Below are 71,048 nucleotides of genomic sequence, written 5' to 3'. Positions count from 1 at the left end.
GGAGATGGCATAGAGAGCCATGGAAGACTTTTCAGCAGGGTAGAGCCATGGGAGGATGTGAATCATCCTCACTGCAGAGTAGAGAATGGGTTGACAATGGGCAGAGCAGAAGCAGAGGGACCAGGGAGAGGCTGCTGCAGCCCATTGGTTAAAAGATGACAATGATCTGCACAGGGTCGTGCTTGTGTGGGATGACTTCAGGAAATACGTAGCAGATAAAATTAACAAGACTTGATCGATCGTATAGGGTCAGAATGGGGGAATGGGCAGAATGGAAGATGATATGGAATAAAGAAAAAGAGAAAAAGGAGCCATCTGGGGTGTCAGTAAGGGTTCTGGCTTTAATCTCTGGGAGGATGAGTTCAGTCATAAACAAATTTGCAGCCACAGAGAAGGGAACATTTAGTTCAGGACAAACTACTTTGTCCAGAAATACGAAATCTTAGCATCTCAGCTGGGAGTTCAAACTCCAGGGGTGAGTGAGTTTGTTAAGGAGTATAAGGCAAGAAAAACAGTGGACACAGAGTTTATATACTCCACATTGAGGCTATAGAAGTAGAATGATTTTGAATTTTCCTCGAAACTGTAGCCTACAAAGAGTAGAAGCAAAATGTTCCAGCTTCCAAAGCCCCACATTCTCTCTCTGGTCCAGAGAGCCAGCAAGTGGCTTATACCCCCTGTGGGAAACCATCGAAGATGTTCTCCTCCTCCGGACTGAAAAAAAAAAAAAAGGATTAATAATAATAGCTTACACTGACTGAGTGCTGACTTGGAGCGATGTACAAAGTACTTTACATATCTCACCTTGTTTAATTCATGCTACTGCTCTTATCCTTATTTTACAAAAAGAAAAAACCAGTGGGGAAATAAAATGACTTTCCCAAGGACTTACAGTTAGTCAAGGTCATAAGCAGTAGGCGAACCCAGTTCTGATTCCAGTCCTGATAACCACTATGCGATATAGCTTTCTAACAATAAGCATTTTTTACAATGAGTTCCAATTATTTATGTCCTTGTCTTATATCCCTTATTAAGCTGCAGCCCTCTGGGAATAGGAGGTTATCTTAGACCTTTTCTTAATAACTGCCGAATAAAAGAATTAATGCAGGCCTCCAAATTATGGCCCTAGGTTTAGGGGCAGACATGCTTCCTGAATGTCATGGATTCTTTCATAGCCCAACGACCCTCATACACCCTCCAAAACTGAACTTGGTCCCTTTTAGTGTATCAATATTTGTAGAAAATCCGTTTGTGACAATCTTGCTTTCAGAGATGAAAAAAGGCAAATGTCCGTTTGCTGATGGAACTGCAAGTATCATTATGAGAAACCAGTGTACCAGGTGGTCACTGCTGATTGGAGCATAAGAACTTCAGTTCTTAATGACAATAAATCTATTTTTCTTAAACAAGAGAGAGCAGGACGAGTGGGCTCCTGCTCCTTAAGAGAGCACTGGGGACATTAAAAAGCCCCTGAGTCATAAGCCTTTGAGCCACTTGGGCAAGATGGAAGTGGGGAGCAAACCTTACTTCTGATGACTGAAGCAGGTGACGAGGGAGAGGTCTTACAAGAAGATTGCAACGTGGACTTTGAGACTGCCCTGGAGCACATACATTGTGACCTGCCTCAAACTGCTGGCTTTCCCCAGGCCTCCAGGAGGACCCCATCAGATGTCTGGTGCATGAAGAGTTGTAAACATTGCATCCGACACCAACCACATCAGCGCTTAAGGGGTATGTCTGAAGGCCAAGAGTTGGAAGTTAAAGAGCGTCGAGGGGCCGGAGTCACTACTTCCTTTGTTTTAACTGCCCATCCCAAAGAGATTCCTTTCTTCCTTTTATAGATCTTAGTTCTCCATCCCATCTGCCCACATGGTTAGCCTGAGAAGGACTGAAATAAGTTCTTTCTTTCCTGCCTTGAATTCCTCTAGCTAACTCTGAGACCGACCTCCAGACTCATATAAATTAACTCTGGTTTGCTCTTCAGAATACCCTTGTTACATTAATTTAAAGAACATAACAAATCTAGATTGAAATATGTTTGCTGCAAATGCTAATTTGCTAGATGAGAATGTCAATTAGATCTTGGAGGAATTACGGTTGTTAAAGATCTCAAAGGTCATTCTTAGCTTGTACTGAAGTTAAGAGGATGAGTGGCTATCTTCTGGAGTGGCCTGGGTTAGGGTAGTAAAGGTACAAATATTAAATACCAATAAAGTGTAAGGTACTGTGCTTGGGACTGAAAATTCAGGAGTTTCACCAATCCCAAAAACTCATCCATAGACCCTGATAATAATAATAATAATAATAATAATAATAATAATAATAATGGTGGTAGTAGTAGTAGTAGTAGTAGTAGTAGTAGCAGCAATGATAGCTTCTATTTATTGAGTAATTATCATTTATTAGATACAAGTATTAATGCATTTATTCTTTGTAACAGCTCTATGACCTGGGTAGTATTATTCTCATTTTATAGGTGAGGAAACTGAGTCATAGAGAATTTAAATAACTTTCCTGGCTTCCACTTCTGGCCAACCTGGAGAAATAGGGATCAGATACACTCCCCTTGTTGAAACAAGCGAAAAACACAAACAGTAGTTCTCGAGATATTGGATAGAAATGAAGGACAGAGATCCCTGAGAGATGAGGAACAAAGCAGGTGAGACTCACCCATGTTTCAGCTTACTTCCTGCAGAAAGTTTCCAGTCCACAGGGCAGATGGGGGAAGTCCAGGCAGAACCCAGCATACTCTTTGAGCTGAGGATACAGACATGGGAGTCCAAGAAGTCAAGGGAGCCAGAGTTTATAGGGCAGAGTACCAGACAGGGAAGAACTTACCAGAGAGAGAAAACTCTAAAGCCCTGCAGAGGGTCACTCACAAATATTCAGATTACTGATCAGGGCATGTGTGTGAGGAAAATGCCAAGACCAGGGGGAAAAAAACACCCAAACAAATTAGAGGAACTTGGCTGAGAGATCACACAGGACTGGGAATAGTGCCTGTTCCCAACAGCCAGAGTGGAAAGCTCTCATTTTTTTGTGGTACATCAGAGGACTAAAAACGTCTTGCCTCATTAGTGGAGAACATTAACACTACACTAAATATTGCTCTGGTCATGCATAATAGAACTTCAAAGAAAGCCCTAGAAGGATCAAACTGCCTCTTAGTACCTGAACGGCGTCCCTGAATAACAGCTCAAAAATATATTCTAAAAATATTTAACTATGACCTGGCCAGATACAATGTTTAAGTGGATGGGCTAAATATGTAAAAAGTTAAAAAGCTATGCGTATTATCATTTTTGATTATAAGTGTACTAAATTCGAATAGTCTCTATTTAAATTATTTGTTTGTTTGTTTAATACAATTATATCCAGCACACGACAAGGTAAAATTTACAATGTCTGGCATCCAATAAAAAATGACTAGGTATGCAAAAGCAGCAAAAATAAAGAGAAAAATCAATCATGCCTGATTCAGAAATGGCATGATAAGGACATACAAAGTCTTTATAACTTTATTCCTTATGTTCTAGAAGCTAGAGATAAAATTAGACACATTGTGTAGATACAAGGAAGACATTTTAAAAAACAAAATACCCAAATTGAGGTTCTGGAGATGAAAATACAACATCAGAGACAAAAACACATCCAATGAGATTCATATTAGACATCAGAAATTGGTGAACTTGATGATGTAGAGATAGAAGCTCTCTAAAACCAAACAAACAAAAAGCAAACTATTCTGACAAAAAGCAGATCAGTGGATTTCTGGGCATGAGGGTAACTGGGAGGAGTGGGAGGGGTAGAAGCAGACTTTTGGACGTGATGGATGTGTTCATTATCCTGCTTCTGTTGATGATGTCACACGTGTTTACATGTCAAAACTTATAATATCGTACACTTGGAACAGGTGTAGTTTACATTATGTCAATCATACTTCCATAAATCTGTTACTAAGTAAGTTTCTAAAAGTCATACAGCTAATAAATCCCAGTCTGGTTCTGGATGCTACATTCTTCAGCACTACTTTATACTGCAAGGCAGTTATTATTATCCCCATTTTATAGATGACAGAGAGTCAAGAAGATGATGTGACTTCTCCAAGGTCACGTAGCTGGTAAGTGACAGAGCTGGAACTTATACCCATGTCTGTTTTACTCTAAATCAGGTGCTCTTTATGTCCCATTCTCTGAGTAGTTGCTGTTTATTTGTAGTCTGTAGATACCATACACACGGCTTCTGCTCTCCCACAGAACTCTGAGTCACCTCCTCATTCCATTCCTTTTCCTCCAGATACAAAGCCCACCCTGGACTCCCAGTCCTCACCCCTGGATCATTATTCAGCTGCTTATCTTCTATACCTGGAAATGTGGAAACAATTCAATCTGTAAATGCCTAGGAGAGCTTAGGGCTCTGAGTAATTGCCAATTCATCTTTGTGAAAGCTAGAGCTTGCTGAGCACATGGAAGGCAGCCCTTGACTGTTTTAAAGAAATAGGCACTCTGAATCAGACAAACAGACCAACATGCATGCAGCATTTAGCATATAGAGAACCATTTTTTCTCATTGGTGTCTTTATAGCAACTCAGTAAGCTCAGTCTTCTCATCGCCCCTCCTTTTTTTTTTTTAGATGAGACAACTGATACCGAAGTTGGTTATGAGGCATGGAAAAACATAATAGCCAAGCCTGCATTCAAACTCATCTTAGGAGGAGGGGGGTGGGGGCGGTCGCTTTGAATTCTAGATCTCATTTAGGTCACAGCAGAGTGAACACCTGACCACTTTTTTCAATATAAGCATGAACTTTACACAGTCAGAGCTATTAAAACAAAACAAAAGAAAAGAATAAAAACCCAGGTCAGCCATCTGGGTTCTTGGAGTGGGAGGGGGCTTTCTATTATAAGGGAGGTTCCAGCAGAGGCCAGATGGCTGCTATCAATAATTACGCAAAGGAAGACTCCTGCATGGAGTGGGGGCCAGCCCGACAGCTTCAGAGGTCCCTTCCTGACCTGGTGTTCTCTGCAAACAGGAGTGCTAAGCTCACGTTTACAACACCGGTGCTGTCATGTGTCAGGTTAGGGGTGAAGAGGCGTCTTTGCTGTGTCGCCTGCCCTGTCCTCTATCTTGACAAATTTAACATTTTTCAACTACTGGACTGTCTCTACCCGTAGTGCAGAGCTTTAATTACTATGTGAAAACATTTTCTTTGTTATGGCTGAGAAAAGACACCGCTGTGTTTTGTCTGTCAGCCACACCTCTTCCTGCACACATTTCATGTACCTTTGAATTTTGCGAACTACAAATGTTGTGATATAAAACATTAATTAATGTCATTCTGTGTATAAAATTTAGAATAATGTAGATTACCCTAAATTGGAGTGGGGGTGGGGGTAGAACCAGAATGATTTCCAAATTGGAAATGGGCTGGAATGAATTACATTCTGGGTTTACACTATTGTTTCATGGTTATACCTTTAAGCAAGATTAACTGAAATATCCATTTTCTTTGGTCAGGATTTGTTTTGAATCTTCCAGAACCATGGCCCTTGTATTGCCCTGTTATGAGGTAAGAATCAAAGGTCAACATCAAGCCAGCTGTAATGAGGTATTGTTTATTTTCTGGAGTATGGGAGAACTTGGTCTCCAGAGTAGCTTGGTCCAATAGAAATATAATATAAACTACATACATCGTTTAAAATTTTGTAGCCATATTAAAATATGTGGAGAGAAACATGTGAAATTAATTTTAATATTATATTTTATTTAACCCAATATACCCATAATGTCATTACAACATGTAGTCCATAGAAAAAAATGATTTTTGAGATATTTTACATTCTTTATTTTATACTAAAATTTCAATATCCTGTGTATTTTATAATTACAACACATCTCAATTCAGAATAGCTGTATTCCAGGTGCTTAACGGACACATATGACTAGTGGCTACTGTACTGAACAGGTCAGGGCTAGAATATCTAAGGGTCTTGGTCAGATCATATAGAAATTTACTTGGTGAGGGGCATAGCTGTAAGGGGTGGTTCATTCCAGGACATAATGTGATAACCGCTTTCTTTAATTATGCTCTAAGATAATTCTCCCATTCTAGCGGCCACAGTACAGTAATTACTGCTCCCTTTGTCTTAATATTTTTTAAATTTTATTTTATTATTAGTTTCGAGTATACAGTACATCGGTTAGACATTTATTTAGTTTATAAAACGATCCCCCGATTGCTCTTTCTCTTCTCTGGCTCTCCGCCTAGCCATTAATTACAGCTGACTGCATTCCCTGTGCCATGCTTCCCATCCCCGTAACCATCTATCAACTACTGATTTGTATTTCTTTAACCCTTCATAGCTTATCATATTAACTCTTTTAATTCCTCCAAGTGACCTGCCTCAAACTCTAGGACTCCAAGGCATCTTCTCGCACAAGACTGAGAATAAATGTTGAACAAGCCACCAACTCAGTTAACTGATTTTTAAGATAAATCCCCCCATCTGTAGAATGGTGATACTCAGGAATACCAAGAGGCTAAAATGAGATAGCTGATGTGAGTGGTATAATTTTTATTACGAACAGTTAAAATTATAGTCCGTGGCTATATTGTTGTATGTATGTCTGTGTATAATTTTACATTTCATCCTCCCATCAAAGCAGGTATTTGAACTTAAAGCAGGCAAAAGCAAATCTAAACAAGCAAACAAAAAACTAACTGAATGTACTTGTTGAACCTCCCACAAAGCACATCTAAATATTTTTTTGAAATTTAACTGAAAGCTGAACTAATCCCTTCAAAACAACAACAGCAACCACAAAACAAATAAAAGACCCCGTGAGTCATTTCTTACCAGTCTGATATTTTTTGGGTCCCTCCTCTTTGCTGCCTGATCCCAGTCACAGATCCCAGCCCATCTTCTCTACACCTATCACAGGACTCCTTTAAGGCATGAAAAACCTATGCACTTGGCTCTGGGAGAGACGTGACGGCATCAGCCAAATAATCATTATTTTTTAATGATGTGGATACGAATGTAATGGAACTTGTATTTATTCTACAAAATGTGCAAAAACAATTTTTTTGAAAAATCATTTCAGAGACACTTCCAAGCTGCCGGGACAGGGCAGTCTGTTCCCAATGAATCACCACAAATGTGCAAGTACCCTGATTGAGAACTTGCTTAAAGGAAATTGCACTGAGTAACAATCCATTCAGTCACCTGTTTCACTCTGCCCTGCTCAAAATCAGATTATTTTTCTCCCATTTGAATGATAGGTTATTATTATGTACTTGAGAAAAGATTCGAGGCCAATGAATGTGGGTGTTGTATATTTCACTCAATACAATTTAATGAAGAGCAACCAGAATAGCTATGCTCCATCTCCTTTGCTTAAACAACCAACAGCACATGCAAGCGCTAAACTGGCCTCGTCTACCATGCTCCAGTGAAAAATTTCACGGGCTTTGGAGTGATGTATACCTGGTTCACATTCGACTTTTCCTCCTTACGCTCTTAGTTTTTCCGTCAGTAAAATAGAGATAATCATGGCTGCCCAACAAGAGGTAAAATGAGGTCATGTAAGTAACTTCTTGGCACATAGAAAGCGCTCGGTAAATATTTTCCTTTTCCAGTTGCCAAGCCAGAATTCCCTTTCCAAGCTCATCTTTCAAATAATTACTAGGCATTTTCCAACTGGCACAGCGGGTGATAAACTTATTGACCTTATATAAATCATAACCAACTTTATTACAGCAGCCCTAGAAAGGCTTCCCACAGGCTGGTAGCCAACAATCAAACTACCACCAAACTAGAAGATTTTCTGCTCTTGCCCTTAAATTAGTGGTTAGATACTATCAGCTCCTATGACTGTAATGTCAGCAATATGTAATCTACCACATCGAACTCTAAAGGCTCTGCCAGTTCACATGTCCTATGATTTGAAGACTCAACAATCTAGTCTTGGATTCCCGGAGTTTCTGGCCAATTCTCTAACCTGACTCTATAAGAGATCGTCACCGTAACCCACACTTAAATCCCTCAGGTCCCTTGACTTTCATATCGTCCCTGCAGTCTATCCCTATATGGCTGCAAATTCTTTGACATTCTTCCTGTTGAGAGGTGGGGACTATATCACCACTGCTTGAATCTTGGTGGGCTCTGTGACTGCTTGCTTGACCAACAGCATATGGTGGACATTAAACTGTGCCAATTTTTGGACTCAGGCCTTATGACGCTGACCATTTCCACTTCTCAGCTGCTGGAATACTTACTCCTAGAGCACAGTTACCATATCCTACTGTGGAAACGTGTAAGCAGGCTCACAGAGAAGCCCACAAAAAGCCATATCAAGCCCTGGGCTCACTGCCCCAAACGAGCTCCCAGCTGACAGCCAGCATCAACTTTTCAACCATGTGACTAAACTGTCTTAGAAGTAGATCCTTCAACCTCGGTTGAGCTTCCCCAGCTGACACTGAAAGCCAGGAGCAGAAATAAACTGTGCTTGACAAGTCTGGCCAAATTGCAGATTCATGGGCAAAATAAATAATTAGTGTTGTTTTAAGCTGCTAAATTTTCGAGTGTACTGTCACATAGCAACAGATAAAGGGAACAATCATCTGCTAGAGGGGTGGAAAATTATGGCTAGGGGGCTAAATTTGGGCCATCGCCTATTTTTTTGTAAATTAAATGTTATTGGAACACAGTAAAGCCCATTTGTTCACATATTGTCGTTGGTTGCTTTCAGGCTGCAATAGCAGGGTTCGAATAGTTGTGACAAAGACCCTATGACCTGCAAAGGCTAAAATACTTACTATCTGGCTCTGTTCAGAAAGAGTTTACTTGAAATTTATATACCATTAGTAACCAATGTCGCCCCAATAAATTTAAATAAACGATATAGATAGATAGATAGATAGATAAAATATTGGCAAAAGAAAGAGGCTCAGGGAGAAGAAGACACTTGCTCAAAGGTTATACCCAAGTTAGAGACAGAATTGATACAGGACAAGGCAAATTTTCCCGAGTCAGGAGGAGACTAAGCCATGCACCAAGAGAAGAGGGTCCTTTGGCCAAGAGTGTAGAAAGAATTCAACACACATGCCAAAGTTAAAGTCAAAAAGCAAGTTTATTAGAAAAAGGGTAACACTCCACAAACAGAGTGTGGTCTCCTCTCAGACACAGTGTGAGAGGGACAGTGAGAGGGACGTGGAAAGGCAGTGAGGAGCGGCCCTGAGTGTTCAGGGAATTCAATTTCTATATGATCCTTTAGTTCCTGTGAGTTATAGTTTAAAAAACTTTGTTAGCCCATTCTCTTTGATATGGACATTCAGTGAAGAAGGGAAAGAGGAAGAGTATGTAGCTTGAAAAGGTAAGAATGTGCATATTAACAGAGGCTGGCACTTCCCAGCCTTTAATCCATAGATTCCCCACGTTTTTGGCCTTAGGGAATGACTCTGTTGGCTCCCCTTTCTCCTTCACAGGTGCGGGGAATGGGTTGTTAGCAATACAACGGAAATCTTCCTGTGTTCTGAAGGTGCCTTGCTGGGCTGATCAGCACATTGCAGTCTCTGATCGTGGCTTTATTAACATTCTTAATTCTCTTGCCTCCTCCCTACATTAGAATCAAGCTAAAAACTCAGGATTCTCTAATCCTAGTTATTTACATCATTCTGCTAAGATATAAGGGTGGTTAAGCATATTTATAAAGATGATAGGGGTCACAGCTGCTCCTAGAAAACACGTAACCAGTGGGGAAGACAGGCAGGTAGAAAATAACCATCCAGAAAAACCTATGGTAGCAGTGAGCACGTCGCATGAGAGCGGCCAGCACAAGCACTTTTCGTCCTGTCATGATGGCCAGGAAAAGCTCACGAGGGCCCCTCGTCTTCTAACAATAGCACCCCAACTCGCCCTTTCAGAAGCCATGGCCATCCTGTTACTTCACACGCATGGTTCGAGTGGGACCGACCTCTCCCTCGGCTCCAGGCCTGGCCACTGTGCGTTGTTCTGGGATGTCCAGATGGCGCACACTTGCCAGTGAGAGTCTGCCCTCAGACATTCGCTGGACCTTCTAGGACAGAGGAATCCCCTCCCTGGAGTCGCTAAGCTGGTAGCCCATCGGCCTGGTAGCCCATCTTTGCCACCACACTGAGGACCCGACCGAGACTAAAGCTCCATAGAGAAAAGCAGAAGCAGGAGCTAAAGAATGAATCCTCATGACATTGAGCCAGATACAACTCTTGGCTCTACTGTCACACCAGTAAATTTCCTTTTTTCTTAAATCACTTAAACTCTGTCACTGCAACTAAACAATTCCATCCGGTATCTTTTTCTGGTAGGCAACTGTTATCAGTAATCTGAGTGACAAACATAATATGATTTTGTGTGTGTGTGCGTGCGATATAAGAATTTAAAAGTTATATTTCTCCCTGTTGCTACTATTGCGGTGGTCTGTGTGTGTGTATAACCCAGATAATGTAAACCCCAAAAAATGTCTTAGCTGCCCGAAGTGTATAAGATAAACAGACACCCAACTGGCTGGTTGATAAGACACCAAAGACGTCATCACAGAATATAAAGCAAAAGAGACTCTAATGCAGACTAAGAGAGCGCGGTCCCTATCCTTCCGGGACTATGTTCCTCGGCCTCTTGGTTCCTGACTTCACTGCTTTGAAGAAGAAGCCTCCGCTGATTGGCTATCGCAGGTCGACAACATCAGAGCCAGCATCGACCGATCACTGCTTAATACGTGTCTCGTCTCTGCCAGCACCGCCGGGTGCTCTACTAGGACTGAAATCCATCAGGATCTGGGATGATTAAACTTGTGTGATGCTCTGGCAACTATTTGTGTGTGTGTCGCCCTTGCTTAGTTGTTTTCTCGCTGGGCTCGTTATGTATACGTATCTTAGACAAAGTGCTCTCCGACGCTCGTACTGGCTTGGCCTTAGAGAGAGAGTTGAGCCACCTGTGCACACGTCCACAAAAAAGTTAGCCGGTAACCACCCAGCTGCCTCTGAACCCTTTCCTTCCCCACCCCATCATAGCTGCCTGATATCTGCATCCACATTCACCATCTAGGAATGCAAATTTTAGAAGCCAGTAGTGCCAAAGGTAAGTCTGAGAGAAGCCAGCCAAGTTTGACAATGAATTTCTGCTCACCGTGTGAGCTATTCTGTAGTTATTCAAAAACTCATCCAATATTTCTCTCTGGTGATAATAAATACACTGTTCTTGGTGCTGTGTCTGTCACCAGCTAAATGATAGCGATATTTCCACTCAAAATCTAGTTAGTCTTGTAGCTTTGGAAACTATGCCTCTTAGAGGAGATTGGAAGTACAGGACAACAGATGTGTGCGAGCTGAATGTACTCCCAGCAGCAGGAAGCAGGAGACTGCTGCCCTGGAGGCAGGAACTGCTGAGGTCTGGACCCCACTGTTTTCAGTGACTGCTGGCTTCAGGAGGCTTTTCTTTTCCTTTAAAGTGGAGGCTGCCTCCTGGAATTAGCATCTGCAATGTGGGCAGTGTAGCAGCTGGGAAGGGAGTGGTTAGCAGCACACTAGGTTGGCTCAAATCTTGGTCTCCAACACCTGCTGCTTCAGAATCTCCAAGAAAAATTTCTGAAAGTCTAAGATCCAGTCCCCATGCACTGCAAGATTCTGAGTCAGTAGGTCTGGGATATGCAACTCTTTCCTTCCTTCCTTCCTTCCTTCCTTCCTTCCTTCCTTCCTTCCTTCCTTCCTTCCTTCCCTCCCTCCCTCCCTTCCTTCCTGAAATGTGTTTATAGACTTAGTATTTGCAAAACTCTTTGATTCTAAAGGGTAGTCATGTTGGAGAATCATAGATATGAGACATACAGAGGTTGGGGTCCTTTTACTTCCTCTTCTTGGGGACCTCCTTTAGTCCCCTAAGGCACCTCTCCTCCCAATCCTTAGAATCCCTCATTGGAACCCTCTGCCTCTGTGGACTGCCCAGACTTACTTTTGTGCTATCAGAGCCTGTTGGGAGCAAAAGTTAAAACCACTGATGTTGAGCAATCCTGTAGCTTTCCATGTAAGGAAACCAAACAAGAATCAGAGAGGCCAAATGAGTTTCCCAAGATCGCATAGTCAGGCCAGCGTTGAACCAGGGTGCAAACTGGGGAGCCTGAGCTGTGAGAATTCCCTTGGGCCTGGTCTTGCACCCTTTGAATTATTGGGGTGGGGTGTTATCCTCCATCTAGCTCACTCAATCTCCCAAGCCTGACTCTCTCCACTGTGATAAGTGAGAAGGGCAGGGGCTTCTCTCAGCTTCCTAAAGACAAGCTTTCAGCTAAGCAGAGGCTGCTTGGAATTTAACAGGTAGCTCACTGGGCTCTGGCATCTGTAAGCAAACTTCTTTTTCCTTTCCCAGAATGGGGTGACTCTGGATGGTGAGTACCCGCTCACCTCCACCCAGCTTCTTTCTCTGCCCCTGCCCCCAGCATTCCATATACCCACACAGTCATTCACTCAGTCCAGCATGTCAGCAAGAGTGAGTGATGGAGCTCACAGACCATTGCTCAGGGGAGGATGGTGCTGAGTCACTGTGAGAGACTCTTTCCAGGCTGCACTAGGAGACAGAATAATAACACTCTTTGGACTGGCCTCTTAAAAATAGAACACATGGAGTCTGTACCCATGGGAGGAGAAGACCTGAGAATCAGGTGCCCTGGGTGTGCTGCCCAGTTAGGTTACAATTCACAGTAGGACACTGGCTCCTTGTTTGCCCAGGGATAATTGAAGAGTGTTGTCCCAGGCCATTTGACATGGAATTTCCAAGTTTTTTAGGGATTGCAGAAGCTTTTAGGATGCAATATAAAACAAAGATACACCCTACCAAAAATTGATACACGCATTTATGAAAAGTGTTCCATGTTTCAGAGGATTGTAGAATCCCCCAACAATCGTGGGCTCCTGGCAAAAAATTCTTGATCTATGGGCTCTATTTGTTAATTAAGTCTATAAAATACATTTCTTCCAAATTCTCCCTGCCCATACCCTCCATAAAACCAAACTTTTTCTCTTTTTTTATTCTCACTTATTCATGAAACAATTATCGGGTGCTATCCAGCTACTTGTGGAAAGTATGGTACTCCAGGGAGAGGGAAGAGATGTTTACAAGAAGGGGGTGGGCAGTGGAGACTCAGATGCACTGACGAACTGACCTGCAAGGGAAACAGATAGTCAAGGTTGACTAGCTTCAGAGCCAACAGCCATTTCCTCTTCCCGCCTCCTCTGAAATGTTGATTCACCATAAGCACAAGGCAGCCCATCCTTCTTTATGAGTGTGTCTGGCCCAAGTTCTGGACAGAAAGACCTAGGGGAAAAGTCTGCTTGAGGTCTTCAATTCCTAGAAAAAAGACAGAGCTTCGGAAGGAGGAGACTTTTGCTTATGCTCCTTCTTTCTTCTTTGGGAGATTGGTATAAGGATTTGTGCCTGACTACTCTGGGTATCTTGTGACCTTGAATTAACAAGTATAAAAACAATAAGGCTAACTGCTTAGGAAGGTGGAACCAAAAGTTGGGAAGCGTGATCTCGTGATCTCTTGAGACCTCTGACTGGCCCAGGATCCTTAGGCTCCTAGTCTTTTTATCAAATGAGATAATAAGTGTCTATTTTATTTAAGCCACTGATGAATGAGTTTTTCTCTCACTTGTAGCTAAAATCATTCCAGAGTGATGCAAGGTAGGGGCAGGAACCTGGGCTCAGAGAAGGAAGTGATCTACTCCAGGTGGAAGGGAAGGAAGGGATCCAAGAAGGATCCTTTTACTAGATTTGACTGAAATTATCAGTGTCTAACACCAGGCAAGCACTCAATAAATATTTGTTGCATGAATACAGAGATATGTAGATGAATTACTGGGTAATTCATTTTTTCATGCAAGACCCCAGAGCCCAGTGAAGTACCACCTAATGTTTCTAGGTGGTCCCTGAAGAATCTTACATGTGCTTATGAACAGAGGACTGGTCAGCCTCTGAGTCAGCCCCCTCCCTCTAAACAGCAGGACCCTGTGGCAGATGTGTTACTCAAGTCACTTGGTATGATAGTGCATACATGTCCCCCTCTGAGTATGTATGTTTCCATAAGTCTTATTGAGAAAAGATGAAGTTGATCCATACTTTCCCCAAGAGATATAAGAAGGGGACTGAGAGAGATGGAGGTAATTGGCCTTGTGGATAGCGCAGTGTTCAGGCAGAAAGGCCTCCTTGTTCCCTCTTGAAGGCCAAGACAAGCACAGGGCTCCAACTGGGGTGTCTGCAGGAAAGAACGCTGACATTTTGTTTCGCAGTTGGACATCTGTTGAACCAGCTGGTTTGTTAAACTCATCTATTACCTGAGCAGGGGAAAAGGAAATTGTTAAGAGATGGCACAGTGAGGTGTGATCAGACAGAGAGAGAGTTCCAGAAATGCGTACTCGAGTTCCTGCTTCCTAGGATTTAAAGAAGATGGAGTCCACACCTGCACATAAAACACATTGTGAATGGTGCTCTAGAAGGTGGGCAGCATGGTGGCCCTGATGCATCTCGGTAGAGGTGGCGGGAGGCACGTGGCCCAGGATCGCCACCTCTGTTGTCAGGGGAGAAGAGCTCTGCTCCATTTGGCATCTGCCAGGTAGATCTGTCCCAAACCACTGGTCTGGGTGTTTAGGTCTAGAGCAGGCCATAATTAAAACTTGAAAGAACTGTCTCTGATTCTCTGACACCAACTGAGTGTCCATCATTTCAATCTTATCCAACAACCAACTACCCAGAGCTAAACACCCCAAGTTTCAAGGCTCAGGACACCAGACTGCCCTCACTTCAGAGGCTATTCACAAGTCTTGGGTTCTTAGGCTACCCCACTTATGTCTGACTTGATTATGAGTTTGGGGAATCACACAAGCCCCCCTGATTTCAGATTAAATCATTTACTAGAATGACTCAGAACTAAGAAAAATGCCATACTTGTGATTACTGTTTATTAAAAAGGCTACAAATGAACTACCAGGGGATGAGGTACATAAGTGAGAGGTCCTGATGGGCCCACAGTACAGGAGCCTGTGTCCCCAAGGAGATGGAAGCAGCCACCCTACTGCCACAGGGTTATGTTTGCCAATCTAGAAGCTCCCATAACCCCAGTTAAGGATTTTTTAATTATGCAGGCATAATTGGTTAAATCATTGACCATTGGTGATTGAATCAAACCTAGAGGTGGGGTGAGACTGAAAGTTTCAACTCTGTAATTACATGGTTGGTTCCTCTGGGGACCAGTCTCCATCCAGAGCTATCTAGAGGCTGACCAAGTCATCTTATTAGCATAAATTCAGATATGATTGAAAAGGGCTTGTTTTGAATAACAAAAGATGCTCCTATCACTCCAGAAATTCCAAGGGGTTCAGGATCTTCAAGCCAGAAACTGGGGACGAAGACCAAATATATTTATTTCTTATTATATACCACAGGCTATTTCAATGAATATTTATTAAATAGTCTCAACTTTTTGGAATACAAATAGGGTGAGCAGGATCCTTTTGTGAAAAAAGAGGGCACATTAACCAGGACTGTCCTGGGCACATTGGGACGTGTGGTCATCTCATTAGAAGAGAGCTTTATTTCTTACATCAGGTGTTTCAACTGCCACCTCCCTCCCTCTCGCCTCCCAACTTTCCCAGAGTAGTAATCCTATGGTATTATTTTGGTAAAATTCTTTAATTTTACCTTCATCATGGGTCAAGCTACTCATGGCACCTTGGACTCTAAAGGTACAAGGACATGTATATCCCCTGCACCCTCAGACCAACCTGAGTGGCACCTGGGGCAATCAGAGCTCCTGACCAATTGCTTTGGGCCACAAGGGCTCAGTAAATGTCATCTTTTTCTATAAGGTTTGAAAGCACTGCTTTAGGTTATTAGTAGAGTCCCATTTTGGTGTTTAAGATACAATCCTGTTCACCCAATTAACTCACTCCAATTCTAGGGCAATTAAAACTCTTTTCCTCCTCTTTGGTGTGGAGTTAAGAGCAGAAGCTGCCCCTAGGAAGACAGCGCCATGGGCTTGGCAAGCAGGGCAGTGCTGGATCTCATCCCTTCTTCCTATGCCTGCTGGGTCCCCCTGTGCTGGACCCCAAATCATCACAGCCCTGTGGAACACGCCTCAGAAAATGTACAAAATTTGTGTCCCTGGACTCGTGCTCCATTGCCCATTTGTCAGTACAATCAGTTCTGCTTTAACATGACATATGTGTTCCTGAAAATCACTGCGTTATATAAAACTGTGCAATTAAAAGTCACGGGGCTTATGAGAAAAATGGGTTTAGCGCACGACACTCAACAACTTTATCCGTGACACAGTAAAAAAAAAAAAAAAAAAGATAAGAACTTGGTAAATATGGTAGCACAGTCTTACACGGTTAAGAAATACATAAATACCACAACAGATACGGCACCTTACCTTGAGAAAGACCTGAAGTTTGCTTGTGGAAGTGGGGGGAAGGGCTGCAGCTTATGAGTTACGGTGAAGTGGTGGGGGGAGGGTTATCTGAGATCAGAGAGGTAGTTCTAACACCAGATAGGCCTAGGTGTGGCTCCTAACACACATGGATAACCGAGGGGCTGGTGATGTCTGAAGCGTATGCATGTGTGCATTTCTCATATTCCTACAGACAATGCCGAATATGACTGGAGTCCTATGATCCTGGAAAACAGTGATGGCTAAAGAAATCTGCTCACCTTTTTGTTTTTCAGAAATGGCTTACTTCCCAACTGACTTAGATAAGGCTCATGATGACCCTGTTGTTAACCTATGACAAGGCCAGACACAGACCCTCCAAATTCCTATTCTTCGCCTTTTAAGTGAGTAGTTGAATTGTTTTGTACCATTGATAAATTGGAACAAAATTCTTGTCAATGAAACTTTGGTTTAAGATTCTTTCCTTCCTCCAGGCCTTTGAACTTTGGCCCAGCCTCTACCCTAGCCAGCAAACAGCCCTCCTTAGAGTCCTCCTGAGGGCGGGCTGACATCCTCTGAGCTGCTCTGTCTGACCATACTAATCTTTCATCCTTATTTTCACATCCAGTTCTTTCTGGCCTTGATTACTTCTCTCCATAAAAGTAAAACCTATTTGCTGACCTTGAAAGGCCTACAAATTGCATGGTGTGAGTATTCTCCCTATCGAAATTGTTCTCCCCTCCATTCCCCCACCTAGCAGTAAATCTTTCAAATCAAGTCTCTCTTTGCCTTGGTCCAGATTTGTTTTTTATTTAACATTATGTAGTCAGTTCGGGTGGATACATTTTACTGCTTTCGCCTATTGTTTTTTGTGGATGAAATAAAAATTTGTGTTATGTTCAAATTGTTCTCCAATATATCCATGGCATTGGAACAAATTGCATTTTCAAAACAAGCATTAAAGCATAACTGAGTGTAGATGTCTGGCTCAGACATTCTGAATCTCAGAGGTGGACACAGCTTATTCATATGTCAGGGTCTCAGTTACATGATAGTTCTTTTAAACTTACAGAAAGAGAGATGGCTGGTTAGCATTTTGGTGATACTTTGGATTCTTTGCAAAGATCCATAACATTTTGATTATCTCCCATCCTTATCTGTATCTTTAAGTAAAGCCTCTCTTCACAGGGCTCCCTCCTAGAATTGACCTTACATTCATAACAATAAGAGAATTTCAAGGTGAGAAGGGATTTAAAAATCAGTCCAATGACTTCATTTTACAAAGAAGGAAAATGATGGTACTGAGCTCCTAAGGGCAAATCCCAAATCCTGTGCCAGAATCAATTCTGAGACCCTCACGCTTAGCTCAGAACCTGGTATGATCAGGTACTCAGGAGGAATCTACGTGGATTACAGACCCGAAGAGAAGGTGGAGTGAAAGGCAGTGAGGCAGGCAGCTTGCTTGGTGGTTTCTTGAGTTGCACCGACACGCTAAAAGCTAGCTACTCTTCTGGCCAAAGACAACCAACGATTGTTCTTATTCCCATCCTGTAGATGTTCCCTAACCTGTCAAAAATGTAGAGGCATCTTTGGGCTTATGGAGGACCCAACTTCACCTTTTTAACTTTTTCTATTTGATTGTTTTTGCCCACATCATAGTAGATAATGTGGATTATAAATGGTCAGACTACGTACTCTAAAATGTGACTCCTCTGGGAATTTTTAATCTATTCAAGACACAGACAAGCACAGCAGGGAAAAGTGAAAATATCTCAGCCTCATTAGAGAAAATGTATGAGCTTGCCTAGGGTTGCCATGGTGAGCAAAAGACGGGAACTGTTTGTGGATGCCAGTACCCGTAGAATATCTCAGGTAAGGGACAGAACTACGTTTATTGACAACGACCTATGTGCCAGGTTGCTTGGCATGAACTTCTTTAATCCTCACAAAAATACCTGTGAGATGGCTGTAATTATCCCATTTAGAACTGAGGAAACAGAGGCTCAGAAGTGTTAGGCTATTTGCTAAAGACCACACAGAACTGATCTGAACTCCATTCTGTCTGACCCTGAAGCCCCTATGAGTTGGATTTTTTATATAAAGATTATGAGGACCACCTTTTTAGGTTGACTCAGCTAGTGGAAGTTGTTATAAAACTGCACAGGGACATGCACATGCCCAGGGAAGCACTTCGGTGGCAGTGACAGAAGTCACCATCAGCCTCCCTCAGGATGCCACAGGCTGCCATTCCCAGGATCCAGCTTATCTGTTGCTGTTTTCTTTTTCTTACTTTAGTTTCTTCCTACTCTGCTCCCTGAGAAAAAGAATCATGTTGCTTTGCTTAATCATAATCATGTACAGACTAGAGTTTTTATCAACCATGGGTGGCTGTCTTGGATCAAGGCCCAAACTTGTCTAATCAGTTGGGCCTGGTAGTTAGTGTGGTTTCTCTGGGAAGCAAAGACTTGAGTGCAAGTTTTTATTTGGAAGATGCAGGACAGACTGGTAGAGGAGTACAGAAGTAACCCAAAGAAGGGCAGGTGCATTATTAAGTCAGTAACACATTACGAGAGTAAAATCCCTGGGAAAACCCAATACAAAGCGTATGCTTCAGAATTATCCCATCCAAAGGTTGAGAAAAGAGAGGTATTTACACACAAGCTCTCTAGTGTCTGTGAAGAGGTTGAAATAGGAAGTAAATGCTATTGTAGGAGAAGAAAAATATCTTTCCTTTTTCCAACTTAGGGTCTTGTCTGTGTCTCTGTAACAAAAGATACTTTAACAAGAGAAAAGCATCCAAGTTTATTTAAGTTTAGTGTGACATGGACGCCTTCATAGGAAACAAAGACCCAAAAAAGTAGTTGAACCTGGGTGTTTTTTATGCTAGGTTTGATGAAGAGTGGAAAGTAATGGAAAAATGAGTGAGGACAAGAAGGAGCTGAGCTAAGTGGAGTAAACGTGGGCAACTTAGCGAGGCACATTTGTTCAAGTTCATTTTGGAGTCCCTTGGTCTTGGAGATGAATGTTCCGTTAGTCTTCGTATAGAGAGGGCATGTCTCGCATGATAGTCTTATGACTTGCTTCAGGGGAAGTCAAAGAATTCTTCCAGGACTTGCTTTCTCAAATTCTTTCAGCTTAAAATATTCGCTATGCCAAGGTGCCATATTTTAGATTGGTATATCCTGAACCCTGTCACTATCATAGCAACACACAGCTAACTGGGTTCTTTGGGAGATAAACATCTAACACTGGTAAAGTTTGAGCATATAATCTTGGTCTCTTTGTAATTATTTTCAGTATAAATCAAGGGAAAGGAAGGGTTAATTATTAATCATCAGTATTCTAATATGGAAAATGTACAAGCAAAGGCCAGGAAGCTGTCTCTTAGGAGGCCCCAGGGGATGGGGTTAGGGTGAGTATGAGGCATTTAGTTCCTCCATGAGTTTCCCGTGAGACAGGTCAGGCCCTCATCCTGGATTTTGTAATAGGACTACTACTTAGCTCCAAGGATCCTTTACATTAATTAGAAAAAGGTGTTTCCTCTGGGAAGAGTGGAGCATGGGTTGGATTTTAGCACAGTGTCTCTTCCTTGTGCAGTGAACATCTGTTCAACCATATGCAGGGGCTCTATATAGTCTCCTGAGGGCACTCACTTTGAGGTGAACTTCCATTCACCAAGTACGCTAGGTTGATGTATAAAAGCAAAAGGCCCACTGGTTATTTTTTGTTGAGAAGGCACTATCACAGGGATCCAGATATTTATGTTACTGTTAGTAGTACAGTCTAAGCTAGTTACAGGCAGCCATCCGTATATGTGGGTTCTGCAGCCATGGAGTCAACCAACTATGGATTCAAAGCATTTGGGGGAAAAAAGGTTACATTGCTGATGTGTACATATCTGTACTGAACATGTACAGACTTTTCCCCTTGTCATTATTCCCTGAACAATATACTGATTATTTACATAGCATTTACATTGTATTAGGTATTATAAGCAACTGAGAGATGATTGAAAGTGTATGGGAGAATGTGAGTGGGCTATAAGCAAATACTATATCATTTTATATAAGAGACTTGAACATCCTCAGGTTTTGGTATCCCTGGGGGTCCTGGAACAAATCCCCTTCAGATACCATGGGAGGACTATTTAAATATTAACTAATTTAATCCTAGCAATAACGCTATTATACTATTAACTCCATTTTTAACATATGAGAAACCTGAGCCTCACAGAGATTAAGTAATTTGCCTGACGTTACCTAGCAAGTAAATAACAGGGCTGTCTAGTTACCTCAGCCAATGTCATAAGAAACCCCACTTTCTTTAGTCTCTACTGACCTGGGGCCTGTAAAGATATCTATTGCTTCTTTTTCTTGAATTCTGGCTTATATCTGAACAGCCACACCTCAGAATGGGCACATTCTTTTCTTAGCGTTGCTAATTCATTCCCTTATTAGGGGAACAAAGCCTGGAATCTATTCTGTGCTCTTCAGATGACTTTGCAAATCTTTGCTCTGGCTGGCTGGCTCAAGACTTCAAGCTTCCCCTTGGAGGGCCATTGCTTTGCCCTCGTTTCCTAGTTATTGCGGGACATCTCCCCAGTGTACCCAAGTTCTGACAACAAGCACCCACTCAGATAACCAGGAAGTCCAACTGTGTCTGAATATTTCTGAGAACAAATTGTCTGTTTCTGTCTTTACACAATAAACTTTTGAAATGCTGTGAGAAAAAAAAAATGTCTGGAATTTGTAGATATTTAGATGCTTCAAGGAAGCCGGTTGTTAGAGGAGCCCTGATGTGAAGGCTTTTGTTAAGTGGAGGACCAGATTTGTAAATCAAAAATTACCCCTTAGCCAATTAAAAAAAACCAAAATCCAAAAAACGGCTTCCATTTTCTGGCACTTACTGTGCAAGGGCTTCACATCCATTCTCTCCCACTCTTTTCATCACAACTTTACTGTGACATAATTCAAATACTGTACTATTCACACTTGTAAAGCATACTATTTGGTGTTTTTAAGTATATTCATAAGGGTCTACAACTATCGCCAATATCTAATTCCAGAACATTTTCATGATCCCTAAGAGAAACCCCATACCACTTAGTAATCACTCCTCATTCTCTCTCCCTCCAGCCACTGGTTAGCCACTAATCTACTTTCTATCTCTATAGATTTGCCATTATGGACATTTCATATAAATGCAACTGTGCAATATGTGGTCTTTTCTGCTTGGCTCCTTCATTTTGCACAATGTTACTGAGGTCCATCTGAATTCCTTTTTATAAGCAAATCATATGCCACATTTTATTTATCCACTTATCAGTTGACAGGCATTTGGGGTGTTTCTACTTCTTAACTACCATTATCTCTCATAATCCTCATCCCACCCTTAGAAGTATGTATAATTATCCATTGATTGATTTGGTAAATTAGGTTATTTTAGAACATCAAATATAACAAATCGTCCCACGAAATCATTGACTGGACTTAAAAGCCCTGAGACCAGTCAAGTGTTGGTCCTTTTTCAAGAAAGGAGTTCTGGATTTTTGCCTCCTTTCCTACCCCATCTCCAAACTCAATCAAATGAAGATGCCCCGAGCCATGAATCCAGCTCCTCCTTGAGTGCAGAGATATTTCTTTGAAGAAAAGTTCTGACATTATTTTATGTTGTCAACAGTTGGTGGACTCTCAGGGATCTTTTCCATAGTCCACAAGATTCTAGCAGAAGAGTATGGTGGGTTAGATGTTCTGCTCTGCAGCCCTGGCTGACTTAGTGTATTCTGACAGTTAACAAGAGTGTGACTTTGGGCAAGTCACTTAAACTCTCTGAGCTTCAGTTTGGTCACCACAGACTGGGGGTAGTAACACGACCTGGAGGTTGCTGTCAGGAGTAAGGCAAATGTTTAAGACAATGCCTGTCATACTATAAATTAACCATTGGCTTCCTATCTCCCTACTCCCGGGGGAGAATGGCTCTGTGCCAAGTTGCCCCACCCTAATCCAGGCTTGCTGATCTCTTTTTCTGTAATCATCCCAGCCACCCTGCCGTTACCCACTATTCTTTCCTGGCTAATTAATTTCTCATTCTTCTGATTTAATTTTAAATGCCACTTCCTAGGGAGGACCTTCACAGACACCTCCACAAACCTCTCTCCTTATTCCTTCTTCAAGTATCCTGAGTTTTTCCTTTATTATATTAGTTTGTAATTTTCTAGTTAATGTTTTTTGTCCATAAAATGTGCACACCACCTTGTTTGTCTTGCTCTCTGCTGTATTTACCACCAGTAAATACACCAGTGGTTTAGGATCATAGCAGTAATTCACCGAATATTTATAGAAACACTCCGAAAGAGAAATATGTCTCTTTGGGTTCCGAAAGAGAAATATGTCTTCCCCAAAATCACACAGCCTAGTGCCAGATTTAAGCTTAGATCACCCCATTCCCAATCCACACTCCAACCTCGGAACCTGGCCAAAATTTTTCTAATTTGGCCCCAATGTATTTTGAGTGCCAAGGAAAGTTCCAGAAAGGGGGAAAGTAATACCGTGCAAAATAGAGGAAAGTGATCTGGTTTGGCTCCTCCTCTTTGGACCTTCATGCGGGCATACTGTAAAGCGAGAAAAAAAGGCAATAGTGATGTGCCAGGGCGCCCACAGGAATCGAACTGGGAATGAAAAGACAGCTCTGAACAACCAGCTGTGAAAATGATAGACAATGAAAACAAATCCCACGCAGGCGCAGTCGAGGCGCTGCGTTCTCCGCTCCTCCGCCTCGCCCCTTCCCGCCTAGTCACAGGACACCAAGCGCAGTCAGCTGACCCCGCGCAGCGCAGGTCACGTGGCAGCGGTTGGGACGCAGGCGCAGATCTCGGGCAGCTGGGTCAGCTGACCTGGGGGGCAAGCGAGCGGATTTAGGCCGCTCACGTCGGTTTCGGAGTCGCCGCCACCGCCGCCGCCATGGCTAGTCAGTCGCAGGGTATCCAACAGTTGCTGCAGGCCGAGAAGCGGGCCGCCGAGAAGGTGTCCGAGGCCCGCAAACGTGAGTTTCGGGGTGGGGCGGCCAGGCCGCGAGCTGTGGTGGGGGGATGCGGCCCGAAACCCTGCGGGGTGGGGGTGTGGGCGGACACGGTCGCGGAAGTTTGTATGTTTCGAAGCTTTATGAGTCTGAGCCTCTGGAAGGTTGTAGGTAGACTGAAGCTGCGTTGTGGGCTAGTAGATCCGGCGTGGAGACAACAGTGGCTGGGCGTCTTTGTTGGTGTTTCGGAGGCGTGTAAATGGCTATCCAAACGGAACTCGTTGGTTTCCCCCCTCCCGCTTGCTCCTTTGGGGTGCTCGGTCTCAGTGAAGGGAGCCACTGTCTACACAGTTGCCCAGTCTCGAGACAGAGTTCTCTTTGCCACATCTCCCTCCCTCGTTCGCCACGTTTTGTCGTCAAGGTTTATATATCTGTTCACCTTTACCTCGTCCTTACCCCAACCCAGTCTGTTAATCTAGGACACTCGCTTCTCTGAGGCTCCCGCAGTAGGCTCATTTCGTCGATTCCGCAAATGTGTTTTAAATGCGGCAATGCGGCAGATGTGCCAAACTCGGTGCCCGCTGTATTTATGGTCTCCATCGTCATGGTATTCAGAATCCTAGTGAAGGAGGCAGATATTGGATAGGTTAGTTGCAGGTGAGGTGAGGGCTGGAGTTGAGAAATGCAAGATTGCTAAAGAATTTAATAGGTGGATCTAAACTGGACTGGTGGGTGGAAGAAGTTTCCTCTCCTCCCGTCCGCCCATTCTCCTCGCTGCAGTTTAATCATACCTCTAAATGCAAAATGACTTTTTCTACTGCCTTTACAGCCAGCAAACATTTAGTGCCTGCAGAATAAAGTCCAAATTACTTATTAGGTTGTAGGAGGCACTTGGATGTCTCTTGCTTTCTTCCCTATTGTCACTTCCTCCAGACTGTTGAACCACTGTGATTCCTCAGAGGCACCTGAGTTGATTTCCCTGAAAGCCTTTGCATAGCTGTTTTCTCTGACCGGTGAAGCCTTTTCTCAGTTTCCTCTCTTTGTTCTCTAACCACTAGCTTTCCTTCACATCTCAGAATTGAAGCAGCAGTTCTTCCAAGAAGCCTTCCCTGACTTGACCTTCTTCCATCAGGCTAGGTAGGCGTCCTTCCCAGATGCTTAATTCTGTCATCACGGTGCCTTATAGCTCAGTCTCTTGACTAAGCTTCTGGAGAACAGGGACCATCTAATATGTATTCAGTTTCCCATCTGGTGAGATAGATGTTTCTGTTTCTATTTTACAGACGAGAAAAATGAAGCTCAGAGAGAAATTTGACCATACCCTGGGAAGCAGCATAGCTGGAGCCTAGAGGCCCCCTTTCCCGTGCAGGAGTAAAATATCAAGAAATATTAGTTTTAGTAATTTCTTAGTGTTTCTCCAAAGTATAAGATTTATACACTCCCATACCCAAGTACAAGGCTCTTGTACTTTCTCAGTTAGGGGTTGTGTGATATTCTGTATTCATAGGAAAAGTTTCTTTTGAGGGAGCTGGAGATGAGAACAAGCCATTTATTCTTGCTGTGCAACTGGAAAGTTCTGTGTTCACAGAACATTTCTGATTATGCCTTTGATGCAGTATTTCCACAGTGTACAGAATGACTTCTCAGAGCTTGTGCTGTGATGGCTCGTCAGTAACCAAAATTGTATCTCTAGGGAAGCATGTGAGAATAAGTAGGGGGAGTGTAGGAACAAATACTTAGAGTTTGTTAAGAATAATTATGAGTGCCTTGGAGAAATGGGCCATGTTTTACTTCTTTATCCCATCAGGCCTGGTACAGAGGCTTGTATAGCTCAACAACTATTACATATTTCCTGAATGAATTTGTTTTAAGAGAGTTTGTGGCTAATATACAATTCAGAATTTGCAATAACTAGGAACAGAAGTGTTGAGAAGGGCTACAATTAAAAAAAAGAAAAAAAGTATTGCCTTTCTAGATCTGTAATTATAGTTGATTTGCCCAGTTAGGAATTGGGAAGAGGCAATTCATGATGTGGTAAAATGGTCTAGCTTAAAATTTTCATGAAATTATTGCTTTGGACCATAATATATATTTTTAAATTGTGTTATGGTTTATTTCATTGGCATGTAACAAAAACACTGGCTCCCATATGTAAGGACCATGAAAAACAAGATTGAGAAGGAATATGATTTTCTGTTGAAATACTTAGTTTTGGTTTTCAGAGAAGGCTATCAAAATTGAACTTTGGACATATTCACTGACAGAGAATTTATTATTTTAAGTGATTGATTCAGGGAGCCATGCAAGTTGGGAGTGATCAGAGAATGGTATTGTGAAATTATGTGGAGGTACTGCATAATGTTCAGGCCATAAATGTTACTTGTCGATTGTTTGGAAAAGACTCTTGGCTTTGAAATATGGCTTTGAATATAGCTGATGATGTAGAGACCTGGGGTACAGGTTGGTTTGAGTGGACAGCAGGAGTACTGAAGTAAGTATATACTTGGAGAATTAGTCTTTCGGGTGCTTAGAGAGAGATGTGTTGACTGTGTCAGACTTGCCTCATGGAGTGTTGATATCATGAGGTCATTAGGTGTCCAAGATTCTTTCCTGATCATGGTTTGAGTGGGATTTGGGCAATTGATAAAAAGTGGTGTATAATAAAGTTTACTTTTAGATGCAAGATGGTGTTTTGCTCAGAATTAAATAAATGCGTGGGACCTCCCTCCCCCCCCCTTTTTTTTGCGTTTGTGCGTTTGAAGTTTGATTGGTAAGCAGAAAATCAAAGTAAAGAGTATCTATCTGTTGGTTGATCTCATGGTCTGTTTTTATACAGGCTCTGATAGAACCTAAACAATTTTTCCAGCTGTATGTTAAACTAGTCTCTTCTAGAAACAGACCCTGTGTCTCCTCACCTCTTAGGTACTTGTGCGGTCTTATTGTCCTGTGCTGTCCATGTAGGATTCCTTCCTGGTACCACTTTCATTATGAAGAGGAATTTCGCACTTAATTGGCCAACATTTCTAATCACTTCTTTTTTTTTTTTTTTTTGCTTCTGTAAACATGCTTGCTGCATAGGCCAAAGATCTTGGGGTCAACCGAAAACTCACCCTCCTCTAAAGATGTATTGCTTTAGTGCTTGCTAGAAAATCCCATGCTCTGTAACTGCCCATAACCCATAGCAATTTCAGGGGTCTGTAAATCAGCCCATGCCAGCTGTAACAATGTGGGTATAAAAGTGAAATTGCCCCTAAGCTCTGCGCCCTGATTTTTAGAGCACTAGCTCTTCTGGGACCATTGACAAAAAAACCGAGTTCTCTTTCTTTCTGGGTTACTGCTTGGATTTTCACTGGTCTGATTTTTCGAGCTTTTGGGATTTTTTCCATAACAATTACTGCTTTCCTTGAGCACAGGCATGGCTTTTAGTTTCCAATATTACATCATCTACTTCATTAGTTAGATTGTAGGTTGATGTCCCTCAAGAGCATATTAGTCTCCTTGCCTAGCTTCTAAGTAGAGCTCCAGTTGTAATGAGTGGTGTACTTAGGTGTTTACTTCTTACAAAGAGGAAAAGTTCCTTAGATGGCTGATGCCATCAATTCATCCACTCGATGTTGGTTCTTAGTTAAGATGGGGAGAATATTCTAACACAGTGATCTCCAACCTTTTTGGCACCAGGTACCGGTGTTCCTATGATAATCTAATGTGCTATGATCTGAGATGGAGCTAAGGGGTGATGCTAGCGTTGGGGAATGGCTGCAAATACAGATGAAGCTTTGCTCAGTACCCCACCTGCTTCTCACCCTCCTGCTGTACAGCCCAGTTCCTAACAGGCCACTGACAGGTCCACTGCCTACTCCTCTTCTAACACATTCCATTTTTTTCCCTGTCATTTTTATGGTCTATAGTTATGGAACGCAGTCTTTTTTATCTAGTCATTTTGTAGTTAATAGTATAATTTCCAGCCTGTAGGAGGCAGGAAAAATATACTATTAGCTCTGAATTTCCTCTCTAATGCATGCCTCTTGGGACTAAAACTTTTTCTTTGGTTTCATTGCTGTTTACCATCTCAATCTCTGCTTCCTCTTCTACTTTTAATCACTTCCTGATGTGGCTCTTTCCTTTGAAAACAGGAAAGAACCGGAGGCTGAAGCAGGCCAAAGAAGAGGCTCAGGCTGAAATTGAACAGTACCGCCTGCAGAGGGAGAAGGAATTCAAGGCCAAGGAAGCTGCGGTGGGCCCTGTTTATTTTTCATTACTGCTTTAGTTTCCCGAGGCTTCCCTCTCCTTCCCTTCCGTTCCCTTCAGACTCTCAAAATATCTAGCATAGCTTGGAAATTCTTTTTCTGGTCAAATTTTGAAAATTTGGTTATTGGATATGTTTTATAGGTTTTATTGGGTGCTCAGGCTGAATCTCTTAGGGTGATCAATTTTTAACTAACATTAAATCCTAGTCTTCACTGTTCAGTCATTTAGCAAATGTCTGTTGAACAGTTAACACGTGCCCTGGCCAGATGCTTCGGTGAGCTAAGAACAGTGTAGATTTGCCCTCCTGGAGCTTAGCTTATAGTTTTGTGTTCATGGAGACTCAATAATGAAATCAAGCCATGCACACCTGCAGCTGTGAAAAATGTGGTGACAGTCATACACAAAATCATGCGGAGCTCCACTTTAGCGTGAAGACACTTACCAATAGTATAGGCCAAACTGCATGAAATACATACAATAATAGTACAAAAACAGATCACAGAGATACAAAAGAAGCAAGGAAAATTCTGGAAAGGGGAAGAAATGGAGGAGCACTTCAGAGAAAAGAAACTATCAGGACTCTTAGATATAGGTAACAGAAAACATTTCAAATTGTTTTAAGCAAAATGGAAATTAACGAAAAACCCAGATAAAGGCTAACTTTATTTTGATCTAAAAACTTAAATAATGATTCAAGGATTCTTTTCCATCTCTTGAGTCTGTCTTTGGCATGTGGGCATCATTCTCAAGTTCTACATTGCTGGTTCCAAGTGCACACACTCCCAGGTCCAAGTCCAGTGATTAAAGGCACATGCCTCCCTCTTAGCAATAAGTAGCAAAAGTTTTGTTCATTTTTGCATTCAATGATGATGGTTTTGTTAAAACTCGAAATGTTGTCCAGACTCTTAAACTGGGACAGATTTATGCTGTAAGTTGTCAGGCTGCCCATAGAACAGTATAGAAATGCCCTTGTCAAAGAAGCTGTCTCATCTTATTTTTACATCACTGCAGCAGTTGGTTGTAGAGACAGTATCAGTATTGCATTGTAAGCTTGAGTTCTGGGTTTTTCGGGCAGCGTTGCATTGTAACCTCTTCAGTTTAGAGACAGCTTACTGGGGTTTGGCATATAGTTTACATTTGGAGAATGTAATGGAGCTATATTCATAGAATAGAGCTAGTGGGGTCCCCCCAGTAGGGTTTATGGATTTTTAAACATGAGTTAGCAACTGAACTATCCATTATGAGATGCCCCAGGACATTCTTATAATATGAACAGTTACAGATTTAAACATAGTGCCCTATGTTTAAATCTTAGCATGCTCATCTTGACCTCTTTGAGCCTGGCTTTCTCATCTGTGGAAAGGGGGGTGATAGCCTCCTCATTGGTTGTGGAGGAATAGATTCATACAAATATGAACAGGTATAGTTGTTAATATATGCAACAAGGCAATAACAGGTTAGACCATATAAAGGGTCAGACATAAAAGTTATGTCTTCAAGAACCTGATAGGTCATGTTCTAATAATGTAGGTACAGCAGTTAACAAAAAGCTGGCCGTACTGTGAAGATGGTAGAAAGTAAAAGAGTCTTTATTGATCAGTGTGCTAAATTGTGAATGGAGATTTAAGGGGTAAAGCTTGCATATGGTAAACAGTTCCAGCAATAAAACACGGCATCAGTAAGTTAGTTTTCCTCCCACCCAGACATTCACCACTCCTCAGAGACAGTCACTGTTAGCAGTTTCTTGTGTCTTATTCTGGAATATTTATATATATAAGAACAAGTGCTATTCATTCATAATATTAGTGAACTCACTGCTGAACTTAAGAGCTAAAACATTAACTAGTAATGGCTAAACATTAACTAGTACATTCCTCCTAAATTGCATCCCCCTTGTGCCCTTTTGTTTATTTTTAAGAGTTAAAAAGATAGATAGATAGACATGAATGAATGAATGAATGAACGAACGAACAAAACATGTATCCCTATTTTAAAAAGACACCAGGCTACTTATATACTAACCACACTAATACCATTTTTGCCTTTTCCCTGTTAAAACTGCATATTTTACAATTTATGTCATCTTCGTAGACAAATCTTCCTTATCTCTTAATGGCTGAAGAGTGTTCTCTGGTATAGATGCACCATCATTTATTCAAACAGTCCTCAGTCGTAGGGCCTTTAGGTTCATTCCAGTCTTTGGCTAAGGCTATGCATTAGACTCTACAGAGATGTGACTACATCGCTCTCTGGGAAGTTCCTAGCAGTAGAGATGCTGTGTAGTTTAATTGTTGATAGATGTTTTAAGGTCACCCCGCCCCCAAAGTGATTGCATCATTTTATGCTGTTAAGTGGGAATGCCAGCTTCCCACATGCTCCTCAGTCATGAGGCTACATTGCTTATTGCTGATTATATATTCAATGTGAGAACAGGTTTCTCTAAAAGTATAGAAGTTGCTTATCAGAAGCGTTGTTCCTGGCTAACCAGAAGGTCATCCTGATGTTCCCTGTGTGTCCTTGCTTCCCAATTCCAGGCTCTGGGATCCCATGGCAGTTGCAGCACTGAAGTGGAGAAGGACACCCGGGAGAAGATGACCATTCTGCAGACCTACTTCCAGCAGAACAGAGATGAAGTCCTGGATAATCTCTTGGCCTTTGTCTGTGACATCCAGCCTGAAATCCATGAAAACTATCGCATAAATGGATAAGGGAAGAAAGAAGTGCCTGTTCCGTGGTTTGGCATTTTAGATGCCCCCATGGAATATGAAGCTTTTGCAAAGCTTGAGTTATACTCATGTGAAAGGCATTAAATTATTTCTGTACATTACATAGTAGGTCCTTTTACTTTTTTGGAGAAAAGCAAGTCTAGCTTCTTGTATAAACTTAGAGCGTATCCAAAGATTTCATCTTTTTACCTCATATTTTTTAGAAATTTAAGGATACATGTCTGTTTTCCTATGCCTTTTAGCTCAAGCAATCTCTCTTTTTGTGTCCATACTGACTTTTTCTTTCTTAGATGTAGTAAACAATTTTTTTTTAAGAAAGAAAGGGATTCAGTTTTTTTCCCCTAAAGCTTTCTTGAAGGTCAGGGGCTTTATCTATGAAAAAGTAGTAAATAGTTACTTGTAACCTAGGTAAAGCAGCAGCCAGCCTTAAAATATTCTTTTCTGGCATAAGGGTTAGAACAATGAATAATAGTATAATTATTTGGGCTGCTTTTATTATCTCTTAATCAAAATTAGTAGATAGAATTCGAGAACCTGTTACATGTTATTACTTGGTATACTAATAATCATTAAACGTAAAGACTGTCATGCATTTTTCCCCTCTGGTTCTTTTTTTCTGATAATACAAAGTATACTTTGACCCATTTACCTGCAGAATTTCACTTAGGAAATTAATAGCATGTGTTGCACACATACTTATAAAATATTCATGGTCTTCATCTTAGCAGGAAGGGAAGAGTCACTTGTGATTTCACCCAATAGGTGTTTTGAAAAATAGCAACTAGTAAGTCTGCAGTTTGTCTTTTCTCTAGAGCATCCTGTACTGGGGCAGCTTTAGGCTAACTGATTGATATGCGTAACGCCTTGTAGGAACTTCACACTAGCATTTACAAATTAGATGCCCTGTGACCCTGTATTAGCTGAAAGTCTTTAGCTGCAAAATAATTTCTGGTAGGTAGAAACAGTTGAAGGAGAACATTGTGGGATTTCTTTGCCTGTTCTGAAACAGTAGAAGAGAATTAGATGGCCTTTAAAAATTCTATGACTCGGGACTGGATGACCTCAGTTCATTACTGTCTCTAGAGACCATTTTTTATAGTAGACTTCCTCAAAAGAGTTATCTATATGACTCTTCTATTTTTTTACTGTCAGAGCACTCTGATTAGCACTTGTCGCTCCACTGAAACTGCTTGTCAAGGTCAGCAGTGATGACCAGATTGACAGGGTCAGTCCTCTTCCGACCTGACCTGCAGCACTGTTTGACAGGTTCCTTTGTTGTTTTTACAATTTGAAAGGGCACTTTGTTTAACATATTTACATTTAAAATTTTTAAAATTTTGATTTTTTAATTAGAGTTGACCAATATTATTTTGTATTAGTTTCATGTGTATAGCATAGAGGTTAGACATTTATATAATTTACAAAATGATTTACCTGATTAGGACCCACCTGGCACTATATATAGTTATTACAATGTTATAGACTATAATCCCTATGCTGTACTTTACATCCCAGTGACTCTTGTAACTAACAAATTGTACTTCGTAATCCCTCCGCCTTTTTCATCCAACCCCCCAATATTCCTTCACCTGTCTGGCAATCACCAGTTTGTGTCTATGAGTCTTTTGTTTATTTTGTTATTTAGATTTTGCATATAAGTGAAATCATATAGTATTTATCTTTTTCTGTCTTAGCATAACACCCTCTAGGTCCAACTATGTTGTTGCAAATGGTAAGATTACATTTTTTTTTTTTAATGACCGAGTAATGCTACATTATATATATGTACCACAGCCGCTTTATCCAGTGGTCTCCTGATGGGCATTACTGTGCTTCCATATCTTGTCTATTTTAAGTAGGTCTGCAGTGAACATAGGGGTGCATATATCTTTTTGAATTACTGTTTTGGTTCTCCTTGGATAAATACCCAGAAGTGGAATTGCTGGGTCATAAGGTTCTATTTTTAAATTTTTAGGAACCTCCAAACTGTTTTCATAGTGGCTGTACCAATTTACCATCCCACCAACAGTGCACAAGGGATTCCTTTTCTCCACATCTTCACAAACACTTGTTTTTTGATTTATTGATGATAGGTGTGAGGTGATAATCTCTGTGGTTTTAATTTGCATTTCTCTGATGCTTAGTGATGTCGAGCATCTTTTTATATGTCTTATGGCCATCTGTATGTCCTCTTAAGAGAAATGCCTAATCAGGTCCTTCGCCTATTTTTTAACTCTGATTTTTGGTGTTGAGTTGTATGAGTTTTTTAATATATTTTGAATATTAATCCATCATCAGATGTATCATTGGAAAAAATCTCTCATTCAGTAGATTGTCTTTTTGTTGATGGTTTTCTTTGCTGTGCTAATTGACTATTCCTTCTTGATCTACTTTCTTGGCTTCTACAGTGATATGCTACTTTGCTTCTCAATCTCTTGTTCCTCTTTCTCTAGGATTTGTTCCTGGACTTCTCTACACTAATTCCCTTGCAGAGACCATCTACATTTCCTGGCTTTAAATACCATCTATATAAAAGGTCCTTATATTTTCAACTTAGTGCTCCAAAACTCTATAGAGTTCTCAAATTGCTTATTCGATATTTCAAATTGGACATCTAATAAACTCTGACCATTCCATTTGGTGCCATAGCTAAGACCTACTTGAGTTCGTGAAAGAAGGCATAAACCAGCTTATGGTAAGCCAGACCCTATGTGTAACATCTTATACAAGTTCTCTGAAGATTTACCACTTCCTTTTTCTGGGTGAAAAAGTCTTGAGGTTCTGAAAGATGAAGCAACTTGTCAGAGGCTGGATGTTGAATCTCTGCACATGCTTCTTGTGAGGGGGAGGCCTGGACACTTTATGTGAACCTCTAATAGCCCTCCCTGTAGGTTAAACAGAGTGCACTCACCTCCATGGCTTTAGTCTTTCTGCACATAGTGTAGAAATGGATTCTTGACACTTAAGGGGGGTTGTTGGCCCCACCGACAGGAATTTAGAGTACTTTCATTTTTACCCAGTTTTCCTGACAGCATGTGCCTTGTCTTCTTGTACATTCCTGAACAGGAAAGCTGTGTGTTTAGTCCCAAGTTCTCATATGTGTATTGGAGTGGAGTACTCATTACATGATGTGACTTCCAGGGTTTGGAATCATTTTAATAGAGTCATTAATTAGCAATGAAACATTCTGTGGGATATGCTTTTGGAAAAACATTTTAAGATAGCTCTAATTAATGGCCAAGGCCGGATTTGAATCCATGTCTGTCTGACTTCCCAGCCTAAATCGCTATAAGATTCAGTTCAGTTTGTTCAGGCCATGGCAACCTTTCAAGCAGAATGTTTCTAAAAGGATTAGAAAGTCAGTAAATCTATAACTGGCAGACCAGTTCCAAAAAACGATCAATTTGGGATCTTTGCTATTTACTCATGCAGCGATTCTGTGGCTCTCTCCAGTCCCTTGGGCTGCCATGCCTGAAGGTTCTGCCCGGCTGGGAAGAATTTCATTCCTCCTTACTTCATCCAGGTTGCCAGGTAGTTGGCAGCTGGCCCTGAAACACAGGTCTAACCTTTATAAACAGCCGGACAGATGGTGAAACTGCTGAGTAAGGGCGGCTTTGGCTGGGGTTTGTGGTTATAGTCATGCGTTACTTAATGATGGGGAGATATTCTGAGAAATTTGTCATTAGATGATTTCACCATGCAAGTGTCTTGGAGTGCACTTATAAAAACCTATGTGGTATAACCTATTAAATACCTAGGCTCCATTATAATCTTTTGAGACCACCATTGTATGTGGTCTGTCATTACGGGGCACATGATTATTTGGATTTGTCTGTAGTTGAGGCCCTGAAGATTTCATTCATAGCTGTTTATTCACTAATTCAGATGCATGTAACAAATAAGGCACGGTGCTGGAGGACAGCTATGAGCATGGGCAGAAACAGTCCTGTTCTCCAAAGGTTTATACTCTTTGGGAAATGGGACATGGAACAGTCACTATACTGTCTTCTAGGTGTGGCTGTAGGTTAAGCAAGGGTAACTGAGAATGGGGGACTGGCCTGGGCCCAGGACAGGAAAGGAATCCCAGAAGAAGGGTCTTTTCAGCTGAGACCTAATAATGTCGGTTAGGTGATAAAGCCGGGATGGGGTGTGGGGTTACCTTCCAGATGGCAAGAGATGGCAACCACTGAGAAGTGAAAGTGAGAGTATGGAGTGTAGGAGGAACTGAGATGTTCTGCATCATTAGGGGTTGGGGAACAGTGGGCAAAGATTAGTACAGGATAGGCCGGGGTGCGGAGGGCCTTGGGCCTACCACATAGAGCCTTGTGAATCTATTGAGATATCACTACTGAAGTCAGCTTTCCAGCAGACTACTAGATACTACCTTTTACTAGATTTTATTCATCTTCCTCTATTCTACAGTCCGTATTCCCTCATGCTGTAGTGCGAGGCCTTGCCATGTGCTATAGTGCAGAGGTGCAAAAGACATGATGCCTTGCTGCACAAGAATAGCAGCTCAGTTTTACTGAGCACTTTCTGCTAAGCACTTCATCATCCTTTAATTCTCACAATCTCTCAGGTTAGCACAGGTAGGCCTGGCTGAAGAGGCAAGATTTGGATGGATGGTGACTAGACCACATACCTGTCTACAGATTCAACATCCTCTCAGGAGTTAGTAATGCTCCAACATCCCATGAGTCTCTTGCTTTGATGCCCCCAAATTGTAAATAATGCTCACTAAATAGAGATCTGGTGTGTCTTGCTCAGTGCTTGCTGTCCAGTAAAATGCCTGTCGATCTTCACTTGCCTGGTGAATGAGGGTTCCTGAACAGTGTCTGCTCAATCACTGCTTCCCTCAAGCACTCCACCTGTGTCTGGATGAGTGTGCAGCCAACCAAGTCCTGTGGTCTGAGGCCCCCAGCAGTTTGGCAGTAACTGTTGAAGTTAAAAACGCATCTCCATTCTGACTCAGCTGTAGAAATGCAGGCTGTGGCATGTACACAGCACTGGCTATGACCATCAGCAAGTCTTGTGAGCAGGAGTGGGAACCCCCTACATGTCCACTAGGGAGAGGCAAAGGAAAGAGAGCCTTCCTACAACTTATGGAGGTCTCTGTACCCCTTAAAAAAGGAAGGAGGCAGAAAAAGAAACTGGCAGAGAGGGATGTTTTGGCATGAAGTGAATGCCAAGGAACTTTAAGTGAAAAAGCAGGGTGCCCGACAGAACAGAATAGGTTCCTTTTTGTATAAATAAACACTTGTGCATCTGTCCACATATGCTCTATGGAAAAATATACAAGGTTAGTGCTTTCCTAGGGGAGGGGGCACTTTTCACTGTAGACCCTTCTGAAATCCTGATGGGGGTGGGGGTGGCAGCTAAAGTCTAGGAAGCAGCTACCATCTGGCAGTTGTAAACACTTCACACAGGTTATCTCATTAAAGGTTTCCACAATCCCACGAAAGGGTATAATGTTTTATACAGAAAACTAAGGCAAAGAGAAGTTAAAATACTTTACCAAAGATATCTAAAAAGTGGAGACCTGGCTTAGAGCTCAGATAGCCTTATCCCCAAACCGATGATCTTAACAATACGGTGCACATATAATTTTTCATTTAAAAACAAGTCCCTGAGAAATTCCTAGTCCCCAGTATTGCCTCATCCATCGGATCCAATAACCGCATTAGGCATGGTCTGGCCGGACCTCAGAGGTAAGCCGCTGCTCTTCCGACGCGCAGACCGAGGCTCAGAGAGGGGCGGGAACTTGTGGGGGAGGGGCGCGGGGGACCCGCGGGCACCAGAATCGCTGCACGTGGTCGGCGAGCGAGGAGGCGCTTCCTGGCGTCCCGGGAGAGAGCTCGGCTGATGAAAGCAGGTCCCAGCTCGGCGTCGCTGCGCGCGGAGAAGCCTTGCCTCTTGGCCCCGAGGCGAGCCCTGCGGGCGGCTTCTAAGAGTGGGGTGACCGCGCGGGGCACGCCCGGCCCGGGGGCGGGGCCGGGGAGGGCGGCGCGCGGCGCGGACGGCGGGCCGGGCGCGCGCAGCAGTGCTGGGGGCGGCGGCGCGGAGGGGTCGCGGCGCCCCCGACCTTCCGCATCCCGGGGCGGCGGGGGCGGCAGCGGCACAGCCGGGTGAGTGTGCGCGGGCCCGGGCGCGCCCCTGCGTATGCGCGCGGGCTCGTGCGGCCGCGAGCCCAGATTTGAGCCGCGCGGGCCCGGCGCTGCGCTGCAGCCTGGGCGCCTCCCCCTGGCCTGGGGTCGGCGCCCGGGGGGGGGGGGGGTGGGCCGCGCCTGGCTTCTTCCGGGCGCCTTTGAGCCCCTTCTTCCGCATCTCGTGCGTGGGAGCTGCTCTTTGGCCGCTACTGGGAGGCGGCGGCCGGTGGAGGTGATCTCTGGGTGAACGAGACCCTCAGGCAGCAGACCGAGAACGGGACTTGGGGACAGTGACTGGGGCAACACAGCTGCCCAAAGCCCAGGCCAGGTATTGTGGGACATCCCTGGCCTGAATGAGCCCGGTTCTGTTCTGGCCCGGACCCCGACTGGCTCTTTGGCTTTGGACAGTTCACTTTCAGTTTCTGGGTTTTAGTTTCCTCATCTGTAAAATGGAGAGCTTGGATCTTTTGTTTCTCAAGTCTTTTACACCCCAAAACTTTTGTGACAGGTCCTCTTAGGGCCTCTTGTTGGGACTTTCCAGTTCAACAAAAACAAAACCTAAGTTGTAAAAACTAGGATCTTTCTTTCTTTCCCAACCCTCACTTCCCCTACTAACCCTTCCCCCTACTCCCAGTCTCAGTGAGGCACCCGGTTCCTGGGGAGGCTGGACACGCAGTGTGTGGAGAAATGGAGACCTTTGCTTAGCAAGACTTAAGCACATCTTCCTATGAAGGGACTTGTCACTTAGCTAAAAAAGATGGATAACTGGAAGATCTGGTTAAATGCAGAGTCAGAATACGGACTAAAGAAACTGTGAGAAGCTGGGGAGTGGGTGACCAGTTCCTGTAGGAGCCCCAGGGCTGTGCTTACTGTCTGGCTTTGCTTCTACCCGGTGTCTGTCTCTTCCTCCCACGCCCCCCAAAAGACTGGTGCAGTGCCCGGCTGGATCCTGGCCTCAGGACACACTGATAAGTGATGGGTCAGTGTCTTCCCTGGCCAGTCTTGCCACTACCCCTCCTGGCCTCTGCAGCCTTAAGGTTGGACAAGGGGTGCAGAGTGAGTACAGAGGCTACTCTGATTGGGCCATCCTGGCCTCTGTTCTGTACTCTCTCCCTACTTGGTAGTCCCTTCCCTTACCGCCTTCCCACCACCCCAAGGTGCTGCTTGCTCCCTCGGATTGCCTCATTTGGACATTCTTATTTCTTATTATCTGAGTTTGTCTTTTCCATCAGATGGTGATCCTCAGCAGGAAGGCTGAAGAGGGACTTGAGATTTTATTTCTGGTTTTATAGTCAAGAAAGCATGGTGCCTGGCACTATAAGTCTCTTAGGGAATATCTCTGGAGTAAAAATGATGACAGCTATGTTCCTTCAGTGATTCCTATTTGCCCAGCTCTGCTCTGAGTTATTTACATCAGGGATTCTCAACTCCTGGGCCAGGGACTTGTACCAGTCCATGGCCTGTTAGGAACTGGGCTGCATAGCGGGGGGTGAGCTGCAGGTGAGCCAGCGAAATTTCATCTGTATTTGCAGCCACTCCCCAGGACTAGCATCACCACCTCAGCTCCACTTCAGATCTCGGGCATTAGATTCTCATAGGAGCTACTAGTCTCTGGTGCCAAAGAGGTTAGGGACTGCTGATTGCATGGATGACCTCTAAGCCTTGCAACAACTGAAAGATATCATTATTATCTCCATTTACATGTAAAGACACTGAGGCAAAGGAGTTAAGAAATTTGCTCCAAGTAACACAGGTGGGAAGTGGAGGGACTACATGTTATTTTTAGTCATTACACTAAACGGCCTTCAGTGGAAAGTGGATCTAAGGACTATATTTTTTTGGTGGGCCTAGGAAGTGATCAAATGAGTCGGGAAAGGGCTTCAGTGATTGCCAAGTGCTGAGCAGACATCCTTGGCCCGTTGTTGTTGCTTTCCTGCCTCTTACTTAGGGCTACAAGATAAGAGGAAGTAAGTAAGAGGTGATACGACTGACTGGTAATGCTCAACAATGTTTGGGAATGCCTGCTGTGGACCAGGCCTTGGGCTAGGTGGGGGAGAGATTGTTCCTGCCCTCCCAGAGCACAGCATCTCAGATGCGGACTGGAATTTGTTGCCAGATCACACCTGGGAAATGTAATCTCCCTGACCTGCGTCCCCAGGCTCTAAGGCATGGGAGTTAAGGGTTTGGACTTTAGAGCCAGATGACTTGGGTTCACCTCCTGGTTCCAGTTTCTAGCCACCCCACCTTGGGCAGATCCCTTCACACCTTTGACTCTCAGTTTTCTCTCCTATGAAATGAGAAAAACCTGTGAGGAAGGGGGCCTGGTTGGTGAGCAGGGTGATGAATATCACACTTGTATTTCCTTCTCTTATCCCCACAGCAGCTTTGCCATGTAGGCCTCCTTGAACCCATTTTACAGGTGAGGAGCAAGTACCTTGCCCAGGGAGTTAAGTACTTTATGTCACAGAGCATGGGAGTGGCTGAGTGGGAATTCAAGTTCAGGCTCTTTGGCACTCAAGTTCTTGCTCTTTTCCTAACATTTTGCAGCTTTCTCACCTCAGAGGCTGACACAGAGTTGATGCATGATACTTGTTAGTGAAAGGCTCATTTTTGTATATTTTTGGTTGGTCAAGGAGGGCTCCCAAGTGATCTGGAGCTTAAAGTCAGGGCCGGCTTAGGTTCACGCAATCCGCGTAGTCACACAGGGCCCCTCATTTAGAAAAGCCTCCACACTTGATTTAAGGTTTGCTGCCACCTCTTGAAATTCTTTATCATTTTTGAACAAGGGGGCCAGACATTTTCATTTTGCACTGGGCCCCACAAATTATACAGCTGGTTTTTTTTAAAGGTTTGAGAGAAGTGGAAGGTGTTGAGGGTTGGGAGTCAGGTTCCCCTCTTTAGGGCAGTGGTCCCCAATCCCTAGGCCACAGACCATACTGATCCGTGGCCTGTGAGGAACCGGGCTGCACAGCAGGAGGTGAGCAGTGAGTGAGCGAGGGAAGCTTCATTTGTATCTGCAGCCACTCCTCAGCGCTAGCATCACCACCTCAGCTCCACCTCAGATCATCAGGCATTAGATTCTCATAGGAGAAATGGTTGGGGACCATGCTGCGTTAGGGGACCTGAGCAGTGGCAGTCAGCCCTCAGGCCACCTTGGAATCAAGCAGATGTATGCTGACCAGACACTTCCTATCTTCACCAGCATCAAGAACCATGGCAGCAAAAGATGATTCAGGTGGACTTTTTGGCTAAGGGTCATGCCTGCTGTGCTATCACTGACCCAGCTTATGAGGATCGAAAGCATTTCCGAGGTCTTCTAGAGCTAAGTGCTAGGAGGATGCATTGCTCCTTTCACCCTTGGTTTTCGTTTCTCCATATAGAAAACTAACTGACAGGACTTCCATTGTAGCTTTGGCCATCTGGAAGCTCAAAACTAAATTCTTGGCTCAGGCATGGCAACTGTGTCAAACCTCAAAACGGCAACCACTAGAGATAGTTCTTACGGCATGTGTCCCCTGTTCTAGATGCTGCTGTTTGTCCTTTATCTGTATCATCCCTCTGAGCCTTTGTGCAGTAACCCTGTGGGGAAGGTACCACTATTTAAATACAGGGAAGCTGAAGCTCTTTGAGGTTAAACCTCTTGCCCAAGTTTACATAACTAGTAGGTTGTAGAACTGACATTTAAAGCAGTTAGTCTGACCCTAGAGTTTATGTTATTGAACACAAACTTCTTTCTAGCACCTCTGCGAGGGACCCTGACTGCCTGGATATTTTTATTCTTTATGGTTATCACTTTTATTTTTTTAAATGTATCTTTCCTACCATCCTGATTTTATTTTCTTTTTCATTTGTATTTTGCAATGTCTTCTGGGAAGCTATTTGAAATCCTTTGTTTAAGCAAGTCTCCCCGTGATGAATGCACTGCCCTGACCTTAGTAAGGAATGGAAATCCCACACGCCTAGGAGTGGGGCCTGGTTTGCCCCTGGGTTCCCTTTGGGTGCCTGTATGTGTCTGAACTGGAAAAGACACAAGACCAGAAGGGAAGTTTTCAGGCGAGGTCTGGGAGAGTTTTAGCTCCTCCTCACTCTGAGGATGTTCCTCAGCATGACCAGAAAGACCAAGGTCAGCAGAAAGACTGGGTAGCTCTCGCAGGCCTTGTGATCACTTGGGGCTGGGAGAGCCAGGGAGCCCAGCCTTCCGGGCCTGAAGTTCTTTCTTTGCTGTTTTCTGAAGGCAAGTGAAGCAGAGCTGGCTGATCCAGAGTGAACCACAGCTCTGAGAAGGGGAAGTATCGCCCAGCTCGCTTTCTGTTATGGCCTGTGAACCGCAGATGGACCCTGGCGGGGCAGTCGGCACCTTGCCTGCCTCATCCTTTACCTCCTCCCCTAGTTGGAACGCCCTCCCTGGAGGAAGCCCTCCTGGCTGGGGGCAAGGTAAGGTCTTGGCTCTCAATTCCTTTCCAGCTACTCTCCCACAGGATGCAGACCTGGACTCACATAATATGATTGAGGAAGGGGAATGGATAGGCACAGAAGTGCCTTTAGGCGAGGGCGGGCGTTTTGGGATTTGTTTCTAGGCTATTTTCTGTCATTTCTACCTATTCTCTCTATCATTACCTCCTTAAATCAAGACACCATCACCCTCTGCTTTGATCCCTGCTGCAGCTTCCTAGTCAATCTCTCTTTGCCTCTTAAATCCATTCTCTATATGACATTCAGAGAGAGCTTTTTTAAATGCACAAGCAACTGTGTGTCACTTTCCGCGTCAGTGTTTCCCATTGGACTTAGCACAAAGATCTGTCATTCACCTGCGAGGCCTGGTTTAATCACTCCTGCTGCCCCTGGCTTTTGTTCTTGCTGTGCTGTCCTGCCTCAGGGCCTTTGCATTTGCTGTTCCTTCTGCCTGTTATTCTCTCTCTCTTTTTTTTTTTTCTGCTTCCTTCCCCTTGTTTAATTTCCACGCATCTTCAGAGTTCAGTTCTGATCTCCCTTCCGTGGGAATTCCCTCCCAATAGCCCAGCCTAAGTCAGGACCCTCATTTAATCCTACTTCTCCCCATAGCAACTATCACAGTCTTAATTAAATAATTACCAGTGTAATAAAGGGTTGAATGTCCAGCTTCCCCACTAGAATGTAAACTTCACAAGGACAAGGGCTCTGTCTTGTCTTGTTCAACCAAGGAACAGTATCCGCACAGGGCTTGGCCCACCGCAGATGCTCAAGAGGTATTTTGTTGAATGAATGAATGAGTTTCTGGGCACAGGTAAGAGATGGCATTCCTAATTGTGGGATTCATAGAAATGTGGGTGGTTATTAGATGATTTGAAACAACAATTTAATTAAAAACAAGGCTAGCTGGCTGGCTTGCTTTTCTTCTCTCTCTCTCTCTCTCTCTCTCTCTCTCTCTCTCTCTCTTTCTCTTTTACTAGGAAAGCAATACACACACACACACCAGTATAGTGAAATGGAATGAAACAATTCCTTCAGAACTTTGAAGACATTGCTCTATTGATTTTTGGCAGGCCAGTTCTCATTCTTTTGTGGTAAATTGCTCTCCCCATGCGCATGCTCACACACATTCTCTTTTGGTACCTTTTCAGATCTTTTTCCCTATCTAGGTGTAAAAACAAGTATTTCTAGGCGGAGGACTTGCTGTTCTCACTTTAAGGAACAGATTAGAGGGATTATTGCCAAGAATCCAGGAACTCATAGTTTAGAAAGCAAACAAAGACACCGTGGGGAGTCTGCATTGCTCAGGCAAACACTTTGCTCAGTGCACAAAGAGCCTTGCCAGCTTGGCTGGGGGGCGGGTCACTTGTCTGGAGTCCAAACCTCCGTGGGCTCTCCATTCGGTGCTCCTGCGATGGTGAGCTAGTCTGAGCCGCATCTAGCATCACTGCCTGCATTTTGAGCACTGCCTTTTCTCCTCGCTTCTTCTCTTCCTCATTTTTCCCTGGTAACATCGTCCGTCAGCCTTTCATAGGCTTGTTTCCTTTTCCATGATAATGGTATCCACCTCTTAGGGCTCTTGGCGGATTAAAAGAAATCACCCCTTGAAGGCTAAGCCCCTTGCCTGGTCCATATATAGTCAGGGCTCAATTCCTGGAGGTTATTCTTATTTTTGTCTATTTCTGCTTTTCTTCTTGTCTAATTTTCTTTGTTTGCTTATTATTTTCAAGTCTAAGTTTGCAATTTTATTTTTTCATATTTTTACGAAGCCATCTTAGATCCTTTTGGGAACACCGTGGGAGGGTGAAAACAAACATAAACACATCAGTCTCGTTTTATTATTACTTTCGAGTTCTGACACGCTTGCTTTTAAGTTACGGCAGCAATAGCGGCTCGTTATCCTGCACCCATTTTGTGCCAGGTGCTTTATTTTCATCATCTTAACTATTTGAAAAGGCCTTTGCGGTGGATATGGCCATCCTCTCAGTGGCTGGCCAGTGATTTAGATTGCTTCTTCAAGGTTATTCGTTAGTAAGAGGCGGAGTTACAGTTTGAACCCCAGATTAGCTAGTTTATGCTTTTGTCCATAGTCTCTCTACTCAGAACCGAAGGGAGGGGTGGCTTCCTTCTGCCGCCGTTCCTCCCCAGGCCAGAGGGAATTTCAGCCCAGAGCTTTCAGTCCAGCTGGCCTCAGTCTCACAGTCTGACTTCATTGCAGCCATGCAGGCAAACAGTTGAGCGCTGTTGTGACCATCCTTGGGTTGATGTGGTGTGTTTTTCGAGGTAACACTTAACTCAGTTTATGCTTTTAAAATGTTGAGTGCGTTGCAGATACACCGGGAGGGGTGACCGGTAAGTCAGTATGTGAGTTTTCTGCGGTTGCCGTAACAAAGTACCACTGAGACAGTGGTTTGCAAAACACAAATTCGCCCTCTCACAGTTCTGTCGGTTAAAAGTCTGGTTAAAAGTCTGACGCTGGCCTCACTGAGCGAAAATTATCACGGCATCAGCAGGGCTGCATTCCTTCAGGAGGCTCGGAAGAATCTGTTTGCTTTCCTTTTCCTGCGTCTCAAGGCCACCACATTCCTTGGCCGGCAATGATCGTCTCTCTGTGCCTTTCTCCCACTGTCACATCCCTCCTGAGGCTTCTGCTATTTCCCTCTCCTACTTTAAGGATCCTTGTGATTACACTGGGCCCTCCTGGATAATCCAGGATCATCTCTCTAGGTACAGCCAGCTGATTAGCAACCTTAATTCCATCTGCAACCTTAATTCTCCTTTGCCATCTACGGCAATATACGCACAGGTTCTGGGGAGTAGGGCAGGGGCATCTTTGGGGATCCATTATTCTGCTCACCACAGTGGGTTATCTCTTGCTTAGACTCTGAGCCCACTGGGGGAATGCAAGAGTTACTTAGTTAACCAGTCCTCTAATAAATGTTTGCTACATTATCTTCCCAATGTAGTTAGTCGTTCAGTCTCCGTTTAAATATCCCTGTGATGGGGAGCTTACCAGCTCTCATTTGGGGTAAGTCTTCCTTGTCAGCTTACAATTCCTTATTTTTTATTTTTTATGCCTACAGCACCCGGTCTTCCTAGGTCGTCTCCCATCCAAGTACTAACCAGGCCCGACCCTACTTAGCTTCCAGTATCAGATGGGATCGGGCTTGTTCAGGGTGGCGTGGCTGTAACAGTCTTCCTTATATGGTCTTGCATTGTATCCTACCAGCTTCCCTGCACTGACCTCAGTTCCGCCTCCTGGGGGCTTTCCTGTCAAGTCCAGTTCTTTTCCTGTAGGGATTTGAGGACAGCTGCCGTGTCTCTCCTTGTCATGAGAAGGTTCTCGTGGCCAGAGGCGGTGATGCCTGCAGGGTCCGGGCTCATCCAGCATAGTTATTGCTCAGTCAGATGAAGCTTCCATTCTGCTTGCAGAGCTCCGCAATGGCCAGGTCCTCACGGTTCTCCGGATTGACAATACCTGTGCCCCCATTTCCTTCGACCTGGGGGCTGCAGAAGAACAGCTGCAGACCTGGGGCATTCAGGTGAGTGCTGGTTTTCTTGAGTCCTTACCGTTTTCTCTTCCATCCATCCATCTACCTGCCTGTCTGTCCATCTATCCTTTCATCTAGTTATTCACAAAATATTTTATTAAACACTTACGATGTGCTCAATGTGGTAGGGGATAGAAAGACGCTGTATTAGAAGTGGCTTCCCAGTTAATTCACTTAACAGATGTATGTTTTGGGGTGCCTTCTCTGGCCAGGCCCTTAGCTGGCCACTAAGCACTATGGAGGTGAATGGGCCCCAGTGCCTGTGCTCACGTGGCCCCCAGAGCCCAGCGGGGAAGATGGGCACGTGTCGGGTAAATCAGACAACAAGATATAAACGCTGCAGTATAAGACTGTATAAGGCATTGAAGACCTTCACAGGAGAAAATGGTAAACCTGCCTGGGCAGGGACAGTAGTTATGAAAGCTTTGCAGAGGAGTAAATACTTGATCTGGAATCTTAAAGGAAAAGTGAGTTTGCTGGGTAGACAGGAGGAAGGAAGGGCGTTTTAGGAGAGGAAAGGGTACATAAATTCATTAGCTGATAATACAGTACCTTTTAGCATCAAGATCTGAGGCATACGCTTCACAGATCCATAGTTCTGGATGCAGATCTAGCCCACTACCTGCTACATAGGGTTTTGTGAAGATTAAGGGAAATAATGCTTGAGGAACACTTGCACCATCTCTGGCACATAGTAAATCAATAACCTGTAGCTACTGCTGTTGTTACTACGTACCCGTAGCTGTGGTTCTCCCCAAAGCCCGCAGCACAGTCCGGCCTTTCCCTGCACTGCTCAGGGGGCGTGAGTTGAGGATGGGGAAGATAAACTGCTAATTTTATACTGAAGGTTTTATAGTTTCTCTCTTTAAAACTGAATTGCATTATTGTTTGAAACAACATTTTATCACCATTAAAGGGAAACTTTCCAAATTGATAATACTAAGCCCACATCAGCACCAGAGCTGGTTTATCTTCCTAACATTTCCTTTCAGCCTTTGTTCAGAGGAATGTTTTTCTTAAACATTTGTCCACAGTGGGGTTTTCTTAACCAGTGAACATTTGTACACTGTTCTACCGTGTTCCTAAATAGCATCGTTAATGGTTAAATTCTTTCTTAAGCGATCCACTCTTGTAGGGCCTTTATGTGCTACAGCATTTTTGTTTGGGCAGGAAGATGTGAGTTTTCAGTACTTTGGACTATGTTGATAATTATTGATATTGCAATATTGATAATAGCTCCTGGGTATCGAGTGTTTGCTGTGGTACCGGTGCTGGGCTGGTATGTACATAGACTTAGATACACATATCTAGTCAAGTAAAATATAACTGACTGTGGTAGGCAAACCAAAGGCCCCCAAAGATGTCCAGATAATATGTATATATAAAATACATATACTTACTGTATAATGCATAGATAAGGAGTGCATATGTATTATCTTATTTAATATGCACAACACTTATACAAGCCGGGTCCTCTCATCCTCATTTTTCAGAGGAGGAAGTAGGCTCAGAAGAGTAGAGTTACTTTCTCTAGGTCACACAGCACATAAAAGGTTTAGATCCAGGACTAGCTGACTCCCAGGCCTGTGCCTTAACCATTAGGCTACCCTGGATCTGCTGCGAGGTACTGGGTCTTGGGCTACAGGGATCCATCCACAGGATGCCCTCCTGTATCTCGAGCTCTGCCACTTCCCGCGTGATGCCTGACCTTTCCTGGGCCGGGAACTGTGTCCTGTGATTGCCATTAGTGCTCTGAGCTCCTCACTCTGCCTTCCGGTCTAGCCCAGAGAGTGTGCCCGATTCCCCTTCCACATGATAGTCATGTGAACTGGAAATGACCTGGTTGCTGGCGGGAAGGAGATGGAGAGGGGTTCTGTGGCTGATAGATCTCTTTCCCTTGGGCGGCCAAGCAGGTCCCGGCCGACCAGTACAGGAGCTTGGCCGAGAGCGCCCTCTTGGAGCCCCAAGTGAGAAGATACATCATCTACAACTCAAGACCTATGCGGCTGGCCTTTGCTGTGGTAAGGAAGGAGGTGGGCCCGCACTGACCCTGTGGTGGCCCGCTGTGGCACTACCGCATTTGACATCGTGGCCTGGAGCCTGTTGGTGTGTGTAAGGGATTTGGAGGCTGGTGGCTCGAATGCCACCAGCAAGAAGGCAGTACACATGGACCCAGATTTTGGTGTAAGAGGGAGTTTATGGCAGAGCGTTGTAACAAGGTCTCTATGTAAAGGATGGAGGCAGGGTTGACTGAGGGCAGAACTTGGGATTGGGGATTTGCAGACCCACCACTGAGGCTCTGGCCTCCGTGTCTGGCTTTGGTCAAGACTTTTCACCTCTCTGGAACATGGTTTCCCCATCTGTTCAATGGATAGGTCCATGTCAGCTCTAACCATGTGTGTGTGTGTGTGTGTGTGTGTGTGTGTACAAACATGTATACACATACATATAAACATGCATATATATGGCAGAGCCAGTATTTGGACCCAGGCAGCCTGGTTTCAGCATCTTAACCACTGTGATTTGCTGCTCCCCTGTATAGATAAATGGTCAGGTAGCACTCCCGACCCTCACGTCCTGCTTCTCAGGAAGGGAATGAGATAGCAACTGTCTTCTATAGGCTGTTACACATATTACAACCCTTATATCAGCTCTGTGAAGTAGGTATTAACCCCATTTTACAGATGAGGACACTGAGGCTCAGAGAGTTATTATAACTTGTCCAGGTCACATTGCTGTTGAGGGATCATTGTGGGCTTCTGTCCCAAATTTCTTTCTCATACAAGCTCCCTGCCCTTTTCTGTTTTATTTAAAATCAGGGCAAGCAGGGATTTGGAATAACTATTCAAATCCTGTTCCTCTGCCTTTGCTTATGATCAGGGAAGAAAGGCTCATTCTCACAGGCCCCCATCAGTCTCTTACGGGCCCTGCGAGTTCTGTGACTCCAGGGAGGTGACAGAAGTGTCCAGGGGTGTTCCCTTGAGTGGAGCTGCTTCACTTGAGGACTGGCGTTCCTGACCATGGTCTTGCCCTGGCTTCTCGCAGGTTTTCTACGTGGTAGTGTGGGCCAACATCTACTCCACCAGCCAGATGTTTGCCCTGGGGAACCACTGGGTGGGTGTGCTGCTCGTGACCCTGGTGGCAGTGAGCCTGACCTTGACTCTCATGCTCATCTTCGAAAGACACCAGAGAAAGGTGAGATGTCTGGAGACCCCAGCCATACTCCCACCAGAGGGGCTGTATGGGCAGGAAGATCCAAAATCAGATTTTTCTCTATTACCTGCTTCAGTAAGTTGCTCCAACCATGAAAATTCACACTGGCCCATGTGCCCAGTGACTAAAAGAAATCAAATCACATGTATGATTAAATCCTTTCTGTCTTTCCTATCTAATCCCTGCAGGGTGTTTTTCTGGAAGCAAGCTGTGTTTTGAGAGAGTCTGGGATGGGGGAGGAGGGCACTGACAGCCAATATTTATAAGGGATTTTGAGTTTCCTGAGCCCTTTCATGTACCTCCTCCCCTTGGATGCTCAGAAGAGTGCTGTGAGTGAGAAGGGGCTACTGAGCACAAGGTGGCTGAGGCTGAGGGATGGGGGAGGTGGGAGGCCCTGACTCAGGAACCCTGGTAAAAATCTTGTCTCATTTAATCCTTGCAATAGCCTGTGAGGCAGAGCGGATGGTCAGAGGGTTTAGGTAACTTGGCCCATCCCACTGTGAGTGGCCTAACGCCTCAGCCATCAGATTCCCAGTCTCATTCACAAAGGAGATTGATGCAGCTTCGCTAATTGTACTCTGCTTCTTCAGTGTCCAGCTTTTGTTACTTACTGAGCACTCTGTATACGGTAGGTCATCCATTAAATGCTCCACCTACGTTAACTCATTAAACTTCCCAGTAAATCTCTGGGTAGAGTCTTCATTTTGCAGATGAGAAACCCAAGGTTCCCAAAAGCTCAAGGAGTAGTCCAAGGTCATGCCGCTAATAAATGGCAGAGATGGAATTCAGGGCCAGGATGCTCAGATTTCAAGCCTCATTCTCAGTCAGTGCCCAACTGTATTGTTATTCCATGGCTGCTGTAACAGATCAGCGTCAATGTGGGCTCAAAACAACACAGATTTATTATCTTACAGTTCTGCAGTTTAGAAGCTTGACACAGCAGAGCCACATGCTTTCTGCAACTGCTGGGGGGTAGTCTGTTTCCTCGCCTCTTTTAGCTCCTGGAGACCACCTTCATTCCTTGGCTCGTGGTCCCTTCCTCCATCTTCAAAGCCACCCATGGTGCTCTAGCCCTTCTCCCATCTTTGAGTCTTCTGCCTCCCTCTTCCACTTTCAAGGCCCCTCGTGATTCCACTGGGCTCCCTGAATAATCTGGGACAATCTCCCTATTTTAAAGCCTTCTAATTAATAACATTAATTCTATCTACAACCTTCATTCTCCTTTGCTGTATAAGTAACATGTTCACAGGTTCTGGGGAATAGGACTTAGACATCTTGTAGGGGGATTTTTCTGCCTACCACATCTCTGCTGTCTTTCCAATGCTTAGGAAGCTCCTCTAGCACCTGGCACAGAGCTGGACTTTGAGATTTTTAGCAAACACTCCACTCTTGCCTGACTCAGGAGGAGAAGGTGGGATGTTAGGAAATGAGTTAAGGGTTTGGGGTATGAGTTCCATTTAGTGCCCGTGCTCCCCACAGATAACTGTGGCACCTGACTGTGTCCCAGGCACTGGGTTAAGTGCTTCACATACACAATCTCAGTTAAATCTCACCTCATCCCCAGGAGGCAGGGACACTTTTTATCCTTATTCTACAGCTAAAGAAAGCAAGACTTGGGGAAGGGACATAACTTGTCCAGGGACACACAGCCGGGAAGTAGCAGAGCTGGCCTTCAACCTAGGGCTAGTATCTGACACTATTGAATTTATTATCTCAACAACTCCACAATCCCATTTTATAGGGGAGGAAATGGACACGTCTTGAACATAAGGTTTGTCCCCTGGTGTCTAGGGGTGGGACAGTGCATGGCTATTGCCCAGGCCCAAGAGCTCCCTGGCCGTGTGGGGGTCTGGCCTCAGGGCTGGCATTTGTCTTACAGGCCAATACCAACACAGACCTGAGGCTGGCGGCTGCCAACGGAGCGCTCCTGCGACACCGGGTGCTGCTGGGGGTGACGGACACGGTGGAAGGCTGCCAGAGCGTGATTCAGGTGCTGTCTCAGAGTGACCTCTTCTTGAGGGCCCGCTTTCGGGCTGGGCTGCTGGGGAGAGGTGGCCCCTTGTTCTCCCAGTCTGCGCAGTCTCTCGGAGTCTGCTAATGAGACGGCATCAGCGGCCCGTCTCTTCCTCCCTGTCCCGGTGTTCCTTCCTTCCTCGGGGCTCCTGGGTGGTAACCAGCAGCCCAGAACCTCATGGGGCAGAGACTGGCCAAGCCTCACTCCTCACTCAGTATTCATTCAGCAAACAGATGGGGTCACACAGTGGGTCTGGGACATAGCTGGGGCTAGGTGAGCTCCAGGTCTCCTGCTCCTGGCTGGGCTCTTCAGGTGAGATTGCTGAACCTCCGCAGCACCAACATCATCCTTTTCACCAGCCGTCGCCCCTTGCCCAGTGGGATCCCTGCGCTGGGCGTGTGGCTGGGACCTGGGGAGAAGCTCTCTGTGACATGGCCTGCTCATCCGACAAATACTTAGAGAGCCTAGTGTGTTTCAGGCACTGTTCTAGGTACTGAGGCTGCAGCAGAGAACAGGCATGTAAGGAGCCATGCGTGTTTGGAGCCTAGCACGTCTGAGATGGCGAAGGGTGTGAGGGGAATCTCGCCTGTCACCAGGAAGTGAACTTGAGGGCATCACAAGATTTCTGGCAGTTCAAGGGTGACGTGGGAGTTTGGGAGTGCCTTGAATCTGGGAGTTCTTTCAGCCTCATTTGTCTCCGAATCCTCTTGATGGATTGGCACATAGGGGTGACTTGGCAACTGTTAGTTGAAGGCATGGATGGATGGAAGACTCATGAAGGGACACATTTTTAAAAAAATAATTGGGTTCTTTCTGTTTCAAAATAGCATCTCGGGTTGAGGTGACACAATATCTTGGATTTTTTTAAAAAAAATCACTGGGGATGGTGCGGGTTGGGGGATGGAGGCGCCCAGGGTGAGCAGTGGGTAGGAGGAGAGATGAAATCAGCGAAGCTCTGACGCGGTAACCATTGGCCAGGGTGGCGAGCGGGAAGTTAATGCTTCCTTTGCTCTACGTTTACGTGTGTTTGGAAAATGTCATAATAAAAAGTTTAAAAGCTTTGGGGGTGAGACAGTGAGAGACTAGTCAGCAAGAGGGGTGTGACCCGGGGTCTCATGGGTCAGCCCCTGGGAGGAGGGTGGCCTGGGATCCAGAGGAAGTGGTGTGTGGATGGAGCTGTGGGACATGGGCCACCAGTTTCTTGTAGAACTTGGGTTGTGATCTGCGGCAGCTGCGTGGACCCAACAAGAGGATGTAATGTGTGAATGTGGAGGATTTAAGCCTGACTAAGCTTACTCCGGCCTTCTGGGGACTGTTGAGGTTGTAGAGGAAGGAGGGGTAAATGTGAGATGGGGACTTCTTACCCCACTCCTCTCCCCTGAGAGCACCCAAGTTCATTACCTCGACCCAGCTGTGGGCAGTGGGGAGTGATAGCTCTGAAGAGCTTCACTCATTTGCATGTTGAGTTCTAGACAGAAGCGTACTTGGCCCCTGACGATAAAGTGGTAGCCCTAGGTGGATACCTGATGCCCGGGATGGTTTGGAGTCTCTCAGATGCTTAGTGACTTGGAGATGGGCTGTAGCCATTTTAAAAAGCATTAGCACACAAAGCCGTTTTTCTAGAGGCCATATAAAGGAGAGTTTGTGTGTGGGAGAGAGCAGAATGGCATGCTCTTGCCAGAGACCAGCATAAACCCAGTGGTCCTCAGAAGGGCAGGCCTCTGGTGTGGAGGCAGGAGGTGGAGGATGGTTTCACAGATGGCGAGTTCAAGGTCAGGCTGGCATTGAGCGTCACTGGTCATGACTTCTTCTCTCCCCAGCTCTGGTTTGTCTACTTCAACCTGGAGAACTGTGTGCAGTTTTTGTCTGACCATGTTCGAGAAATGAAGACTAGCCAAGAGGTAGGATACCTTAAGTGAAAAAAACAAAATAAACCAAGAGGCCAGATTGCATTATGTCAATGTTGGAAAAATGTCTAAGGAAAAATTACTTAGAAGGAAGATCACCTGTATGGAACCTGTGGTTCTTTTCCCTAAGGAATTAAGTTTTTGAATTAATTGCATTTTAACTAATCTCCTCTTTTTTCAGGACTTGTATTTTCTACATTTCCTATAGCGAGCATATATTTATTTATATAATAATAAGTAATAGTAATAATAATAAAGATCCTGGCAGAGGAAAATACCACATACTTAGACGCCTTTCACGTGTTCAAAATGCCTTCCTACCACTTATGAGGATCAGGGAGCTCTTGCTCTGATTCCACAGATGAGGAAACTGAGGCGTTGAGAAGCTCTGTCACTACCTGTGGGCAGTCACAGGGCCGGTCGGTGATGCTGGGTTTAGGGCCCAGCCCTCCTGTCTCTGAGCCCTGGGCTCCTCCCCTGGCATCAGCATAGTCGGTCTTGGATTTAGAATGGTAGTTTAGCACTAATCCTGGCCCGTGAGCTCCTATATGGCTTTGGGCAAGGCCTTTGAACCTCTGTTTGTATATCCACAATGTATAGATAAAGATATCCATGTCGCGGGCTACTCTGAGCAGCAAATGAGAGCATGGAAGGAATAGTGCTTTAGAAATCATTAAGGACCCTATTTTTGTAGGGAGTTACCTAATCTTAACAATGGGACACAGTTCCACATTCTCCCAAGGTCAGCCTGTAGAAGGTCCATCCATTCTCTGTGGGTCTGCAGCTCAGGTTGCGACTCAGCCTCCTACACGCCACCCAACTTAGGGTACCATTCAAGCCCCTTCTCCATTTCCTTTTCAGTCCTTGCTGAGAAACAGATTGAGCCAGCTCTGTGTCGTCCTGGAGACTGGAGTGAGCCCCATGACGACAGCAGAGGGGCCTGAGAATCTGCTAGAGGAAGCTCCTCTCCTGCCCAGCAGCTCTCATCCCACAGAGAGACCACTCCTGCAGACTGAGCTTCACCAGCTTGTTCCTGAGGCCGAGCCGGAGGTAACAGGCATCTGGGCCAGTCAGGGCCACCTTCTCTCATGGGAGAGTTATGTAGAGTCCGTCTGGGGGCTTCAAGTTGTAAATTCCAGGGAACATGGCTTTGCTGAGTTGGTAGAGACCATACAAATCTTCTAACCTAGTAGTTTTCAATATTTTTCCCCTCATCCCAGCACTAAAAAAAAGTTTATAGGAGTTGTTTTCTATTTCCCCTCCCCTTTTTAAATATCTTAGATATTTTTTTGGTAGTTCCACCAGATGCATAGTTGGGTATTGATAGATCTCAGCCTACCTAACCATGAATATCTTAATGAACATTTGGGTCATTTTTTTGTCTATTTATCCATCAATCTATCATGTATCTACCTATCTACTTAAACTGTAATGAATGTCTAAGTCTTATCTGCATCTCTGTTAAATTCCAGTTCCTCCAGCCCCGGAGTTCTGTTGGGTCCTGCCACCTAAGCTATCTGTTGGGTTTGACCCAGTGTCGGTAGACCAGAAGTCCAATGTGGTTTGCTGCCTGTGCTACCCTCTGCCCGAGACATGCAGTGAAGGGTGACCTTAGGCATGGTTTGATGCAGAAGAGCACTTGTACTTTCTTTTCAGCCAAGAGATTTGGGGATTAAAGTTTCAAACCAGCCTGAACTTTCCTTTTTGCATTGATTGGGAGTGGGAGAGGCCTACAAATAGGACTGTTACGAGAGAAAATGATAAGCATATTAATGTCTTCACTCGAATCCCATTGACTTTTTTTTTTTTGAAGAGCAGAAAAGATTGATAAGGTCACATACTTTATTGTGGCACGCATGTCTGGGTTTATGCGAAATAGTCTATTAAATATGATGAGTCTTTTAAATTATTTTTTCAAATGCATTCAAACCAATAGGAATACAATTTTCTGTCATGAATATCAAGTCTCAGTGTGTGCGCACGTGTTTTTAAAGTAGCGGCCCTTATAACTTAGCGAGGGAAAGTATAATCAGTGCCTAGGTCTCAGCATGGGCCAGGTCATCAAATTTCAGTAGGAAACCAGTGCCTGCGAAAGACGGTGAATTAGTTATAATGACTTCTTACATTTTAACAGCTTTTTATCATGCATAAAATTCTTTAGCATGCCTTCCGTGGTATGGATTATTTTTCCTCCATCTCCAACGGATAAAATAAGCTTCCAAGAATTCGACCGACTTGCTCAAAACAGAACAAAGGAAAATGTGGCAAAGCCGAGGGCGGGAGCCAGCCTTAGTAGTTCTAAGTCGGCCAGTTTTCTGGCCACAGTTCTTTGCTTCTTACATGATTGATTTTAGAGTAAATGGGTCAGAAGACCAATCTGAGTTAGTGAGGGGAGGGCTGTTTGAAGTTTTCACTATTTTTTTAGCACGAAGGATAACTTGGAGGAAACGCTGACCCTACAGAGCGAGGTGTAATTTTTGATTTTTTTGAATAATGATCCTGTTATGATATTGATGGCCTTAATTGAGCACTGGGTATTCAGCTTTCTATCTAGTAGTTCCTTTAATCTTCACCTGAGCCCAACCAGACAGATGCTGTGATTTCCCCTCTTTTACTGATGAAGAAGTGGACTTAGCAAGGTGAAGTGACTTGCTCAAGGTCTATCACAGGGTGGCTGAGCTGAAATTTCTTTGTGGCTTTTTTGATTTGAAAACCTGTTCTTAATCATTGACTCTACCAACTGAAACAGCCTCCTGTAACCCACACCCTGTTTTATTACATTCAGACTGGACACAGTTCATAATACAAAAGACCTTCACTGCCACGTGTAAGGAACTGACTGAAGCGTTTTCCCTGGAATTACAACTGCCAGCCCAGTGGACAGAACTTAGAGACCAAATGTGTTAATAAGAGCATGCATTAAATCTGATTTTTAAAATTCTTTCTTTATTCTTTTTGGCTGTTTAATGTTTTTCATTACAGTGAAATATCCATAATGTAAAATTTACCACCTTACCCATTTTTCAGTGTGCAATTCAGTGGCATTAAGCACTGCACATTGTTGTGCAGCCATCACCACCATCCAGCCCCAGAACTTTATCATGTTCTCAAACTGAAACTCTGTGCCCATGAAACACGAACCCCTCCTTCCCTGGCCCCTGAAAACCACCGTTCTACTTTCTCTATAAATTTTCTGCTCTGGGTGTCTCATATAAGTGGAATCATACAGCAGTTGTCTTTTTGTGATAAATCCAGTTTTTATAAGCAAACTGTTAATAGGAACATTTGTCTAAAGAGATCCAGCAGGTACCTTGTATGAATTGAAAGTCCTGTCGTCATAGGACTATTCTGCTGCCTACCCTCATTCGCTAGTGGTTTTCTCTAAGTGCATTACTTCGACCTCATGCACTTTACAGGTTCACAGACATTTTGGAACTGGAAAAGGCATGTGCATGTGCGATTGGCTGGTATAAATCAATGCTAATTTCTCTAGTGCTTTGAGGTGTAATTTTTTGTGCATATCATTATCACTTTTTGGCGGTTCGGTCACCTCCCTCGGAGATGAGGAAACTGAGGCCTCAGGACCCCCACAGAGCCAGTTGTAGAGCAGGGGTTCCAGACTAGGCATCTTGCAAACATCCCAGGTGAGGGCCTGGCTGGGTCCTTCCGGCGAGCATCACTGCTGGTGCAGGACTGTGAGGACCTCTGGGCTTCCCCTCATGCATTAGCTGTGTCTCTCTGGCCCTCACTCCGTTTCCCTGTCTCTTCTAGGAAATGGCCCAACAGCTGCTGGCGGTGTTCGGTGGTTACTACATCCGGCTCCTGGTGACCTCCCAGCTCCCTCGGGCAACAGGAACACGACACACGGACTCTCCAAGTATCCCATGCCCCTGCCAGCTCATAGAAGCCCACATCCTGGGAACAGGCTGCTGCCCATTTCTGGCCAGGTGACCCAGGGATGAAGGTATTCATCTTCCTCCAAGACTGAAAGTGAGAAGTCAGGGATGCCTCCAGAGCCCCAGGTGGATGATGGCCAGCCCTAGCTGAGGAGAGAACCATCTGAAGGGTATCAGTCATGTCAGCAATGGAGTGTCGTGCTCACTTCAGGACCTTGCACAAAAATAGCTTGTCAACATTCCGTGGTGACCCCCAGCCTTTCCAGAAGCAGATGGTTGCCGAGCTGGTCTCTCTCCAAGCTACTCTCCCCGTGCTGCTTAGAACCATGGCCCTAGTGGAAGGGCCGCTCTCCCACCCCTTTCATTGTCTGCACAGCCCAGCAAATGTGAAGATGGCCAGACTAGGCTAACTATGTCCAAAGTCTGGTCTCAGATGATGTTTCCGTCTCTAGCCCCTTCATGTCAGATGGGGAAACGGAGGCTCTGGGAGGACGCTGCTCTTTGTGGCATTGCTGTGGGCCTCTAAAATATAAGACGGCCTCTTTCCAGTCTGAAGAAAAGAAGTCAATTCTCAGAATGTTCTCCCTTTTTAAGTTTTTCCTCTATGCTTTCTGAAAAACAATGCGCCTGTGCTCATTGTCTGCCAGTACACAGGTTTCTAGGAGACAGAGGAAAGACGCAAATGGTACATAACTGTTCATGGGACTGTTTGGAAAAGACCCATTCTGTCCGATTTGAGGCCTTATTTTGTTCAAAGGCATGCGTGCTTGTGGTTGCGGTTTTATGCTGCAGATGTAGAGCAACGGGCCCGTTTCCTGACACACCGTCCTGGAATGAAGCGTAATCTGTCACTCTTGGAGTTCGCGAAGAGCTCAGAGGTTCCCGAGTTCTCTGCTCCTGAATAAATCTGAAGACTCGCTATCCATAGGTCCAAATCCAAAAGCTCTAGCCTGGCACTTAAAGGCTCCACATTCCCCAGGATCTGGCCTTCATCTGCAGTTTTGGCTTCATCGTCACAAAACTCCGTCATGAGATCAAACTTTTTCCTGGACCGACATACCTGTTCCTTTCTACCGGTTGGACTTCTGTGCATGCGTCAAATCACAGTTTTGTTTATTCCTCCTTCAGGAGGGCTTTCAACATAGCCAGCCCTGTTCCTCTGTGCCTCCTTTACATTCTCGATGTAGCTGCTGCCTTTACCGATGTTCTGTTACTGATTCTGTTTTCATTTCGCCTGCCTATTTTTCTAGCTCATTTATAAACTCCTCAAGGACAGAGACTGTACCTGACACTTTCAGGCATGACCTGGTCCTGCTAAGGAAGAAGAAGATCCTGTGGATTAATTGTTTTGTCATCACTATAGTAGCTTTTGCAGATTGCTCTGTAAACTCAGTTGAATGATGAGGTTGGCACAGAACTGGGTTCTGGTCCTGAACTGCCCCTCCTAGCTCTGTAACTTTTGGCTAGTCCTCAGTTTACCCATCTAATTAAAGGGTAGATTGAGTGATTTTTAATAGCTCTTCCAGAGGTGAAATTCTGGGAATTTCCAGTTTTTCTGTTCTATGCTAGCCCCTGGCCTGTCTTTCCGTTATGCCTTTATTTACATGTGGAAAGGTTCTATAGCCCCACGTGGCTGGAATGTCCCAGATCTGATGCACCTTGGGACAACAACAGTGGCCTAGCTAGCAGGAGACCTGGATTCTCTAGGAGACCTAGATCTATTGCTTCCTAGCGTCGTGACTTTGGCTAAGTCACGTAACCTCTCTCTGCGTTAGTTCACTCCTTTGTACATGGATCCGGTGAATGTGAAATGTAATGCAGTCAACTTGCCTGCATTATGAGTCTGACTGTCGCTTTCTCCGGGCCAGAGAAGAGAAATCTGTGTAGCTCTGCCCGTGGAAATGGCCGTTTTAGGCATTTCTCTTCAGTCAGCTCTGAGTGCAGCTTTGCTCAATGAGAATTATTCATGAAGGTGATTCCTGTCTCTGTCACCTGCCACAGGAATTGTGGGCTGTGCATGTGATCAGTAGAAGCCCATAGTTATTATCCAACCATAAAACCCTGCTAAGTATAATAACAGAGTATAATAAAGATGTGTTACATGACAAAATGGCAGTTTTTTTTTCCATTTTAGGGCTTAGTTAAAGAACCTGTGCTGTGTCCCTTCCTGCCTCTCGTCTCTTCACTGTCTGACGGTCTCGCTGGCTGGGGCATTCACCTGTGCCTTGAGGTACATGTCTTTGTGGTTTCGCCTCAGCTTTCTCATTTAGAAAATTCTGTGAGTTTTGTCTTGCCGACATCACGCGGTTGCTGTGAAGATCAGATTCCATGAATGAACATTTACCCTAAGGTGTTTTTTTTTTTCTTAAATTTAATTTTCTTATTTTCAACACCCTAAGTTTTAAGGCTCTGTGTGATTGACAGCCATTGCAGTGGTGAAGACGGTGCAGTCATGAAGTGAGAGTGAAGGGGGGAGTAGTTCAGAGCTTCGATTCTAGAGTCACATCAATTCAAATCCAACTTCTGCCTCTCAGGAGCAGCCTCCTCCCCGTCCTTAGGTCTCATTCCTCGTGTGGAATGTGGATAACAGCATCTACCTGGCAGGTTATTGCAAAGATTAAGTGATATCGAAAATGTCAAGGGCTTGCAACTTTGAGTTGCAAGCTCTAGTAAGAGGTCAATAAATTGTTGCTATTAAAAGAGAATCTCTTACTATGTCTTGTATGCCGTAGGTGCCCAGTGTGTAGTTTTGTTGACACAGTGGATCATTAACAGTTAATATTTATTCAGTCTGCAGCAGACCTCAGTTACTCTATTACCATGGAGTGTATTTATGTGAATTAAGATTCTAGTCAAATCTCTTCAAAATTCAGCACCAGGGGACAGTATAGCAGGGAGGTTAAGAGCAAGCTCGTGACTTGGGGTCAGATGCTCGCCCTTTCTGTACCTTTTTTACCTCAATATCCTCATCTATTAAGGGGTGTGCTATAACAGGTGAATTAATTGAGACGATTGTGTGTAAAGTACAAAGCCGTAGTGAGGGCTCCATCAAGGAGTCTGTTTTCTACCTGTGTCTATTAGTGTAAGCTTTTACTTAAGTTGTGCAAATTTGTATCCTTACTGATTTTAGTTGGTTGGTTCTATCAGTGACCAAGGTAGGCAAATCTCCAACTATGAGTATAGACTTTGTTTCCCCTTTTACTTTTGAGTTTTTTTTAGCTCACTTCTCACTTGCCCTGAGAATACTCACCGGCAGCGCTTGTGGCTGCAGCATTTACCCCGAGAGAACTCGCGGATTACAGTTCTAACCTTCCCCCGACATTTGCCATGAAATATCTTGCTTTTTTAAATTTCTCATCGTTCTAGTATATTAATAGTCTTTGGAAACAAATGACATCATTCTGTTTATAGCATTCTGTTTTTAGTAGTGGTATTTCCATTTACAAAATATAGTAACTCTCAATTGCTGAAAATGTCAAATCCTAGAAAATGTAGCATGTCTACGTGTGATGTTAAATGAATGCTGGCAGCAAGCTGCACTTTTTTTTTTTTTCCTAAACAAGGAAGGGGTTAAATTACATAGTTTAAAAAAATGAGATACAATTAACATACCGTAACATTCACCATTTTAAAGGATACAATTCAGTAGTTTTAGTATATTCATAAGGTTGCACAGCCATCACCACTATTTAATTCTAGAATATTTTCATCACTAACCCTCCACCCCTCGCCCACCCAATGTCCTACCCATCAGCAGTCACCCCCATTCCTCTCTCTCCCCAGCCCCTGACAATCACTCACTTTCTATCTCTGACTTTTCTTATTCCGAACAATTCATATAAATGGAATTACACAATATGTAGCCGCCTTTTTCTGGCTCTTTTCACATAACGTTTTCAAGATTCATCTATGTTGAAGCATGTATCAGTACTTTATTCCTTTTTAATGACTGAATAACATTCCATTGCTTGGATAGATCACATTTTGTTTATGCATTCATCAGCTGGGTTGTTTCTACTTTTTGGCTATTTACGAATAATGATGCTATGAATAATTGTGTATAAGATTTTATGTGAACATATATTTTAATTCACTTCTGACATGTTTTGCTCTGTTATTACATACTGTATACTAACTTAGACTTGGTAAAGCTCCCTGATATGTTGACCCTTTTATATTCATGAAATGTCCCCCTTTATTAGATTTTTGCCTTAAAATCTACTGTTGTCTGATACATTAGCTTTTGATGAGTGATCACATAGTATATCATTGTTCATTCTTTTACTTTTAACTTATTTGTATCCTTATATTTAAAGTGCCCGTCTTGTGGGCATATGGAATTTAAAAAAAAATTTCAGTCTGTTTCATTAACTGAAGTATTTACTATACTATGTCTATTGTACTTACTGATATATTAGATGCATTGGGCTTAAATGTACCATTTTACTATTTACTTTCTTTTGGTTGTCTTTGTGTTCTTTTTTCTGCCCTTTTTTGCCTTCTTTTGCATTTAGGTTTTTTGTTTGTTGTTTGTTTTTCTAATTTCTCCTCTATGAGCCTGTGAGATATATATTTTCTTCATTTAGTGGTTACTACCCTAAATTTCAGCATGGATCCTCGACTTATTCAAGTCTATTCCATGTTGGTCCTTCTACCACTTTCTGGACAATTGAAACTTTAGAACTTCTCACCTTTCTGTCTGTTGTATGTTGTTATCATAGATTTCAATTCTCTGTATTTTAAACCACAACAGACATTTTTATTAATGTTTGATATAGTCAGTATTCATTTAGATTTATTCATGTTTACATTTACTCCTTATTACTTTTTCATTACTATTTGTTTCTTTCTGCATTTTCATATATTTGTCTTTGAAAATATATATATCATTCTCCTCCTAGAACTACCTTTGGAATTTTTCTTTAGTATTTAGTATATTTAGAAATACTTTCAGCGTTTTCCTTCTAGTACCGATCTTGTGACAGATTGAGTTTTTGTTTGCTGAAAACTCTATTTTGTTTTTATTTTTGAAATATATATATATATATTTTTGGTAAGTCAAGAATTCTAGGGTACTGCAGGTATTTTCTTTCAACGATTGGAAGCTGTCATTGGCTTTCATTGTTTCTGTTGCAAAGTCAGCTCTGAGTCCCATTGCTGTTCTTAAAATGTTCCCTTTGGGTTTTAGCAATTCCATTTTGATGTGCCTAGGCATAGCTTTCTTTATGTTTTGTTTGGGGTTCATAGCACATCTTGAATCTGTGACACAATATTTTTTATTAGCGCTTCTACCCTCTTCTCTCTCATCTCCTTCTGGGACACTAATGATAAGTGTGTTAAGATCTTTTCACTATATATCTAAGCCTTGGTGTTTTCCATTCTTTTGGTTCTTCATGGTTCAGTATATTTTCTGCTAACTTATATTCTACTCCATTACTCTCGACCTCATTTATGTTTAATTGATTGTTAAGCCTTTCAATTGAGTTCTTAATTTCAGCTATCATAGTATTCAGTCATATACATTTTAATCAACTTTAAAAAAGAGTTTATAGTTTTCAGATGAATTATCCATCTTCATTTATTTTCTTCAGTATTTTAAGGTCCACATCTGCAGACTCCAGTATCCAGTTCTTCTGTAGATCTGTTTCTTTTGTTTTTTTGGTCAGTTGCTCTTACCTTCTGGCATTTATGATAATTTTTGATTGAATGGTAGACATTTAAAAAAATTGAAGAGATATACAAGACTCTGGATATTCTTTCAGAGAGGATTTACTTTTGCTTCTGAGAAAAGCAGTGTTGGGATAGATTTTATTCTGGGTTTTGGTCCTAGCAAGACCTCGTCTATATCTGGTTAGTCCTGACTTGCAGATGATAGCTCTGCAGGGATTTTTAACTGAAAACCTGTTTAAAAAACCTGTTAAAACCAAAGACTCCTTCTTCAGAGTGAGCCCCAAATCTCCAATTTTCGTTACTCCAGGTCATGAGTCTGCTGAAAGCTCTGCCCGGTTTTTCAGCCTCTTTGACACTGCTTAGGAATTGGCAGGTACCTTGAGGGGTTCAGAAGACCCCAGTGTTCATTTCTTCTCTCTCTACTTCCTTTCTCCAGGATCTTGGCCCCTAGAGTCCTTACTGCATTAGTAGCTCTCTGTTGCATTTGAACAGATTTAAGGAAAACAGAACAAAACAAACCTACAGCTCCCACAGAGGGTTCGTTGATATAAGCTAGTTTTCCATAGTTGGAGATGAAGTCCAGCTCTGGCTTCCATTATTGTCACTCTGAAGCTGAGAGCCCTTTGACAAGTTCATAGGTTATGAACCTCTTACCATCTCTTCTGTGAAGAGGCTTCTAAATGATGAAAGCAGGAAGTGACATATAAGGAGCATCTTTTATGTGCAAAGCACCTGCTATATATGTACAGGAAATAGTTCCAAGACATAAGGAACATGAGATTTTTCTGGGGAAGGAAAGTGGGACCTTGGCGTGGGAGTTGGTGAGGAATGCATAGGATAAGAAGAATCCAGGTCAGAGTTTGGATTCAAGGGATGCACTGAGAACTGGAAGTCGAAGAAGACCCTGACAGTGAAGGCACCTGGAAAGTGGACCGTCTCTTCACCCAACTGATGCTGTTGGGGAGTCCCCAGTGGTGCCATAGCCTAGTGAACTGATAATCCACACACAATTAGCAACCTCACTTGTTTCTTTCCAGCCATTCTTCCTTTACTTTTTCCTGCTACATTTTCCCAACCTCCTTCTGGTTATGGCCACCTGGATGTCCCATAGGCTCCTGTCAACTTGGCCTCACTACTAGCCCTTCTCAGTTCTCTGCATTATAAAAGAAGACAAGAATCTCATTTCCAAGAATCTTCTTCCTCTGTATGGTTCTGAGTTAGACTTGGCCACCTTTCTTTGAGAAATATATTGTAACTTGGGGCTCTCTTCTCCATCCCAGAGCTGTTGTCCTAGCTTATACTTATATTGATATCTGTCCTGATTGATTCGGCAGCCTCTTCTTGGAGAGAGTCCAATCAAGACAGAAACCACATAGTAATTTGATTATGAGAAGTTTAATATAAAGAATTAACTAATGGATTGGGATAGAGGATTGGTTAGTAAGAAGTAAAGAGGACTCTAATTATAGGACTCTAATTATAGCAGATAAAAGGAGCAGCCATCAATCTCAGGGCTGACATAGAGGCCTTGAAGGAATTGCTCCCTATACCCCATCCCTAGCTTAGAGCTGAACCTTGTTGGGGAAGGATGTGGCTGTGGCTTACTGGATGCGGAAGTCTCTGAGATGTGTTGACAGAATGTTTTAGATGTCTGCCCTCCAGGGTGACAGGGAAAGCTATCACAAAGAGATGGAGGCACTCCCCCATTTGTTGGTGGGTACTAGAAGCAGGTACTTGTTGCTACATGCTAATGGTGACCATGTACTACAGGACCATGTACTACAGTGCTGGAGAGTTGTCTGTACTGCAGAAGTGTGATATTGGAGCAGCTGTTTGCATTGCAGGAGCTGGGTGCTGGAGAAGCTGCATGCACTGCAGAAGCCAGATGCTGGAGAAACTGTGTTGTGCAGGAGCCTGCTCAGATGAGCACACAGGAACCAGGAAGAAAAGGCCTTCCTCTTTCATTGTCTCCAGCACCTCCTACTGACAAAGCTTGACATTGCATCAGCAGCAAAAGGAAAAAGATTTAAAGGACTCAGCTCCATTTCCAAAGAGCGGGCTATGAATGATTTATTCGGAGCCAAGAGAGCAATAACTGAATGTTATTCTACCCTCACTGTGAGGGGCAGCATGACTGGTTGGCTAAGAGTGTGGATTCCGAAATCAGACTTCCTGGGTTCGAGTCTCAGCTCTGCCATTTACTATTAGTGTAACCTTAAGAGACTTAATTTAAGCTCTCTGTTTCTTAGTTTCCTAATTTATAAAACCAGAGTAGTCATAGTACTAACCTTTTGGGGTTGTTATGCTAAATGAGTTGATGTTTCTTAAGCACTTAGGAGAGTAGGCAGTATACCAGGCTTCATACATTGATATTATCGTTAGTACTCAAACACTCCTTCAAATTGCAGCCAGGGTGGGCTTTCCATCGTAGGTATCAATTTTAGTCTACAATGGTGTGGCATAAAATATCATCTTCCTTTATTCCTTTCTTTACTGAGGTCGAGGCAGGAACAGGGAATGCTAAAATGATAAATTGTTTTCTTAAGAACTTGCTATGTTCGTATTGCAAAAATGAGAAATCTGGCAATATCAATTTGTTGCTTAAAACTCATCTGTGGCTCCCCATTATCTTCAGGATAGAGTCCGTCTCCCTTGCCTTGGATATTAGGCTCTCACTACTCTGCCCCCTCACTTCCCATCACACTGCGGCCCAAGTGTTCACTTCAGTCATTCCAAACACCGAAATTCACTATCCTTGTACTCCCGACTGGGCTGTGCCTCTATTTTCCAACTTAGCTTATTTTTATTCCTTCTTTCTGAAGTATTATTCCCTTTCGTCTTTGCTTGGCTAATTCCCTTTCAACCTTCAGAAAACTCAAGCACCAACTCTTCCAGAAAGCCTTCCCTGAATCCCCTGGTAGGTTACAAAATGCTTCTGGGCTTTTCACTTCCAGAGTTGTGGTGCTGTTGTGTCAAAGTGATTTGCTTCTGTGCCAGGCCGCTTGGTTAACATCGAAGACACTTGGGATCTCTTGTGTATTATTCATGTTTGCATGCTCTGTGTTCTAGTGCAGACACACTGACGGTGCATTGCATCACTCCAGGGTTGTTTGGTTGCAGAGTTTTTGCAAAACCTGCCCCACTGTTCACTATGCTCCTGAGTGCCAAGTGGAGTCACAATAGGTGAGCGGAATTGTCCCCTCAAGCTCTAGACATTTATTGCAGCATCTATTTATAGCCACCTGGTACACAACTGGCTTCTCTTTGTTAGGTTGGAGTGACTGTGAAATATTTTAGAACGACAAAAACACACTTCTTTTTAAGATACTAGGTTCTAATTGCTCCGGATCCAAGGGAATCTCAGAAGTAGGGCTGGAGGAGGGGAAAAGAGAAAGAACACAGTCCTATGACGCGACCAAGCACTTTAATTGAAGGCAGCTCTTCCCTCAGTGGCTTTTCCAGGAGCTGAAGTGATTCCTGCTGGTGGCACAGGGATGGCTCAGACGTCATCTCTTCCGGGGGAGTTTCTGAATCAGTCTTCATGGCCCCTGCTCACCACCTTCTTCCTCCTGGGGGCACTCCAGCAGCTGTGCAGCCTGGGGGTCCCCAGCTAGAACCCTGCTCAGGGTCTCCCATAAGTACACGTCTTCATGCCCCTATTGTTGGTGGATTGGTGTGGGTATCTCTTTTGCAAACTATTTTTGTGAGAATTCGCATTTAGATCTGAAAGAGTTAAGGACAATATTCTGGGTAAAGGCTTTGAATTACACATGAATGAGCAGTCTTGGTCATATCCCATTTGGGTATTTCTCATATTAATTGTGGCTTTAAAAAATTCTGCTTTAACAAAAACAAAATAAAACAAAAACGCAGAATTCACATTGGGATAATGAAAGAAAAAAATAGTTTATGGTTTCATTATCTGCCAACTCTGTATGAAGTACCTTCTTATATGTGGGTTTTTCCCTACGGAATAAATCTCTTAGATACACACATACAGACACACAGACATAGACACAGATAGACAGACACACACACACACACACACACACACACATACACACACAAATTCTGCTTGCTTGAGCTTATAACTGTTAAACAGTCGAGATCTTAGTGTTGACTTATTACAGCAGCATAACCTAATACACAGTTAACATCTGTTGAGTGCCTTCTTGAGTGATGCCATATTCTAGTTACTTAACATATGTTGCCTCATTTCATTCTCCCAACAACCTGAAAAACAGGTAGTGTATTATTATTCTCTTCATCTTTCAGAGAAGGATGCTGAAGCTCAGAGATTCAGCAACATGCTCAAGCTCAGTAAGTGGCAGAGGCAGAATTTAAGCAGGTATGTAGCACTAAAGGCAGTGATCATTAATAGCTCATATTTAATATAGTCTTTAGGTTGTATTGTTACAGGTTTGGGTAATTACTCCCCCTTCCATACCCCAAAAGGTTAAAAGAAATCTGAGGGTGTCCCAGCAGAAGGTGGCTGGGGAGACTGAGGTCCAGAAAAATAACTGAGGTGTTCTTCCCAGCTACCACATACCGGTGTCTGGAACCTACCGAAGGCCCGTGGGTGATGCTGTTGGGACATTCTTTGATTGTAGGAGCTACCTGTCGGAGAAGCCCCCTCGTCGGCCTGGCAGCAACAACAAAAGATCTTTGACGCCATGTTTTGGTGGGCTGTGGGAAGAGGAAAGGGCACCGGGCCATCTGGCTCTACAGCCCAATCCCAGAAGCCCATTGTTGTTCAAGCAGCGGGTCACACTGGGCCAGCCTCTCGCAAGGTAACACGCCTTGCCTCTCTCCCACATCTCAACTTTGGGAATAAAACAGTTTGTTCAACATATATTTAATGGGGTCCTATTGATGCCAGGTGTGAGGGATATGGCGATGACCATGGGCTAGAGATTCTCACACTCAAGGAGGCAAGAATGAGTCTAGTTCATCTTTGGATCTCATAACTGAGCACAGGGCTCTGCACATAGTAGGCGCCCTTTCAACGTTACATGAATGAATAGATGAGCCTTCTTTGTTGGACAACAATATGCCCAATATTATCCCCATTCTCCCTTCCACGAACAGGCGTTTCACTCCCTGCTCGGGAGTGCAGGAATGCATAGAAACATCCTGATTCTAGGCTTGCATCATTCTCCCGGTGACTTCTAACGAGGGAAGAGAAACTGCCAAGGTGTCGAGGACACTGACAGTCATCGAGTGTCTTGGAGAGGTCTGATGTCTGTGAGCTCGCTTAACGCTCGGCTCCACTCTGCAAGGCAGGACTTTGTCCCATTTTCCAGATGACAGAACTGAGCTTCAGAAAGGTGACTTCCCCAGATCTCGCAGCCGGAATTTTAACATAGTTTCATCTGGTGCCAGAGCCTGTGCTGCCTAGTCTCTCCCTACAGGAAATTCCAGGGGGAGAGAGATGTTCAGTACCACCATCCTTCTGAGAGTTGATGGCAGATAGTTTTCAAATGGAAAGGTTCCCCATGAAGCTTGATAGGACAGTGAAGAAGTTAAGAGCAAACATTTTTAAATTAGATGGAGGTGGGAAGTAATTCTTGCTGCACCTGGCTGTGTAATTTAGAACAATTTAACTTCCTCGAGCCTCAGTTTTCCTAACTGTAAAATGGGCATGGTAAAACCTTCCCCAGAATCCTATGAGGACTGGGTGACATACATATCTGAAGTGCTTAGCATGATGTCTGGCACACCATGTTTAATAATTTGAATGACAGTGTTGTAGGAGAGGCTGGCTGGAGTGGGGCAGGGCGAGGGTGTGTGGTGTTTCTTGCACTACCAGTGCCCTCCTCTAGATGGAAGCAGAAGCCAAAGAAAAAGTCCCTTGGGTTGTTCCCCCCGCCCACCCCTTCCCCGTGGGCTGTGAACTTCAGGTCACCAGTGATCCCTCAGAACTTGGACTAGAACAGGAACGATCAATGAGGTCAAACAGGAAGACTTCTGGATCTGGAGAAGTCCTTAGGGCTTATTTAGCACAGAGAGAAAAATAGTGGGTCAAGGCAAATTAGAGGTAATGTCTGCTTCACTTAGTGAAAAGTTGTCCAGGAGTGATGGATATAGTGTCCCTTTAGCACAGAAGAAATACCCACTCCTGCTCTCAGGTCTAACCTTTGAGCCTCACTCACCTGCAGCTGGCAGAGCAGAGAGAAGGCTCTCTGTGATGTCACAGAGCCGGGGAACAGGGAGCTGAGGTGCAGAATGTTTATTAGGTATCTTGGTCAAGGTGACACAGGTTGTAACTGGCAGAAAGAGGTTGGATGAGAAGCTGGGGCATTTTTAAGATTCAGGGTTGATATTGTCAAATTGCTTTACAAATGCTTTACCTCAAAGTCAGCTGACCGGCAACCTTAATTGTATTCCATCCATAATCCTGTTTTGTAATGCGAGGTAACATATTCACAGGTTCTGGGAAATGGAATTAACACATCTTGGGGATGGGCGGAATTTGTCTACCACAGTCCTTAGATATTTGTATCAAGAAGATAAAAGAATGAAATAAATTCCCAATTCAAAAAGCTGGAAAAAGAAAAAGTAATCAAAAGTACGTATAAGAAAAAGAAGTACTAAGGATTAAAAACAAATTACTTTGAGTATAGAGAAAGTATCTAAGTGATAAAATAGTTATTTTTTTAAATTAACAATAGAAATATTATGCTATTTAATCAGGAAAAAGCAAGAAAGCACAAATATACAAAATTAGAGAGGATAAGGAGGAACTAACCATTCAGACAAAAGAAATTTTAAAAATCTCGAGTGTATATACCTTCATGCAAATACATTTTTTAAAAAACTAAACAAAGCAGATAATTTTCTAGGAAAATACAGTTTATCAACATGACTGCATTGGAAATAGAAAACCTTATCAATTTCTATAGAAGAAACAGAGAAATTTAGCAAGGAACACCCTCCCCGCAAAAGGCAACAGGCCCAGATGGTTTCACAGGGGAATGCTAGTGAACTTTCAAAGTCCAGATAGTTTCTATGCTGAGTAAATTGTTCTAGAGCATACATAATGGAAGAAAACATCCAAGTTATTTTTAGAAATTGTTTTTATGAAGCAACTATATAACATTGATAACTAAGTCTGATAAAAATATAAAAAAGAAAATTGTAGCTATCAGCTATTGATATAAAAACATTAAATAAAATCTTAGTGAATCGAATCCAGCTTTGTATTATGAAAATAATACATCATGGTCAGGTGCAATTTATTAGTGGAATGGAAATTTGATTAAATATGAGGATATATATATATATATTTTCTGTAAATGCTGGAAAAAAAACAAGAAAAGGAAATGGATGGAGATTGTCTTCATATGACATAATATCTCTATCTTAATATCTTTCTCTTAAAATGAGCTTTTTCTTTAATAGACAAACACTAGGAAATCAGGAAAAAGCAGATATCTACTGTCTCCACTATTTAACATTGTACTGGTAATGTTAGCTATTATAATGAGATGGGGAAAATCTGAGATATAAGAATCACACAAGGAAGAAACTAAAGTACATCTACTTGCAGTGGTATAATAGTATTTCTGGTGAGTAATAGGGAATCAATGGCTAAACTAGCTCACACAATAATATAATCCAGACATAAGGTAACATAGTGAATTCAATAGTGTTAATAAATGAGCAACAACTAGTTACAGAAATAATGATAGAGGGAAAACCCCATTTATAATGGCAACAAAAAAGGTAAAGTACTTAGGAATACATTTAATAAGAAATTTGCAAACTTTATATGAAGAACATTTAAAAATAGCCATGAAAGACAAAAAGTTAGGTTTGAACAAATAAAAAAGCCTTTTGTAGACAGGGAGGGAGTCAACATCACAGAGGAGCCTGATTAAAGGGAACTGAAGAGACATGACTACTACATGCACTTGATCTTGGATTAGATCCTGGACCGGGCGAAAAAGTTGCTCTAAGAGATTTTTGGGACAGCTGATGAAATTTGAATAGTATTGTATCAATGCTGAATTTCTTTCTTTCAATAACTGTACTGTAGTTATGTAAGAGAATGTCCTTGACCTTAGGAAATACACACTGAAGTATTTAGGAGTAAAGGGACATGCTGTGTGTGCACAGCTCCCTCTCAATTAAAATTACAGGGAGAGAGAAAAAAGGAATGAGCCAAACTCGGGAAATGTAAACAACAGGGAAATCTGGGTAAAACGTCACTAAGAATTCCTTGTGCTATTATTTTTGCAACTTTTCTCTTCAGTTTGGAGTTATTTCAAACATTAAAAAAACAACAACAACAACAAACCTATCCAAAGAGTTTTTAAAACTTGTTTTAAGTGAGTTACATGTGACAGCGTCTTTAAAAATGATGACGTTTTTGGAAGAGAGATTCCCTGGTAAGTAGGAAGGGAAAAGAGGAGGTACACAGTCCTGTGATGTGACAAGGGCTTTAATTAGAGGCAGCTCCTCCTGCAGTGGCTTTTTTAGGATCTGAAGTGACTTGCTGGTGGCACAGGGATGGCTCAGACGTCTTCTCCTCCAGGGGAGTTTCTGAATCAGTCTTCATGGCCCCTGCTCACCGCCCTCTTCCTCCTGGGGGCACTCCAGCAGCCTGGGGGGCCCAGGCTAGAAGGCTCAGCGTCTCCCAATGAGGCACGGCTGGAATGGCCTGAGATTCCGAGAGTCGCGGTGTGGGTATCTCCTGTAATAATTTCCTTCGGAAGCTTTTCATGTCCAAATATTCATGTTTGAAAGAAGAAAGAGAAAAATTAGGCTGGGCGAAGCCCTCTCATTGGACCTGACTGGACTGTCTTGGTTGCCTCCCTCCCTGATCATTGTCTGATTCTGAAACACAGTGTGAGACACATAGACTCCAGCCTGGGACTTGAAAGTCCATTGTGATAGAGACAAAACCTATTCCCTTGGGGGTTCCTGGTCAGTGTTAGGACCCCAGCCTTTTATAGCTGGTTCTGCATTGTACCCTATTGGTGCATTCAGTGACAATAGGGTGCCTTACAAAGTGCAGTGGTCTGGAAAGTGGGAGAATTAGGTCCATTCTGGTTCTGATGAGGATACCACTCCCTGGTGGACTTTTGGGACGTTCCTTTCCCCTAAAGTCCTCAGCCTTCCCTCTACAATGAGGTGGATTTTTAAACTAGGTTCCTCAGATTGCTCTGGGAAGTAGGGAGGCAAGAGGAAGGGAATGGGCTAGCCAGTGGGGCTGCCAGCCCCCCACCCTCCGTTCAAATAGAGCAGGACCCTTTTGATATTTTATAGAAATTGGACTTTGGGATTTTTGTCTGCCAGGAGGGTTTAGCTGTCATGAGGAGTCTGGAATAACTGGGCTAGGTGATCCTTTGCTCTCAACAGCTGGCCTCATGGGGTGGTTGAGAGCTATGTGAAGTCGGGTGAACCAGAGTTGGTGCCCAGCAATGGGGCTGTGTTTCTTCTTCCTGAACTGTGCCCACCATTCAGGGCTGGGCTTCTGTCCTCTACGACTCAGAGACATGTCACCCCCAACTGGGTATGCTCAATCCACAAGCATTTCTGACACTGTTTACTTGCCATGCACCTGGGTGGGTTTGGGGGAACAAAACTGATGCGGGCCCTGCCCTACTGGAACTTACTGTCTAGCACCCAAAGTGGACATAGAATAAACCATCACACAAAATATACATATAGGACAATGCTACAGAGCTTAGAAGGGGCATGGACGTGAGTTCTTTCCTCCAAGACCTGCTTCTCATGTAATTCCTAGCTTGGAAG

The 71,048-nt window shown here is 43.6% G+C and overlaps 2 protein-coding genes, 1 long non-coding RNA gene and 1 pseudogene across 13 annotated transcripts; 3 read left to right on the top strand and 1 right to left on the bottom strand.

The window, feature by feature from the left end:
- Positions 1–23,318: 23,318 nt before the first annotated feature.
- ATP6V1G1 (ATPase H+ transporting V1 subunit G1) lies at positions 23,319–31,035 on the top strand. The gene is made up of 3 exons (XM_016152566.2): positions 23,319–23,493; positions 27,603–27,703; positions 30,252–31,035. Exons 1-3 carry the CDS (start codon positions 23,412–23,414, stop codon positions 30,423–30,425), a joined length of 357 nt encoding a protein of 118 aa, XP_016008052.1. The 5' UTR covers positions 23,319–23,411; the 3' UTR covers positions 30,426–31,035.
- On the top strand, positions 23,516–26,194 carry LOC118600374. The gene is made up of 2 exons (XR_004949982.1): positions 23,516–24,606; positions 24,753–26,194. It is a non-coding gene; the product is annotated as an uncharacterized LOC118600374 (long non-coding RNA).
- A 5,191-nt stretch (positions 31,036–36,226) lies between the features above and the next one.
- On the top strand, positions 36,227–57,729 carry TMEM268 (transmembrane protein 268). 11 transcript variants are annotated; one of them, XM_036239405.1, is made up of 10 exons: positions 36,482–36,568; positions 38,970–39,040; positions 40,824–41,023; positions 44,471–44,580; positions 46,503–46,610; positions 47,635–47,784; positions 49,682–49,792; positions 51,637–51,717; positions 52,585–52,773; positions 55,495–57,729. In XM_036239405.1, the coding sequence occupies exons 3-10, from the start codon at positions 40,903–40,905 to the stop codon at positions 55,672–55,674; spliced, it is 1,050 nt and encodes a 349-aa protein (XP_036095298.1). In that variant the 5' UTR covers positions 36,482–36,568; positions 38,970–39,040; positions 40,824–40,902; the 3' UTR covers positions 55,675–57,729. The 11 variants fall into 11 exon arrangements, with proteins under 11 accessions (XP_016008033.2, XP_016008000.2, XP_036095298.1 ...); XM_016152523.2 differs by having other exon boundaries at positions 36,485–36,568; positions 38,970–39,008; XM_036239407.1 differs by having other exon boundaries at positions 36,487–36,568; positions 38,973–39,008.
- Positions 44,113–44,231, bottom strand: LOC118600759 (annotated as a pseudogene).
- Positions 57,730–71,048: the final 13,319 nt, after the last annotated feature.

Source organism: Rousettus aegyptiacus, unplaced genomic scaffold, assembly GCF_014176215.1.
Source record: "Rousettus aegyptiacus isolate mRouAeg1 unplaced genomic scaffold, mRouAeg1.p scaffold_m13_p_3, whole genome shotgun sequence".
NCBI lineage: Eukaryota > Metazoa > Chordata > Mammalia > Chiroptera > Pteropodidae > Rousettus > Rousettus aegyptiacus.
This window is presented reverse-complemented; position numbering and strand designations above follow the sequence as displayed.

What these genes read in the sequence shown, in the direction of transcription:
- ATP6V1G1 (XM_016152566.2), top strand. Translation starts at nt 23,412, where the DNA reads ATGGCTAGTCAGTCGCAGGGTATCCAACAGTTGCTGCAGGCCGAGAAG. An exon ending in GGTGTCCGAGGCCCGCAAAC is followed by an intron (nt 23,494 to 27,602) that starts GTGAGTTTCGGG and finishes CTTTGAAAACAG; the next exon opens with GAAAGAACCGGAGGCTGAAG. An exon ending in TCAAGGCCAAGGAAGCTGCG is followed by an intron (nt 27,704 to 30,251) that starts GTGGGCCCTGTT and finishes TCCCAATTCCAG; the next exon opens with GCTCTGGGATCCCATGGCAG.
- TMEM268 (XM_016152547.2), top strand. Translation starts at nt 40,903, where the DNA reads ATGGCCTGTGAACCGCAGATGGACCCTGGCGGGGCAGTCGGCACCTTG. An exon ending in TCGAAAGACACCAGAGAAAG is followed by an intron (nt 47,785 to 49,681) that starts GTGAGATGTCTG and finishes TTTGTCTTACAG; the next exon opens with GCCAATACCAACACAGACCT. An exon ending in GCTGCCAGAGCGTGATTCAG is followed by an intron (nt 49,793 to 51,636) that starts GTGCTGTCTCAG and finishes TTCTCTCCCCAG; the next exon opens with CTCTGGTTTGTCTACTTCAA.